The 72,089-nt window shown below is 44.1% G+C and overlaps 1 protein-coding gene across 1 annotated transcript; it reads right to left on the bottom strand.

The window, feature by feature from the left end:
* Positions 1-26,836: 26,836 nt before the first annotated feature.
* Positions 26,837-60,297, bottom strand: fam174a (family with sequence similarity 174 member A). The gene is made up of 3 exons (XM_033017365.1): positions 59,475-60,297; positions 43,534-43,668; positions 26,837-27,983 (listed from the first exon to the last, which is right to left on the bottom strand). Exons 1-3 carry the CDS (start codon positions 59,759-59,761, stop codon positions 27,980-27,982), a joined length of 426 nt encoding a protein of 141 aa, XP_032873256.1. The 5' UTR covers positions 59,762-60,297; the 3' UTR covers positions 26,837-27,979.
* Between the last annotated feature and the right edge of the window lie 11,792 nt (positions 60,298-72,089).

The raw sequence follows: 72,089 nt of genomic DNA, 5'->3' as shown, positions 1-72,089 counted from the left end.
CTTTAGAGTGTGGGAGATCCCGGAGAAAAAAACTCACACAGGTCATGGGAAAAACGTACAAACTCCGTTACAGACAGCACCCACAGTCAGGATTGAACCCGCTCCACTGTGCCGCAGTGTGATAGTCTTTACATATTAACTGCACAACAAAAACATGGTCAAGTATGTTCGCAGGCTATAGGAGACCTAGATAACAGCTCTTCTTTTTGGCAATTCAAAAGTCAACTGAGATCCTGTTGAAACCTGAAACACTGATCTAGGTGCACCTATTTTATTTTTACTATGTGCAGCTTTCATAATGATTTGTTGATTACCATGGCTTCCTTTTTCCAGTCTTCTGCAGAAAGACATCAACAACATTCTTATCTGTACCTTGACAGAGTACAAAGGCACAATGCAACCTTAGATTGTGGTGCATTCTGAAAAGGATCAGATGACAGGAGATAAATGTACTAGATAAGTGCTTGGTTAATTACTAAGAATTTCATCAGAGAACCATGTTTGAAAATAGGTCAAGTTATATATTTCTTTCATTCTGTGATTCTTATATTATTTTGTGAAGTCTTTGCAACATTATTGAATATACTCAGTTCTAGTACCATTATCTTTTTGTGAAAGACAACAAGTTTTCTGGGCCTAATTAGCACATCAACATTTGCTTCCACAAAACAGTGACTGAGCATGATTTGCCCATTAATTGACCAGATGCATCCTGCTCCATTTGGCAGACGTTCAGCACACCAGTACAACATGGTATCCTCATGTTGTGTCTGTCTACCAGAAACTGGAGGCAAGTATAGAGTTTCTTTTTGTGTAGGAAGGAGCTGCAGTTGCTGGTTTAAACCGAAGATAGACACAAAATGCTGGAGTAACTCAGGGGGACAGGCAGCGTCTCTGGAGAGAAGGAATGGGTGACGCCTCGGGTCAGTTTGAAGAAGGGTCTCCACCCAAACATCACCTATTCCCTCTGTTACGACTCCCGAATGCAGGTACTTCAGAGCCACGTAACACAAGTCAAAAACCAGGTTCAGGTTCAAAAAACAGTTTTAATAATTCATTGGAACACAAAACTCAAACCTGATTTAAACAACCCAGTCAGGGATATGGATAAACCGACAAACAATTTAACAATGCTCCAGCCAGCCACACCATGGGCCGTCGAACCGGAGATTCCAAAACCTGCCCAAAGAGATACAACCCTGAAACCAAAATACACGAAAACTCTAAGGTCAGCCCTTATCCGTCCCAATACAATATATGTTAACAAGGAATGGTGAAAATACACAAAGTTCTATGCCATGTGGTCAGGCTGCCTCAGCCCCCACCAACAGTCTGCTCATCCGTCAGAGTCTACGACGAAGAGAGGAATCCTGGGAAGTTCTCGTATTTATACTTCAAATGAATCACCCGTCACCTGACGCAGCTTGGCCAATCGGGTACAGGAGCCTTTAACCCCTCGATTCCAGACTCACAGCCCCGAGGCCTGTACTTGGGATAGAAACAGAGAAGTAAGTACATAGCATTCACCAGGGGGGGGGGAAGTGCCTAACACCCCCACCCAAAGATACTGAATAAGTTTCTGAAAATGAACTAAAAAAAACACCACCAAATTTCAGCAACTATTCAGTAACACAGACATCACTGGCGCGACAATGCATCAGCCAATACATCATCCTTGCCACGGATATGCCAGTCAAATGAGACAACCGCAAGGGAAGCGTCTCCAAAGCCTCAGAGTTACTCAGCTTTCCCTGCGTTACTGCCACAGACAACCGTGCCTCCCCCACATCACCACCCGTGTCAGGGGGCAGCACCACTGCAGCCAAAACAGGCTTAGGAGGACATAGCTCCGACCCATCAACCTCCACAGGCTCCTTCCTGTCGAACCAGTCCTTCATCCTAGACTGAGCAGAGGCAAGATTACCCATTGCCAGTTCGCATGCCCTCCTCAGTCTAGAGCTAAAAGTACAGACGTGGTCTAAAATACAACGTTTTGTATCCTGCAACCATTTCTCCTTCAGGACCCTCAACGGACCACGTACAGTATGCGCGAACCCCAGGTCAGCAGGACTGAACCCTAAAGACTCCTGCACGACCTCACGCACCGCAAACATAACTAGATGAACCCCCTCATCCCAGTCTTTTTCAAACTCCAGGCAGTAAGTCCTCAACATAGATTTCAAAGTCTGGTGAAACCTCTCGAGAGCTCCCTGGCTCTCAGGATGATACGCACTGGAGTAACAATGCTTAATATCCAACAACTTCATTACCTGACCAAAAACCTTCGACATGAAGTTAGTACCTTGGTCACTTTGCACAACCTTGGGCAAACCGAACAACGAAAAAAACTTAGTGAGAGACTTAACAATTGCAGGGGCAGTAATTCTACGCAAAGGGACCACCTCCGGAAAGCGGGTAGTCGCACACATAATTGTTAATAAAAACTTGTTGCCCACCCTTGTCCGAGGTAGAGGGCCCACACAATCAACTAGAATCCGCTCAAACGGCTCACCGACCACAGGGATTGGATATAAAGGCGCAGGAACAATCGATTGGTTCGGCTTTCCTGCCACCTGGCAAATGTGACAACACCTGCAGTGCTGTTTCACGTCCTTTTTCAACCCTGGCTAAAAAAAATTCCGTAAGATGCGGTCATACGTCTTATTGACCCCCAAATGTCCACCCAGAGGACCATCATGAGCCAAACAGAGTATCTCGTCCCTATACCGACGAGGCATCACAATCTGATCAACCACGCTCCAATCATCATGCCCAGATATATCCAAGGGAGACCACTTTCGCATCAGTAAGCCATCCCTTAGAAAATACCCTTTTGCTGTGGAATCCATATCCCCCTCAGGCACTGCGCAGTCGCACAGATCAGATAAACCTGGATCACTCTTTTGCTCCTCAACCAGCCGGTCACGTGACAGTGACACCGGCACATTTCCAGACACTATCCCATCTTGAGATGGAGAAACACCCTTCACAACACAGGATCTATCATCCTGATCCCCAAAAATGCTCTCACTCAGGTCCACCACATCCTCAAACTTCGCCTGGCTCTTAGCCATAGCCCTCGTAACAGCACAAGCTGCGAAGACCTTTGGATGCTGCATAGCCAATCTATCAGGACTCTGCACCATCGGAACAGCCGTCACCTCAGGAGTGACTAAAACTCTACCTCCTGCCAAGTCATTCCCCAAAATCACAGAAACTCCCCCAACGGGAAAACACGGCCGTAACCCAACAGTTACCCGGCCTGAAACCAACTCGGACTCGAGACGCACGGTATGCAAAGGCACTACCATGTCATCCATCCCGAATCCTACCACTGGGACACTTGACCCAACCGATGATTCCCCAGAAAACGGCAGTACACCATCCAATATAAAGGACTGAGTAGCACCAGTATCACGCAAGATGGATACTGGAACTCTATCACCCCCATCCTCTAGAGAAACAAAACCATTCATGATGAACGCAGAATAATTCCTACACTCATCAGACTCAGGCACCTCAGGTACGACAGGTGCCTTCTGTGCACCCACCAAAGCCACAGGCTTTGCATTTTTCTGCTTCAGAACGGGACACGACTTTAACATGTGCCCTCTCCTTCTACAATAGTAGCACACAGGACCTTCATCAGTCCTTACATTTCCGTCAACCTTATCAGCTCGGACCTCCCCCTGTATCAACGTGCTGCATTTTGCAGGCACAGAAACAGCTTTGACACTGCCACCGGCGACACCACCACGATCAACCGGCCGTGCACCAATACTATAGGATCGCCCAACAAAATCAGATTTATGAGTCAATACATACTCATCTGCCAACACTGCAGCCTTAGACACCTCATTCACCTTCTGCTCATTAAGGTAAGTAGTAACCCTCTCAGGGAGACAGTTCTTAAAGTCTTCCATAATTATCAAGGCCCGCAGTAGCTCAAAATCCTTCACTCCTTGAGAAGCGCACCACCTGTCAAAAAGTGCCTCCTTCTCCCTAGCAAACTCCACATAAGTCTGACTATCAAACTTCCTAAAGCGCCGGAACTTCTGCCGGTACGCCTCTGGAACTAATTCATAAGCCCTTAATACTGTAGACTTCACACACTCATAGTCCAGACTGCTTTCAACAGATAAAGACGAGTACACCTCCCGTGCTTTACCCACAAAGACACACTGCAATAGCAAGGTCCACACGTCCCTAGGCCACTTCAAGGACAAAGCCACCCGTTCAAACACTGTGAAATACTTGTCCACATCCTCCTCACGAAATGGGGGAACCAGGCGGATGTTCTTGCTCATATCAAACTCCCGTTCCCTAGAAGAAACCCGGGAATTATCTATTTCTTTTGCCCGCAACTGAAATTCAGCCCTTTTGGTTTCCTCCTCAAGCCGTTTCATTTCAAGAACATGCATGAGCTCTTTCTCTTTTAACAAAGAGGCAATTCTCTGTGACTCAAGCTCCATCTCCTTCAGTTTAATGATGGCCTCCATGTTCTGAACTGGCTGAACAGAAGGTGGGGGACTGTCTGCACCACCAGGCAAAACTCCACCCTCCACCAATGCAGCCCACAACTCCGATTTAATGGAGTGTTTCTTTGAATGCTTGTCAATAGTCACGGCATAGTTCTCAGCCAGCAAAATCAAATGCTCCTTCGTACATCTATCAAACAACTCCCGACTAGGAACCTCAACAAATTCTTTCACCTTAAATTCCATTTTCTAATGTAGCCCCAAAGCACCAGTTAAAACCTGGGCACTAATGCTACCACAAACAGGGAAGAAAAAAATTCCTTCACAACTTACAGACTTCCTCAGTCCAGAAGCCTACCAAAAAATAACCCCCTAAAAACGTCTAGGGTCCTCAAAACTTAGGACGAGCCCCCATTTTGTTACGATTCCCGAATGCAGGTACTTCAGAGCCACGTAACACAAGTCAAAAACCAGGTTCAGGTTCAAAAAACAGTTTTAATAATTCATTGGAACACAAAACTCAAACCTGATTTAAACAACCCAGTCAGGGATTTGGATAAACCGACAAACAATTTAACAATGCTCCAGCCAGCCACACCATGGGCCGTCGAACCGGAGATTCCAAAACCTGCCCAAAGAGATACAACCCTGAAACCAAAATACACGAAAACTCTAAGGTCAGCCCTTATCCGTCCCAATACAATATATGTTAACAAGGAATGGTGAAAATACACAAAGTTCTATGCCATGTGGTCAGGCTGCCTCAGCCCCCACCAACAGTCTGCTCATCCGTCAGAGTCTACGACGAAGAGAGGAATCCTGGGAAGTTCTCGTATTTATACTTCAAATGAGTCACCCGTCACCTGACGCAGCTGGGCCAATCGGGTACAGGAGCCTTTAACCCCTCGATTCCAGACTCACAGCCACGAGGCCTGTACTTGGGATAGAAACAGAGAAGTAAGTACATAGCATTCACCAGGGGGGGGGAAGTGCCTAACACCCTCTCTCCAGAGATGATGCCTGTCCCGCTGAGTTACTCTAGCATTTTGTGTCTGTCTAGCATGAAGAACAGTGTAAAGAGCAAGAGTGGGCATAGTTCCATACATTAGCAAGTTGACTCAGTAGAAACAGAATTAAGGTTAAAGTTGGAGGACATGAAGAAGGAGGGGAGTTGAGAAAATTAGAACATAGAACAGTACAGCAGAGAAACAGGTCCTTTGGGCCACAATGTCTGTGTTGAACATGATGCCAAGACCATCTCTTATCTACCTGTGCATAATCCATATCCCTCCATCGACTGCATATCCATATGCCTATCCAACAGCCTTTGAAATGGCACTGTCATATCTGCCTCAACCACCAACCCTGGCAGCTTGTTCCAGGCACTCACCCACCTTCTGTGTAAACATTTTGCCCTGCACATCCCTTTAAACTTTGACCCTCTCACCTTAAAGTTATGTCCTCTAGTATTTAATTTTTCGATCCTGGGAAAAAATTTCTGACTGTCTACCCATCTACCTCCCATCATTTTGTATACTGCTGTCAGGTCTCCCCACAGCATCCCGCTTTCCAGAGAAAACAATCCAAGCTCTCCCTTTAGCTAATCCTTGTTAATCCAAGCAACATTCTGATAAACTTCCTCTACACCCTTTTCAAATCCTCTAATTGGGCCACCAGAACTGCACACAATGTTCCACATGTGGACCAACCAAAGTCTTATAAAGTTGCATCATGACATCCTGACTCTTAAGGGCCTGTCCCACTTACGTGTCCTTGGCACGCAACTTACGCGACCTCGTCGTCGCTTTGAGGCGCACGGGCATCGTTTGGCCGCGCGGGGCCGGTCTCACTGAGAAGCGCGGAGGGGTATGGAGTTGTGCGCAACATCGCCCGGGGCTCCGAACTTTTTGTAGTGAACGAAATCTTCGCGCGCCAACGGCCTGTCGCATAACTGACGGACAAAGTGGGACAGGCCCAAGACCCAGGCGCGACGCAACGTCTCACCTCCAACAGTAGCAGAAGCAGGCAAACGATCGCCGAAAATTGGCCTGGGGCTCACGGCCGTTGCGGTCCGGATCCGCCCCCACTTCTACTCCCAGAGCGGGGCCAAGAAAATTGAAGATAGACACAAAATGCTGGAGTAACTCAGCGGGACCGGCAGCATCTCTGGAGAGAAGCAATGGGCGATGTTTCGGGTCAAGACCCTTCTTTCAGATTGAAGAAGAGTCTCGACACGAAACGTCATCCATTCCTTTTCTCCAGAGATGCTGCCGGTCCCGCTGAGTTACTCCAGCATTTTGTGTCCATCTTCAAATGACGTCACGCGCTCCAGATGGCTGTGCGGGCACATTAAATCACGTGCGACCTTCGCCGGACCGTCGCTCCTTAAAGCGTGCTAAGGACACGTAAGTGGGACAGGGGCTTTATACTCAGTCAATTGGCCATGAAGGCAATTCTTACCACTCTATCTACGTTCTTTACCACTCTATCTACTTGTGTTCTCACTCTCAAATTAAAGGGAATAGTACAGAACGCAGTTCAAAGCTGGTCAAAACATACAATGAGGATGTGATTCAGCTTTATAGGACTTTGGTTAGGAAGTCTAGAATTTGCCATGGAACTAGAAACGTAACGGGGACGTAAGTAATGTACATAAAATTATAAGGGGCCAATAGACAATAGATGCAGGAGTAGGCCATTCAACCCTTCCAGCCAGCCCCACCATTCAATATGATCATGGCTGATCATTAAGATTTTCAGAGATGTGCAGGCCCAGGAATTTGAAGCTCTTGACCCTTTCAACCATCGACCCGTTGATATAAACGGGGCTGTGGGTTCCCATCCTCCTCCTTCCAAAGTCCACAATCAGTTCCTTGGTTTTGCTGGTGTTGAGGGCCAGGTTATTGTGCTGGCAACATATGGACAGTTGCTCGATCTCTATTCTATACTCTGACTCATCCCCATCAGTGATACGTCCCACAACAATGGTGTCATCAGCGAACTTGATGATGGAGTTCGTACTGTGACCGGCTACGCAGTCATGAGTATGGAGTGAGTACAGCAGGGGGCTGTGCACGCAGCCTTGAGGTGCTCCCGTGCTGATTGTTATCGAGGCTGACACATTTCCACCAATACGAACAGGCTGTGGTCTGTGAATGAGGAAGTCGAGGATCCAATTGCAGAGGGATGCGCAGAGACCCAGTTCTGCGAGTTTGGTAACTAGCTTGGAGGGGATGATTGTGTTAAATGCCGAGCTGTAATCGATGAATAACAGCCTGACATATGAGTTTTTGTTGTCCAAGTGGTCCATAGCTGAGCGGAGGGCCAGCGAGATCGCATCCACCATTGATCTGTTGTGGCGGTAAGCGAACTGCAGTGGGTCCAGGTTTTTGTCCAGGTAGGAGTTGATTTGCTCCATGATCAACCTCTCAAAACACTTCATCACCACTGGCGTTAGTGCCTCTGGTCGATAGTCATTGAGGCCTGTCACCTTATTCTTCTTGGGCACTGGTATAATTGATGCCCTTTTAAAGCAGGTGGGGACCTCAGACCTCAGAAGTGAGAGGTTGAAAATGTCCGTAAAATCTCCAGCCAGTTGGTCCGCACAGGTTTTTAGAACACGACCGGGTATACCATCAGGTCCAGGCGCTTTTCGAGGGTTTACCCCTCTGAAGGATTTCCTGACGTCGGCCTCTGTGACTGAGACTGAAATGCCATCACAGCCAATGGGGGCTCGGGAAGGCACATCAGTATTCTCCCTATCAAAGCGTGCGTAAAACGCATTGAGCTCGTCAGGGACATTCGCCGACATTCGAGCTGCTTCCTTGGCTACTATGGTTGTGGGGAAAAGAGGAAGGATTGTCACTGAATGGGTTTGAGGAAAGGAAAGGATATTTGTCCAACTGTGGAAAATATCAAGCAATGCCTGAGTCATGTAATTACAATCTAGAACCAAACATAAAACCTTCACAGATTACATGTTGTCATGACACTTTTTCCTGTATTGCTCTATATTTGTTAAATTTAGTTTCTCTAAGTTGGTCCAGCTATTATCCAGATGCGTTTAACTGTTGCCTTAAGCAGTCTTCTGGCATTTTCTAGAATGAAGGACCACTCTTATGTTTCTCAATATTCGTCTGTGAAATGACTGGTGCTGACTACTTTCCATCTCATGATTCCCCCTGTGCCATTTTCTACAGTAGATTGTTTGGGTTGTTGTAAGTGTGGGCTGGATCGCATTATTGTAATGGCTCAATGTTGGCAGCTACATACAGTACATTCAGTTGAAGAAAGCTTTTTGGCAAACCTGGATTTAGTTCGCATTTGTACTCGATTGTTCTTTGGAAGTTTTAATACCACTGCTGGATTGAATGCTCTGACTTGGAAGCAGATTAATATCCAGACCTCTACCTACATTAGCATAATACATTCTCTAGACTAGTTTCCTTCACATTAAAAAAACATCTGGAAAGGGTGCAAAACAACGTACCAAGTCTGCTGGGTTTGAGTTATAAAGAGATGCCGGATAGGCAAAGACATTGTCTCCCTAGAGGGCAGGAGGCTGAGGAGATAACATAAAATCACGAGGGCCACAGATATGGCGAATATGGTCATATTTTGACCGAGTTGTGGTATCTAAAACTAGAGAGCATAGGTTTAAAGATAAAGGGGAAATAATTAAAAGGGACATTTAAAAGGGAATTGTATGGTAAAATGTTCACACACAAGGTGGTGTGTATATGGAATGCGCTACTGGAGGAATTGGTAGAGATGGGTGCAATTATGATACAAAATATTTGGATTGGTATATGGAAAATAAAATGTTTGGAAGGATAAGGGTCATAGTCATGGGGGAGGAGCCATCTTGTTGAACGGCTGCTAGCCAGCAGCCGTCTGTTTTAAATTCGTTTTTTTTATAGTTTTTAGTGAGTCCTGTTTTTTTGTTTGTAGGGGATATGGTCTTTTTAATGTGGGGGGTAGGTGTAACTATATTTTTCGGTCCCTACCTGGTCGGTGTGGCAGCCTTTTCTCCGGGCTGCCCGTCGACCCGTCCTCGTGGCCTGCCAGCGGGCTTGGAGCGCCGTTTCCTGTCGGGGACCGCCCAGCACCTCGGCCTCGGCGGCAGCACAGTGTTGGACCGGTGAGAACGGCCAGGGACATCGGGCCTCCGCAGAGGCAATTGCGGTGGCCTCAATAGGCCTGACTTTGGGGTGGGGACTGGATATTGTGCCTTCCCCCACAGTGCTATCCACTGTGGGGGGATGATTTTTTTTGTCTAATTGTAGTCCTGTAGGTCTGTGTCCAAGATGGCTGCCGTGAAGGGAGAGTGGACGCTGGCGCGCTTTGGCTGCTGCTGCTCTCTCTTCACAATGTGTTTTTGATTTTCTGTTTTTGGATTGAATTCTGTTTTTAATTTGTATCTCTGTGATGTCTTTATTACTTGTTATATTCCGATTATATGTTTTTATTCCGATTACTATGTAAGGTGTCCTTGAGATGTTTGAAAGGCGCCCATTAAATAAAATTTATTATTATTATTATTATAGTGCAGGCAAGTGGGACTAGCTCCGTTAACCTATTTGACATGAACCATTTGGGCTGAAATGCCTGTTTCTGTGCTGTACAGCCTTAAGGGCCTGTCCCACTTTCACGACCTAATTCACAACCTTTTTTACTCGTGGACATTTTTCATCATGTTGAAAAAACTCCCCGACCTACTTCATGCCACGAGTACCTACGACTAGCATCACGACCTGCTACGACCTACGTACGACCACCTATGACCTACCTACGACCTCCTGATGACCATGCTGTGAGTACGAGTCAAGGGCAAACTCGACAGAGGTTGTGAATTAGGTCGTGAAAGGGGGACAGACCCTTTATGACTGACAATTTATCTGACTTCCCAGTTATGGTTCTAGCTCAGAGCTCTTTTATGTGTTATGTTCATGTCATTGTCTATTCTTACAGATGTTCACGATCCTTTAACTCTGCTTAATTTTCTTAAGAACCCTCCTGGTCCTACAAAGATCGTGTATTCCCGCAGCAGATTTTGATTGCACAGAAGAGTTCACAGGTGCCACTTTAAATACACATTTTGCATAATAGCTATAATTTCCAGAAACATTTCCTTAAATGGATCTTGGCTACTGAATAAGCAGCCAGTAGAGATGTTTTTATTCATGTGAACTTAAGCTGAAGATGCAAGGGAATTATTGAGCACATCATTGGATTCAAGTTCATTCGATTGACATACACATGGACGTAGTCTCAGGCTTTCCAGTCAGTTGGAGAAGGTGAAAATGTACAGTGTAGCCAATCAAATTAATTAGGAAACTGGAATATAAAATAAGAGCACATTTGTTAATTGATTCAGCAAGAGCAAGTTGACTGCATTCTGGTTATTTATCCAATGTATATTTTTGTCTGATTTAGCAGTAGCTTATGGCCAGAACTGGCAACAATCAAAGAGATCACATGTGTGATATTCCAAATAATCAGTGAATGACATAAACATAGTGTGAGAAGCAATTTAAAATATGAACATCAACAAAAACAGCTGCATGTCATCGGTTGAAAGCAAAGATCAGGTTGAAAGATGGTTATCCACGCTTTGAGCAGATTTCCTTCCTTTTATTTTCCTAAACGCCCTGAGTCACCGTTTATGTTTAGTTAATCATAGTGACCAGTTTCTCTTGGCAACTGAGCATTCTGTTCAGTATTTGAATACTTTTGTACAGATCTCTCATTGAGCAAATCCATAACAATAGAAGCAAACATTGAATGCATGGCTATCATATAAGTGAAATTTAATCTAACATGAAACTGGCTTTCTTATGGGCCTGTGCCACTTAGCGATTTTTTAGGTGAGTGCCGGCGACTGTCATAGTCTTGTCAGGTCGCCGAAAAACCGGCGACTTAGGACGTCCACCTACGACCACATCTATGACGACACCTACGCCAACCTACATCCACCCGCGACATGGTACGACCACAAGAAAAATCCCTTTTCAGGGCCACCCACATCCTCCCAAAATACTTTAATTTTAAATGCAGTACAATGCTTGTGTTTGTGTTTGTTTTATTGATCAAAATATATGAAAATAATTTGCTTTTCAATGCAGTGCAATGCTTGTGTTTGCTTTATTTAAATATTTGAAAGTGATGCCATGAGACATTAGTTTGAAAAATAATATCTTTATACATCAATTTGCCGTCAAAATGTCAAGCATTTCCTTTATTGATATTAAAACATACAAAAGTTTTAACACCAAAAAAATGTTGATCAGAACATGCAGCAGTGCGTACAAAAATATTGTAACCATATAAAAATTAAAATGATCTATAAAAAATCTGTAAAGAATCGTCACTTTAACAAAAGAAAAGTTTGATTTATTATCAGATTATAAAGAGCACGGGTTATTGATTGGGGACGATCAGCCATGATCACAATGAATGGTGGTGCAGGCTCGAAGGGCCAAATGGCCTCCTCCTGCACCTATTTGCTATGTTTCTAACACTCAGGTTGCCACAACAGCTGCTAGTTTCCTTCTATCGCTGCTCCATTTAGAGTGTCCTGACACATGGTATGGTATGTGTTATGGCAACAGTTCTGCGGCTGACAAGAAGGCTCTGCAGGGAGTCATTAACACAGCCCAGATCACCAACACACATCTGCCTGCCCTGGAAGAGATCTATAGCTCCTGTTGCCTGCGGAAGGCATCCTGCATCCTAAAGGACCCATCTCACCCGCCCATCACTTGTTTGCCCTTCTGCCCTCAGGAAAGCGCTACAGGTCAATCAAAGAGCACACCACAAGACTAATAAACAGTTTCTACCCTAAAGGGCCTGTCCCACTTAGGCGATTTTTCAGCGGACTGCCGGAAAGTGTCAAGCTCGCGGCACTCGCTGAAAAACCGGGAAGTGGAACGGGGAGTGTCAAGAGTGTAACACACGCGCGCGCACACGCACCACGCACGCACACACGCACGCACACACGCACACCCGCACACACGCACGCACACACACACATCGCAAAGGCGGGGGCCAGGGAAATCAGGGGAGCGCTGTCTGAAATTCACACGGTACAAAACCAAGGTTATACAGACACACACTGCGATGAACAGGAAGGTTAAGACGACTAGCACAGCGTACGGTAAGTCCTTTAAAAGAGGGGGGCGGGGAGGGGGATGGGGAGAAAGCGGGAGAGGGGAGGGAGAATGAGTGGAGACACTTTTAATAAGCCAGAGATACACATCTGTGAAATTTACTGGTCATTTAACATTACCGGTCAGTTTTCCTTGGTTCTGAAAACTCGTGCTTACTTTTTTTTTTCCTCGATGAGCTAATGAAAATGCCCGGTCAGCAAAGGAGATTAACTAAAACTACCTACGGCAACCTCGACTACCTACAACTACATGGCAACTCCACTACCACTGCACCTACGACTAAAAAAGTATTGATTTTCTCCATGGCGACCAATTTTTGATCGCAGAAATATTTTCAACATATTGAAAAATTTGCTGCGACCATGCTGAAGCCGCGACTAGTTCCCAGAATGCGGGAACTCCTCGTGACCATGAGACCACCAGCGAACCACCAATGAACATGTTGCGATCATGTGGCGAATCACCAGCGAACATGTCGCGATCATGAGGCGAGCACAGAGTCTCCTGCACACGCCTAAAAAGTCACCTAAGTGGGACAGGCCCTTAAGGCCATCACTACACTGAACTTTGCACAGAAAGCACCCCCCCCCCCCTCCATAGTCAATATTTATACTGTACAATACCTACCTTTGTGCAATACTGATATTAATTTATAATATTTATTTTTATAATACTATTCTGTGCAATATCTTCCATTCTGACAATAACCTTCTGAGTGCAATATCTTATATTCTGGTAAGGGTGCATACGTAGGCATAATGTGTATGCGTGTGTGAATCTATGTGTATACGTCACAGTATGTGCACGTGAGTGTATGAACAATTTTTATTTTTCTCACTTTTTTCCTGTTATATTATTGTTATTTTTTATCTTGTACATTTGTGCTGCGCTCAGGCAGTGCGCCTGAATTCCGTTGTATGCACCACTACAATGACAATAAAGTAATAAGGTAAAGTAAATAAAAGTGGTCGTCTCTCTTTCATCTGTCTTTGGAATTCTTTGTCTCATGGGGCAGTAGAAGCACTCTGAATGTTTCTGAGGCAGTTGATAGATATTTAATAAGTAAAGGAGACGGAAAGTTACCACAGTTGGATGGGAGTGTGTTGAGGTCACATGCAGATCAATCTATCTATCGAGCTAGCTTGATGGTCCGAGTGGCCTTTTCCTTTTCTGATTTCATGTGTCTTTATGTTCTCCAGGATCATTTTGCTGGTGGGATTTGAACATTTATCTTCCATCTCTGGTTATAAAATAGAACAGTTGAATTGGTGCAATGAATACCAGTTTGGTCCATAGCATTCTCAGTTACTTTCATTCTTCAACAATATCATGATTCCAATCATATATGAATTCATAGTGATATGTTCAACAAATTAATCTCCATTATGATAGATGTGTTATTAATTTGTTGAACACTTTCAGTTTTGTCGACTATCATTAACAAATGTGTGCTCATCTCTTAACCCATTCAAGCAGAAAATGGATTTTCCCTTTTCTTATTTAATGTAATGTCAATGCTTAAACACCCGCACTTTCCAAATAAAGTACTTAAGATCATCCGTTAAAACATCGATCAGCCTTGGATTTAAGTAGAGGAACAGAGCAAAAAAAACCCGAATGCTCCAAAACTCTTCTTCATCATCCTATCTACCTTTGAAGTCACTATCAGGGAACTATGTATTTGTACCTCAAAATCCCCCTGCTCACTGCAAAGGCCCTGGCCTGGTTTGATTTCCACATTTATCTGAATTAAACTCTTTTTGCCATTCCTCAGCTCACTTGCAGAGTTGATCAAGATGCCGCCATCTTTATTGCCTATACCATCTATATTATCAACGCCTGAAGACTACGCTGTTATCCAAAGTGTTCATATCGATAACAAACAACAGCGGACACCCATCATTGTATATTAATGATTTGGACAAGGGAATTGAAGGCTTTGTGGCCAAGTTTGCAGACGATATGAAAATAGGTGGAAGGGTAGGTAGTATAGAGAAAGCAGGGACTCTGTAGAAGGAATTGGACAGGATGGGAGAGTGGGTGGAGAAATGGCAGATGGAATATAGTGTAGCAAAGTGCTGAGTCATGCATTTTGGTCATAGGAATAAAGGCTTAGACTGTTTTCTAAATGGGGAGAGAATCCATAAACTGGCGATGCAGAGGGACTTGGGAGTGCAGGTGCAGGATTTCCAAAACGTTCATCTGCAAGTCGACTCAGTAGTAAAGAAAGCAAACTCAATGCCAGCATTTATTTCAGTAGGGCTTGTATACAAAATCAGGGATGTAATGTTGAGGCTCTATAAGGCTGGGGTAAGGCCTCAATTGGAATATTATGAGCACTGGTCACAGACCTCTAAACAGAAAAACAACCTCCACAACAATCCTTTGATTCCTTCCTCCAAGCCAATTTTGAATCTTATGAGCTAGATCACCTTGGTTTCCATTGTGGCGCTATCTGGTGGTCGGGCCACTGGTTAATCGAACCCTCGTTCATCATGTGGTAAGAGGCACGTGACTGAAGGGCAGGGGTTATAAAGGAAGTTGAGGGTGTGCCCTGTTGCAGCGACACGCAGTTACACTGGGCTCAGCAACACTGCTCTTGTTTTGGATTTCATTTTTGTTTAATAAAGTTTGTCCTTGAGTTCACAACGTCTGACTCACTGTACTGCGCTTTATTGGTGACCTCGACGTCTTCAAAACTGTGGTTTAGGATCGCTCAATGGAAGCAGCTAACAGCCCGGCCAACGCGGTTGCCGGCCCTCCGGTTCAGCAGAACGCCGTTGCGGTTAAATTGCCTGTGTTTTGGACGTCGCAGCCGCACGTATGGTTTCAACAGTCCGAGGCTCAATTTCATATCCAGCTCATTACTGCTGTCGACACAGAATATTATTACGTGGTCGGGGCCTTGGATCAGGACACGGCCGGTGGTAATCGTTCATTTTCTTCGCCAACCGCAGGCTGCCGGCAAGTATGACGGCCTGAAGGCGCACCTATTGCATACTTTCGGGTTCAGCAAGCGCGTGCGGGCTGCGAGGATTCTGAACATGGGTGGTCTCGGTGGTCGCAAGCCGTCAGATCTGATGAGTGAAATGCTCACCTTGATGAATGGTCAGCCCTATTTCCTTTTTGAGCGCGTGTTTCTGGAGCAGATGCCCGAGGATATCCGCCTGCTCCTCGCGGGTGAGGATTTTACTGACCCCCTGCGGTAGGCCGAACGTTTTCACACGTTCCCGCTTATTTTCGGCTCCTGCCATTTTACATGGACTTTCACTGTAGCCGACGTGTCCCAGCTGTTGCTGGGTGCTGATTTTTTACGGGCACAATCCCTGTTGGTTGATGTGCGGGGGCAGCATCTCGTGCATTCTGGCACTTTTGAGTCGATTTCTCTTCGCCCTGCACCAGTTCCTCTGCCTCGCCTCAACCTGGTTTCTGCTATTGACAATATTTACGCCCAGATATTGGCGGAGTTTCCTGCCCTTCTGACACCTCAGTTTCAGTCGGTCGTTTCCAAACATGGGGTTTTACATCATATTACTACCACCGGATCGCCACTTCACGCTCATGCACGCCGGCTGCCTACTGACATGCTTCGCATTACCAAGGCTGAGTTCCGTCAGATGGAGGAGATGGGGATTGTGGGGATTCTGATAGCCTGTGGGCCTCTCCACCGCACATGGTTCCTAAGGCGAATGGGGGCTGGAGGCCTTGTGGCTGATCAATATCCTTTTCCGAATATCCAGGACTTCACGGCACATTACAATTGGGCCAAATTTTTTCGAAGATCGACCTGGTGAGGGGCTATCATCAAATTCCAGTTCATCTGGCTGACATTCCCAAAACTGCTATCATTACCCCCTTTTGGACTTTTTGAGTTCATCCGCGTGCCTTTCAGTCTCAAGAACGCCGCGCAGGCTTTCCAGCGCTTCCTGGACACGGTGGGTCGTGGTTGCGACTTTTTGTTTATTTATTTAGACGATATCCTTGACGCCGGTCACTCTCATCAGTAGCACTGTGCCCACATCCATGTGCTCCGTCAGCGTCTCAGTGAATATGGACTGGCCGTCAACCTCGCAAAGTGTCAGTTTGGTCTGAGTTCCATCACTTTTCTGGAGCATCATGTTACACTGCAGGGGGTGGTGTGGCTCTCGAGTAAGGTTGAGGCCATTCAGCAGTTTCCTCGACCATCCACGGTGCAGGGGTTTGTCGGGATGGTCAATTTTTACCATCACTTCGTACCCGCGGCTGCTCGGATTATGCAGCCATTGTTTAAGTTCCTGTCCAGCAAGCGGCGTGACGTGGTGTGGGATGATGAGGCCACGGCTGCGTTTGAGGGCATGAAGGAGGCGCTGGCGAACGCGACGAGGTTGGTCCATCCGCGAGGTGATGCTCTGATTGCCCTGACGGTTGACGCTCCTGACACTGCTGTTGGGGTCGTACTCGAGTAGTCGAATGATGGACGCTGGCAGCCTCTCGCCTTTTTCCGTCTGCATCTGAGCCCGGCTGAATGGATGTACAGTGCGTTTGTTCGGGAGCTCCTTGCACTTTACCTGGCCGTTCGCCATTTCCGGTATTTTCTTGAGGGCAGGGACTTTACCGTTTTCACGGATCACAAGCCTCTTACTTTCGGTTTCGCAAAAATCTCGGACACCTGGTCTGTACGGCAGCAGCGGCATTTGGCTTACGTGTCGGAATACACGACTTGCGTCCAGCACATTGCGGGAAGAGCAACCTAGTAGTGGGTGCGTTGTCCCGCACCACCATCCATGAGGTGGCTCCGGGTATTGATGATACTGCCCTGGCGGCTGCGCTTCGTGGCGATGATGAGGCGCTCGCCTACCGCACAGCTATTTCTGGTTTGGTGTTGGAGGATGTGTGGTTTGGTCCTGCTGGTGCCACGGTCCTCTGTGATATGTTGACTGGTCAACCGAAACTCATCCTTCCTGCAGCATGGCGTCACCGGGTATTCAATCTCGTTCATGGTTTGGCTCATCCATCCATCCATCCGGGCGATGATTGCATTGGTGGCAGCCAAGTTTACGTGGCATGGTCTGCGTAAGCAGGTCGGTCACTGGGCCAGAACGTGTATCTCCTGTCAGACGTCCATGATCCAGCGCATGTCAAGGTGCCCGTGCAGGGTTTTGCTGTGCTCCAGCGCCGTCTTGACCATATCTATGTTGATATTGTGGGTCTATGGCCCCCGTCTAGAGGGGCTACTCATCTGTTTACTATCGTTGATCGCTTCACTCGATGGCCGGAGGCTGTTCAGATTGCTGATACCTCTGCCGCTACATGCGCTCGTGCCCTTGCCGCTCATTGGATGGCTCGTTTTGGTGTGCCGGTGGACATTTCATCTGACAGAGGTGCACAGTTCACCTCTGAGTTGTGGCCTGCCATGGCCCGGCTGTTGGGGACTCAGTTGCATCACACCATGGTCTACCATCCGCAATCCAGCGGGTTGGTCGAGCGTTTCCACCGCCATCTCAAGGATGCTTTGAAAGCACGGCTCACAGGTCCGGATTGAGTTGATGAGTTACCGTGGGTGTTGTTGGGAATTCGTACTGCCCCCAAGGAAGATCTAGCTACGTCCTCTGCTGAATTAGTGTTCGGTACTCCGCTTACGGTTCCTGGTGATTTCATTCCGGCTGCGCGAGATCAGCAGGAGTCGCCCTCCTCTGTGCTGTCGTGTCTTCGGGAGCAGGTGGGCACGCTTTCTCCCGTTCCAACGTCCCAGCACGGGGTCGCTTTTTCCTATGTTCCGTCTGCCCTCAAGGACTGCCCATATGTGTTCCTGCGTCGGGATGCTCATCGTACGCCGTTGCAATGCACGTATGACAGTCCATTCCGGGTATTGCAGCAAGGCATTTCAACTTTTGTGTTGGATGTAGGTGGAAGCCTGAGAATGTATCAGTGGTACATCTTACGCCGGCTCATGTGGACATTGATCAGCCGGTGCAGCTGTCTCAGCCTCTGTCGCCCGTGCTTGAGGGGTTTCCGAATGCGGATCCTGTGGTTACGAGATCAGGCCGTTGCATTCGTCCGCCTGCTCGTTCTTGTTCCTCCAGTTCTGGAGGGGGTCGTGTGGCGCCATCTGGTGGTCGGGCCACTGCTTAATCGAACCCTTGTTCATCTTGTGGTAAGAGGCACGTGACTGAGGGGCCGGGGTTAGAAAGGAAGGAGGGTGTGCCCTGCTGCAGTGACACACAGTTTCTCTGGGCTCAGCAACACTGCTCTTGTTTTGGATTTCTTTTTTGTTTAATAAAGCTTGTCCTTGAGTTCACAACGTCTGACTCACTTTATTGCGTTTTACCACGCAATCCATAACTGTGTAGCCAGACAAAGCTGTACCATCTTTACATTCATCAAGAAATAGACACTAGGTGCAGGAGTAGGCCATTCGGCCCTTCGAGCCAGCACCGTCATTCATTGTGATCATGGCTGATCGTCCCCAATCAATAACCCGTGCCTGCCTTCTCCCTATATCCCTTGATTCCACTAGCCCCTGGAGCTCTATCTAACTCTCTTTTAAATCCATCCAGTGATTTGGCCTCCACTGCCCTCTGTGGCAGGGAATTCCACAAATTCACAACTCTCTGGGTAAATTTTTTTTTCTCACCTCAGTCTTAATGGCCTCCCCTTTATTCTAAGACTGTGGCCCTTGGTTCTGGACTCGCCCAACATTGGGAACATTTTTCCTGCATCTAGCTTGTCCAGCCCTTTTATAAGTTTCTATAAGATCCCCCTCATCCTTCTAAACTCCAGTGAATACAAGCCTAGTCTTTTCAATCTTTCCTCATATGACAGTCCCGCCATCCCAGGGATCAATCTCGTGAACCTACGCTGCACTGCCTCAATCACAAGGATGTCCTTCCTTAAATTAGGAGACCAAAACTGTACGTAATACTCCAGATGTGGTCTTACCAGAGCCCTATACAACTGCAGAAAAACCTCTTTACTCCTATACTGAAATCCTCTTGTTATGAAGGCCAACATCCCATTAGCTTTCTTCACTGCCTGCTGTACCTGCACGCCAACTTTCAGTGACTGGTGTACAAGGACATCCAGGTCTCGCTTTACATCCCCCTTACCTAACCTAACCCCATTGAGATAATAATCTGCCGCCTTGTTTTTGCCACCAAAGTGGATAACCTCACATTTATCTATATTATACTGCATCTGCCACGCATCTGCCCACTCACTCAACCTGTCCAGGTCACCCTGCAACCTCCTAACATCCTCTTCACAGTTCCCACTGCCACCCAGCTTTGTGTCATCTGCAAACTTGCTAGTGTTGCTCCTAATTCCTTCTTCCAAATCATTAATATATATGGTAAACAGTTGCGGCCCCAACACCGAGCCTTGCGGCACTCCACTCGCCACTGCCTGCCATTCTGAAAAGGACCCGTTCACTCCTACTCTTTGCTTCCTGTCTGCCAACCAATTTTATATCCACGTCAACACCCCACCACCAATACTGGTGACTAATTTTAGTCACCAGTCTCCCGTGTGGGACCTTATCAAAGGCTTTCTGAAAGTCTAGAAAAACTACATCCGTTAGCTCCTCTTCATCCATTTTACTTGTCACATCCTCAAAAAATTCTAGAAGATTAGTCAAGCATGATTTTCCTTTCATAAATCCATGCTGACTTGGACTAATCCTTTTACTGCTATCCTAATGCCCCATTATTATCTCTTTAATAATTGACTCCAGCATCTTTCCCACCACTGAAGTCAGGCTAACTGGTCTGTAATTCCCCGTTATCTCTCTCGCTCCGTTCTTGAAAAGTGGGATAACATTAGCTATCCTCCAATCCACAGGAACTGATCCTGAATCTATTGAACATTTGAAAATGATCACCATTGCATCCACTATTTCTAGAGCCAGCTCCCTGAGGACGCTGGGATGCAGACCATTAGGCCCAGGGGATTTATCCTCCTTCAGTCCAATTAGCCTACCCAATACTATTTCTCGCCTAATAAAAATTTATTTCAGTTCCTCGACCCCCTTAGATCCTCTGTCCTCCTGTACTTCTGGGAGATTGTTTGTATCTTCCTTAGTGAAGACACATCCGAAGTACCTGTTCAACTCTTCTGCCATTTCCTTGTTACCCAAGAGACTTGAAGTGTCTCTTCGCATTCTCAATAGTTTTCTGGAGTTCATACCTTGGCGTTTTGCATAATTCTGGATCGCATGAAGTAAACACCGCAGATCTGGTCCTCAGAAGATTGCGAACCTCCTGGTTCATCTAAAGCTTCTGATTAGTGATCATTCAGATCAAGGTATAAGAAAACAATTTGTTGGCTGATTCTTCACTGATATTTTAGGGATTCAATTAAAATTGAAGAGAATTAAAAAGAGAGAATCAAATTTTAATGAATTCATCCAAACGAACACCACACTTACTTGGTGTTTCTTGGCTAATATTGCCACTTACCTTATTTAGTTTGGGATTTGCCTTTCCTCTGGAGGACAGTTTTGTTTGGTGCTGAAGAAAATATATATGGAGTGCCTGCTGCCATTTATTCTGCCTCTTCCCCTTGTAATGAGTCAACCTGGTGCGGGAATTGTATTTTATTGAACAAAAATGTATTCTCCATAACACCCATCTTCCTTTCCTCTGACAGAGCCAGTTTAAGAAAAAGCGGAAGGAATTTAAGTCAGCCTTTTCTACACGGCCCATTATAATGTTCTGTAGCATTGGAGCAAAGAAGGTATTTTAGTAATATGAATTTAAGGAAAGTTTTACAATTTGTTTTGTTCCAGTGTCTTATGGTAGATTTACTTATCCTTCTCCGTGGACAATCCTTCTCCGTGGATTGTCACCTTGTCGTGGTGGAGAAGCTTGTGTGGACCTGATATCCTGAGAGCGATGCCGTCTGGAGCTATGCTCCTGGTAGGGCCACCTATGGCGGTAAGGTCGAGGGGGAGGTCTCTGACAAAGAGCAATCCAACCAAGACCTCAACGGTGGAACAGGCAGAGGATGATGGCTAATCTTAGTGGAGCATCACAGCGGCTGGGAAGGCAGATTAAGGCTGAAGCAGAAAAGGGTCTCCAGTCGTCTTGGACTCCGTGCCACTGGATCCTGACCCAGATTTGTCAAGGACCATGGGTGGCTGTCTGTGCACCAGTCTCCCCACGTTAAACAAAGTCACGCACAGGCGTCCTCCATAACCGAGGATGGCCTAACAAGAAAGACTTATTTGTGAACTTAAGCTGGTCCCAACTGAAACCATTAGTTAGATTATTTCTTTATGTGGAAGTACAACAATAAATGTGATAACTAATATTTACTGTAAATTTAATACACATATCCTTCCAGAATGATTGTACTCACATTTCGTCAAATTAACAATGGAAATCTTGCAGTTGCTTATTTCTCCTTTTAATGATTGTACTGGTTTGTTCTCATTTGATAACTGGACCTTACTTTCTTCCTCCTACAGCTGCATTGAAAATGCACCACCTAGAGGCAAATATTATGAGATTTAATGGTCCTTACAAATGGTGGTGAACAGCCATTTACTATTTCTGGACAGAATCAAAGTAGGAACTTGTGTACATGATATTTCTAAAGATGGTTTTCTTAAAAAAAAATGCAATGAACAGTAACAAAAAAGTAGGAGCAGGAATAGTCTTTAAACCTACTGGCCTATTCCACTATTCAATAAAGTCATACTTTATCTTTCACCTCCGGCTTCCTTGATTATCCTCATATCCTCCATTTGCTTGGTATCCAAAATCTATTCTCTATTATCAACTGAATATCCAGTCCTCTGAGGAAAGTTACTGCCCATTTAGACATTTCTCCTCCTCTCAATCCTATACGGCTGTTCACATGTTCAGAAATCATGAATGGCTCCAACAAGCTTCCATAGCATTTAATATTTGACTGAGATCACCTCATTCTCCTAAACCCTGGGGAATAAAGACCTGGTTTACGACTATTCATCATTTTAGGAATCAGTCTGGTAAACAATGGATGCACTCTCCCTATGTCCAGTATATCCTATATACATGGAGAATGGTACCTTAGAACGGCACAGTGGCACTACTAGTAGAGGCACTGCCTGGCAGCACCAGAGTCCTATGTTCCATCCTTACCTCAGGTCCTATCTGTGTGGAGATTGCATGTTCTCCCGGTGACCGTGTGGGTTTCCTCCAAGTGCTCCGGTTTCATCCGACATCCCAAAGACGTCCTATAAAATTGCCCCTAATATGTAGGCAGTGGGATAATACAGAACTTGTGTTAATGGGTGATCAAAGGTTGACGTGGACTTGGTTGGGCAAAGGGCCCGTTTCCATGCTGTACTTCTAAATTAAACTATGTGGCACACCATATGAAGCCTTACAAAATCTTGTATAGAATACACAAAGTTGTCTTTAATCTTAGACTTCTATTCTTTTGCAGTAAACGGTAACACAATCCCATTGCATCCTCAAAAGTTTACCTGCAAATTAACTCAGCACTGGGTGTTTTGGATTCTCTAGTATCTTTAAAACTATTACGTCCTTCAAAGTAAAGCCAAAATATTTTTCTATTTTTTCCGTCATAGTGTCACACGTGGCACTCATATTAAGTCATGCGTGCACACTTGTCTTCACTGTGCTCTTTAATTTCATACTGAACTTTGTTCAACAATTTGGCATAACTATCACATTTTGTCATTAATAATTATCTTATGAACAACTGAGACCAAGGCTTATGATGGTTCATGTGTTGTAGTTTGTCAACTTGAAAATATCTACTTTATTCCGTTTTCTGTCTCCTATCTGATCCTCAATCTATTCTAATGCATTGCCCCATTTCATAGGGGTTGATTTTGTGCACTAATTCAGTGAATGGCACATTTTTGAACATTCAAATATGCTGCATCCAATAGCTTCCACAACTCACCTTCAACTCTCCCTCCCTATCAATAATTCTGGTCAAAGGGAATTTCTCTAAGATGAAAGCCAAACATCAAACATCACTGGAACAACATTCTAAGTTCTGTCATAGGAGATTAGCAGGTGGACAGAGGAAATGATTTAAGGTTGTTTCAATGTCTCCTGGAAGAAACACAATATCTTCCATGACTCCCGAAACTCTTGCCCAAGATCACTCAAAATGTAAAAGGAAGCATTTAGGTAGAGCACCCTTGTAAGCAGAAGAACCAGTGGACCACCTCACACAATACCTACCCCACAAACTATTTCCTATGACTACTTCTTGTCCCACATTGGCCTTATTAAGAGTTCTGAGGTGGTTGGAGTAGACGCAAGGCATTCATAATCCCAAGCGACTTCCTCAAGAGCAGGATAAGTTTTAAAATGACTTCAATCCCTAGATATGACGACTATTTTTTTTTTTAAACACCACTTTAGTCACTAATCTTACACCCCGTTTGTGCGCAGCATTTCTATGATGCTTTGCTGGATGTCCAATCAGTAATAAGATTATAGACAACTTTTCAACTAGATACAATAAGTATGAGATTTCCTTAATAATTCTTCCATCATAATCTAAACCTGAATTGCCTATTATTCCCCAACAGATGAATGACTTAATTTATACATCAAAAAAACATTATGAGCTTGAATTCTAAAAGAAAGTTGTAGTTTTTTGCCTCCAGGTGTTTATTTTGCCACTACGTTTTAGCATTTTCCATCCCTTGAATAACTGGTTATCCACAGTGACTGCAATCTATTTACTCTGAAAACAATCGACTAGAAAATCATTAACACTTTATAAGCTAGGGAAGACCATGTCACAATTCATGCCACAAGGCATTTTCAATGTTCTTGCAACCTGGCCACATTTGATTTTGAAGAATAGGTATAGAAAGTCAAATAAGCTTTTATACAAAGCCAAAAAAGTGAGATTTATTAACCCAAGTTTTCAGCTTCATACATTTCTCAAAATATGTTACATCACAAATAAATAACAAAAATGGGAAGAAATTACAATATGGTCACCAGCATATCGTAGTTGAATGAATTCACACTCATTTTGCACATTTTGTTCCCCTGAAGTCAATGTTCTATCACAGTTAGTGCTGGTAACCAGTTCTGAATGTCTCAATGTACTGCATCAAAACAAGAATTAAATACATTTTATGCTATGTGAGAAATTCTTTACTAAAATCACTGTTACAAGCTCTAATGACAATATTATAATTTGTATGACTGTTATCCAGTTTTCTGTGACTTAGTAAAACAAAGCAGAATATGACGTTATATGTCAACTCATACATTCACATGTTAATTGAATTTGTACAGCAGTAAATTAAAATAAATGTTCAGTAATTGGGCTACCAATAGATTTAATTGAGAAAATGAATCTTCTGCTTGATTAGAATGATATTGGAATAGAGCAAAGTTCAATTTTCAACAATTAGCAGGCACAAAAAAATATTTTAACATTGAAGTATTTCCAAGGTGAATAGAAACCATACATTTTTACATTCACAGGCGAAGTCCAAGTTATAAAAGTGAACATGTCGGTACATCTGTGAAACCATGTAATGATGTTTATTTTGTGAATTCCAATGTTCTGTCAGAAGTAGATCTTTTCATATTATAATCAATAAACATGCACGGGACATAGTAAAATGTTTGAACAGTATTACCAATAAAGCAAACATTGAAGACTTGACCTGGTTAAGCATCTTGTTAGTCCAAAGATGTCTTTCAAAATAACATTTAAAATAAACTGATCTGGTATCATTGAATATAGACACAAAATGCAGGAGTAACTCAGCGGATCAGGAAGCATCTCTGGAGCAAAGGAATAGGTGACGGTTTGAGTCGGAGCCCTTCTTCAGATTCAAGTATGGGTGGGTGGGTGAGTGGGCAAATGCATGGCAGATCAAGGCTGGGTGATTGGGCAAATGCATGGCAAATGCAGTATAATGTGGATAAATGTGAGGTTATAGAAACTTACAAAATTCTTAAGGGGTTGGACAGGCTAGATGCAGGAAGATTGTTCCCAATGTCGGGGAAGTCCAGAACAAGGGGTCACAGTTTATGGATAAGGGGGAAATCTTTTAGGACTGAGATGAGAAAAACATTTTTTACACAGAGAGTGGTGAATCTCTGGAATTCTCTGTCACAGAAGGTAGTTGAGGCCAGTTCATTGGCTATATTTAAGAGGGAGTTAGATGTGGCCCTTGTGGCCAAAGGGATCAGGGGGTATGGAGAGAAAGCAGGTACAGGATACTGAGTTGGATGATCAGCCATGATCATATTGAATGGCGGTGCAGGCTCGAAGGGCCGAATGGCCTACTCCTGCACCTATTTTCTATGTATGAACGCTGTTGTCTGCTGGGGCAACAGCATTAGTGCAAAAAACAACAACAAGCTGGTCAAATTGGTTAAACGAGCTAGCTCAGTGCTGGAGGGGAGAGTAGACTCTGGGATGGATGTACTCGAGAGGCGTATGAGGCACAAGATGCAGGTCATCCTGAAAACCCCGGGCATCCACTCCATGTAATTCTGGAGAGTCAAAAGAGCACTCGGAACAACAACCGGCTCCTCTCCCTGCCCTGTAGAACGGAGCGGTTCAGGAGATCCTTCACCCCTGCAGCCATTAGATTTTATAATTCGGACCGCTAGGCTGTAGGGGGATGCATTCTGCAATTTTTAATTTTTAACTGTTAATTATTGGTCTTTTTAAGTATTATTGCTCTCAGGTAGTGTCCACATTGTATTCTATGTATTTTCTGTCTGCGTTCGTTTTGAATCTGTGGGTTTGTTGGTTGGGGGCTTATGGACATCTGAATTTCCCTGAGGGGGTCAATAAAGTATTTATTATTATTATTATTATTATTATTATTATATGTATCAGTTATATCAGTATTGTGGTATAATTGATTTGGTTTTCAAATACGGAATCCATTTCCTATCTCAAATGTAATCAGGATTTTGTTTTTACTGAAACAATTCATTTTAAACTCCAAGGAGAGTGCTATGAAATATAGATAGTATTCCAGTGTTGTGGTTTAACTGGCACAATTTGATGCAGCCAGTCTCCAAAGATCAACAAAAAAAAAGGCACTTATAACCTTAACTTACAAGGGGTAAGAGGTTAGCGATGAAGCAGATGACTCATGCTGGGAGATAATCGACCAAGTACATGAAGGAAAGTAACATATTGGTGCAAGCTTTAGTGCTATATTTAAACTATTGATTCATTGTTTACACACCAGTAGAATGATGATGCATATGAACATTTATTTTTTCTGCGTTTATCTGAACTTGTATTACTTGGTTAGCATTTCACTTTTAAGTTTTCATTGATGCACACACAAAATCAATTAATTATATTAATCTCATACAAGATAAATCATTCAAAAAAAATATTTTCAATGGACTCAAAACATTATTACCAAATCTACCATGAATTTGTCCTCTTGGAATGTGGAGATACAAAATGAAATGGGTGACTTTAATTTGGAGAATCAAAGCCGTCTGTCTTATCATGCTATTAATTAGCAATAATACATTTAATTTACTTTGAAATACCAAAGTTCTACTTATTAACTCTTACAATTTACCTAAGAAAGGCCCCTATCATTTGCCCAAAAAATCATGTTCATAACTGAATTGAAAAGCATTGATCAACATCAAGTAAACAATATTAAGCTTCAATTTCCAAATTTTTTTTGCAAAGGAAAATAAATCAAAATCCCTCAAATATTTTGTAAACATTTTGCTGGTTTGCATATTCTGTACAAAATGTTTGAGATTTTTTAGTCTTTATATAATGTGTTCACATGCTATATCTACAATATCAAAAACGTAATCCAACACTTTAAACATTAGTGTAAAAATAATTAAGTGTTGCTAGGTACAGCAATTTGTTTTGATATTAAAATCTTAGTCAATTTTGTTTGTAAATTCCTGTTACTGACACTATATATATTGGCACTCTGATTCCAACCTTAAAAATAAAATGAATGTTTGAGCTAGAAAATATCGATTTATTTGTTTTAAATCCAAACTTTCATATTGCTTCAGTTGAAAAGTGACTAATATTATATCTACAAGAGAATTGGGTAAATATCTTCGTTATTCACCCCACAGATTTTAAAGATTGGAATTGTCATTTAGAAACTAAAATAGAAACGTACAATTCTCCATTTTCATTTACACCTATATTAGATACGTTTTACCTTATTAAAATAATATATTTTTCATTAGAGTGGCAGGGCTACAAAATTACTGTACAATAACATGGTATGTGGCGATACACTATACAGACAAAGCTTGATCTGGTAGAGCAAGAAACAGATGATGTCTTGATAATTCTGTCTTTTTGGTTTTCTTGCAAAACGTACCGTAAGATTCGCTTTATCTACCTGTAATTTAGAAAGACAAAAAATACTAAATACAAATATATATTAACTACGATGTGCTTACGTGAATTTCACAGAAAGTGCTAATAAGGGAATTACTCGATTCTGACACACAGTACCACGTTAAAAACTGTAAAATTCCTTTCACACAAATAAAATAAAAAATTCAATATTGTATTGTCGAGCCGAAAATTTCAGTGTTCGATCTGTATTAACATTATAAATTAAAAATATTATTTTTGTTAATGCAAGGAAAAAAATTGTCTTACCTTAATTGAATAGTGAATAATTTGGTAAACTAATTTGGTAAAATGAGTATCAAAGAAATCTCAAACACGTCACTTTACATTCTTTTAGTCAAGTTAAATTCATTCTATTCACACTAACTTTTGAAAATTATTCCCTATATATCCAAGTTAGTAAAATATATTAAGGTGCTCCTACCAACTTGAGAGAACGTCTGAGGTCTGAAAAAGACCCTTTTGCTGCAACTGTTTCCGGTTATTTAAATTGTAATTTATGATGCCACTGCCCCTTTCATTCAGTAATCTTCAAATCTGGTAATGACCTATTGCTAATCAAGATGCTTTTTGGAAGTAATATCACATACACCAAATTTTGCTCACCAAACATAAATTAGGAGCAAGAAGTGGTCACCTAGCTTCAAGACTGCTCTGGATGTGATAAGATTAATGTCACATTCCCATCCACTCACAGCAATTTTGCAGACTCAGGACCCTCAGAGAAAAAATATTGCCTCACCCATTTTAAACAGGTGACCTGTTATTTTTAAACAAAAAGGATGCGAAAGTATTAGAAGCCTTTCATAAGTTTTCTATACTAACTCCTTGAATAGGTGTAGACACAAGGAATTGCAGATGCTGGTTAAGAAAACACAAAGTGCTAGAGTAACTCAGCAGTCAGGCAACATCCGTGAACGACAGAAACAGGTAACATTTCCGCTTGGGGCTCTTCTTCTGACTGAATGTAGTTGAGAAGAGAAAGTTGGAAGAGAGTTAGGGGCAGGACAAAGCCAGGCAAATGGTAGGTGGATACAGGTGAAGGAGGTTTGATTGGCAGATGATTGGATAAAGGCCAGGATGAGAAGGTAAAAGGCTGTGAGATAAGAGGCATGAAATTTGAAGCCGGGCAAGGGAATAGGAGGTAGTAGAAAGGATGGTTGGAGGTGGGACAAATAGATGCACATCCAGGAGGGGCACAGGAAAGAGAGAGAGAGAGAGAGAGAGAGAGAGGGGGGGGAGGGGATTTGTTGGTTAGTTATCTAAAATTGGAGATCTGAAATATCATACTGTTGTGTTGTAAGCTACCCATGTGGGATATATGGTGCTGTTGCTCCAGTTTGCGCGTGGTCTCACTCTGGCAATGGCCTGATTAGAAAAGTTTAAGTAAGCTAGGCTTAGATCTGCCGATTCAAAGGAGTAAGAGATTTGACTGAAACATGCAAGATCCTGAGGCTATTGATTGAGTGTACGTGGATAGATTGCTTCCTCTGTAGAAGCTATAATACAGGGGTAATCTTTTAAAATAGAGGGGCACTTATTTAAGAACTCTACCTCCCCAGCTGCAGTCAAGGCAGACTTTGAATATATGCAAGGCAGGTACAAGGGTACCTAATAAGCATGGTGGTGTAATTTACTGTGGGGGCAAAAAGAATGCAGAGTTAGTGTTACAATCACATCACCCATTATTATATTAAATATCAGATTAAGCTCAAAGGGTCAAGTGAGCCTATTTTTGTTTCCAGTTCATGTAATTTGCTGCTCGGCTCTCCAAATTTCTGCTCATTCAGGGAGCTCTGCCTTAAATCTCCTCACAGGCTTCAGTCAGAAATGGACCTGGAGTATAACTGAAACATCTCCACCTTAAAGGCCGCCTTCCCATTGTTTAATTAGATTTGCTGGCCAGACTTTGATAACTGTTTAACTGTGCCAAATCATTCCTTTTAGCTGGTCTTTCACCAGTACCCTCCATTAACACTTGCGTGGCTCCTATGCTCTTCCACAAAATTTTTAAAGATAGAATGACTGCGAATTACCCCGACATGCATGCCTGAACCTGTTGGGTACCTCTAGCACTTTCTTTCATTATCACCGATTGACCCATTTGTACATAAATATGATATACCCATATCAAACGTTGATTCCGCTGCGATGGATGTTCAACTATTGTGTATTGTGTTCTTTTTATTCGTATGGCTGTATGGAACTCAAATTTCACTGTACCAATTGGTGCAAGTGACAATAAATGTGAACTTGAACAAATTCAAATACCAAAACATTCTTAATTTAATTGTCGGTGCAGTTTTGGGTTCCCAAAATAAAATGTCGGGGTTTGGAAAAATCATGGAAGCAACTTTACAATACATGGCACAGTGCTTCCACTGAATAGGAAATTCAACATAAGTAATATAATGCTATTACTCCCAACAGCATAAGTGTATTTTCACAATCTTCAGGAAAAGGATGTGAGAAATGCAAACTACATGTCTACAAGCTAATTACTGCTGAGTATTAACACAGTGAATATTCAAGTACTCAATCTGCAAGCTGTAGCAGAATTTCTGTTGCAAAATAATATAGTTGAAGCATTAATAATGGCACAAAATATTATATGAAAACTATTTTGCGTAAATTATTTTTCAGACAAGTAGCAGGGAGGACTCTAATCTAAATGCAGAAGTATTTCTGAAATAAATGATGTCAGTATGCACAATTAAAAATGAAATAATTGAAATAAATAGAAACATTAAAATATGTGCTATTTACTTAAACATATACAGGTGCACAACCTTTTATCCGAAAGCCTTGGGACCAGACACTTCTCGGATTTCGGAATTTTTCGGATAACCGAATGGAAGATTTTTAGAGTAGGTTAGGTGGTTAGCGCAGGCGGCTTGAAAAGTCTGGAGCGGCTGCCTCCTCCCCGGAGACCGGGGAATCATTGCTTAAATGTTAGTCAGTTAGTTTGGAGGGATTTTATGTGATGGGGGGGGGGTGAAGGGGGAAACTTTAATTCTTAGTCCCCTACCTGGTCGGAAAGCCGGGGAGCGGGCAATGCCTTACCGGGTCGCCGTGCAGTAAGCTCTGGAGCGCTGTGGCCGCCGGCTCCCAACATCGCAGAGCTGGGGGCTGCGGGCGTCCGGCCGCGGGCCGCGCTGGATTTGGAGCGCCGCGCAGCCAGGGGTAGAGTTGCCGGGGTCGGAGCTCCAACCGGCGCCGCCCGCGGCCAGATGCCCGCAGCCCCCAGCTCCGCGATGTTGGCAGTCGGCAGCCACATCGCTCCGGAGCGTACTGCACGGCGACCCGGTAAGGCATTGCCCGCTCCCCGCTTCTCCGTCCAGGTAGGGGACTAAGAATTAAAGTTTCCCCCTTCACCCCCCCTCCCCCCTCCCCCTTCACATAAAAGCCCTCCAAACTAACTGACTAACATTTAAGCAATGATTTACAGATGTTTAAGTGTCTCCCCGGTCTCCGGGGAGGAGGCAGCCGCTACAGTAGTACAGACCTGGGTTGACCGTGGGTCGTTTTGGGTCAAGTTTGGCGCCAAACGCGAGCTTTGGTGTGCAGACGACATCCTGGAAAAAATGTCCGGTTTTCGGAGCTTTTCGGTTTCCGGAACTCCGGATAAAAGGTTGTGCACCTGTACTGTCCATTTCACCATGAATTAAATCACCTAGCAGTAGAATTTGGCATTGATAACCTGCCACATGCAACCCTTCCGTGTTACAGTTCCCTTACAGAATTAATAAATTCTCACTTAAAAATTTGAAATGTGGAAGGGATTTGTGAGAAAATAGTAAATATTTTTTTCCACAATATATTTTTCTTTATCTCACAGATAGGGTTTGGACACGCTAGAGGCAGGAAACATGTTCCTGATGTTGGGAGTCCAGAACCAGGGGCCACAGTTTAAGAATAAGGGGCAAGCCATTTAGAACAGAGACAAGGAAACACTTTTTCTCACAGAGTTGTAAGTCTATGGCATTCTCTGCCTCAGAGGGCGGTGGAGGCCAGTTCTCTGGATACTTCCAAGAGAGAGCTAGATAGGGCTCTTAAAGATAGCGGAGTCAGGGGATATGGGGAGAAGGCAGGAACGGGGTACTGATTGGGGATGATCAGCCATGATCACATTGAATGGCGGTCCTGGCTCGAAGGGCCGAATGGCCTACTCCTGCACCTATTGTCTATTTCTTGATGAATGTAAAGATGGTACAGCTTTGTGTAACAGAAAATGATGAGATGGCCCATTTTTCAGGAAGGTAACCCCCCCTCCTCCCCATAACCTGTGGTTGCCTGTATTCACATTACAGGTTTGTGAGATCATTTGGAAAGTGATGATCCAAAAATGATTTTTGTTTCCAATGATAGCAGCAATTTAGGTCCATGGGAAATGAATAATAAGCAAAGTGCATGAAGCATTAAATTTGGTTTATGAATAAATTTGTTTCATAATTGCTCTAGCCAATAAATAAAATGCTGGTTAAATGGTGCAGATAGTTAATTGTTCTTCAGCATTACTGGATTCAATTTATCTTGGCTGTATCAAACGTTGTGACCTCAAGCCTCATTATGGATTGCAAATATAAGCTTGTGCCACAACTCATATCATTCACTCACCCATGAGCGTGTGCAAGCTGATCTACATTACTCATGATCCATCAATACCTTGAATTTAACATTTTTATCCTTTTGTTCAAATTGCTCTGTAAATCTGCCAAGTTTGCCCCTCTTTCACCATGAGAGGAGTCCAACAATACCAGAAAAGTCCATCTCGATAGCTGAGGAGCCGAGACAACGGCCTGGGAAGTCAGCTATGGGAACGGATCTGCCAGCTCAGGCCAGGCGGCAGTTCAAGATCCCCGGCTGCAGGGGGCAAATTTGACCCACTGATCGAACACGGAAGTTGGTTATGGGAATGAATCTCCCGGCTCTGGCCGGGCCAGAGTTCCAAAGCTCCGGCCACAGGGGGAAAATTCGACCCGCCGATCGATTCAGAAGTCCCGATGAGGTCGAAATCAGCCGAGGTGCCACATTTTCGGGGGGGACTTCAGAGGGGAATATCAAGCATGCTCTCATCATTTTTAACAAGATTAAAGGAGGTGCCGGACTACCAATTGCCATAAAATTGGTGGTGGACCTGTATATCTCCTCTCTTGGCTTCACTGTTTCCAGCCATGCCTTCATCTGTGGAGTTACTTCGATTCTTATTGTGGAAGAAAATATTAATATCCTTCCAAATTAATTTTGATTGGAATTGAACAAGGTTACGAAAGGGTGCTTGGATGTGACAATTCCCATCTCTTGTTGATCAGGTGCAGAAGAGGTTCGTGGGAATCGGCAAAGTAAGATTAGACGTATTACCTCTTGTCTGGGAATGTATTGAAGGGTGGGTGGTAAATGTAAACATGAAATAGTAGAGGAGACAAGGAACTTGTTTTTCCTTTGTGAGAAGTTACAGTATATCACCCACTATAAATGGGGTGCTTATGATTGGCTCGGAGAAGGGATGGTGGCGTGGGCCATCTAAAAGGTGAGATCATGTCAAGATGCCCTTGTATTGCATTTGATTTGTATTAACCATCTGTTGTTGAATAAGATTGACATAAAACAAAGTATGTTATGACTAATGAAATAATTGGTACCCATGTAGTAGATAGTATATTTTCGTATAGTTGTATCTAACAAAATATAAAAGTTGTTTACTGCACATATAATTGTCGGCTAATTCTGCTGTGAAGTCAGAGAACTGGTGGGCAGTTTACTGCCACCATCTCTACATGATATCATGCCATAAAGTCTCGAAGCAAACCTGCAAATTCTGTTGCTTTTCATTTTCCTTTAATTTCCCTCGAAATTCATTTCTTCCACACTTATCTTCCTTTATCTCTCTTAAAACCCGCCACTTTAAGCACTTTTTTCAATATGGCTTCAATTATTATTCCCCAGCCTCGGCATTATATCCTTAAAAATTGTCACCACTTTTAAAAAAAGATTCCACCACCAGATGTGTCTTTCCTTCATCTATCAGCAGCAATCAGAAAAAAAATCACCTTCTTCCATGATTGCCTGGCCATTGTTCTATCTTCACCTTATTGAGGTCATTTCTTTTGCAAGTACTAGCCGACCGGAGAAATCCTTTCAGGCAAAACATCTTGAATATTTCATTATGTGCACACAATATAATCTCCTCTGCACTGGGAAATACAGATTGGGTGACCACTTTGCACAGCATCTCTGTTCAATCCATAGATGTGACTAGAGTTGCCAGCTGCCTGTTAACATTTTTCTATTTTATATCCACCTATGTGTCAGCGGCCTCCTGTACTGTTCCAATTAGGTCCAGTGGAAGCTTGAGGAACAACTCCACATGATTACAAGGACTTTATATTAAATTCAACCATTTCATATACTTTGATTTTACTGATTTTTTTTTTTTTAAAGCCACAAATGCTACTAATTTAAAATATTAAAATTTAAAATATAAAGTGCTGGGAACACTAAGCAAGTCAGGCAGGATCCATGGAAAAGGAAAGCACATTACAGATTGTGCACTGTTCATTAGAACCGGTGGTAATATTTTTCTGAGCATGTCGCAACTCTGATGCAAGATTATCCATCTGTTACATTAAAACCCCTGTCTCACGGTGCGAGCTGACCCACGAGGTACCCCGAGTTTAAAACAAATTTAACTCGTGGAAATCACGTACAATTAACGTAGCGGGAACGTCGGAACTCGTGGACGCAGCTTAGCGACTCGTGGCGCTAATGGCAGGTACCCGTGAAACTTGTTAACTCTTGAAAAAATTCAAACATGTTTAAAGTTTTCCACGAGTAAAATGTACTCTTGAAGTAACAAATTGAAACATTTAAACACGTTGTAAGAACGTAGAGGCCTGTGCGTTTACCTTAGTGACTCGTGAGTCTACAACTATCATGATTTCATTTGAACTCTTCTCTGCCTTCAGGATTATTCCAAACATTTGTCACTCTTTGGGTAAAGCAATTATATTTCTGGGTTTATGTTCTAAATATACTTTCCATTTGTTTCCACTTACAGCCCCCAGGTTAATAAATTATCTGACAATATTTAAGATTGTTTAAGAAATTGCCTGTTGTAACTAAACACTGAAATTAGGTCGACCCGCAATGGTAATGTGTGGCATGGTGTGAATTTCCTCAAATAATAAGTCAACAGTAGGATGGAATAGATAAGTGCCTGGTGTAATCCCTGTCAGGGCACAGGTTGGTTTACAGAAGACTGTCGTTCACTAACCTACTGTATGTCGACAATATTATAAACTCTCTACATGGTTCTCGTCTGTTTTTACTACCATATTAAAATGATGACAGTGAACATTTGCGTCAAATCCATTTTATGTTGATATTTGAATTAAATATACAGACTTATATACTACTGAAGTGTATGTAGCAAACGTTATTAACTCTTTGCAGTCCCCTTAAGGCACGTTTTCTTTAAAAATGAACTGTGGAGTGATTTTCTTTTAGATTGGGGGTGAGATGAATTGGAAATTAAGCGGTAAACCTGATATGGGTCTTTAAACCGTGTATAGAGAAGAACTAATTCCATGTGCGTGAGACCGGGGGTGGGGGGGGGGTTAATTCATAATTATTGTGACCAGCAGAACGGAGGAGCAAACCTCCAAAGACGTACAAGTTTGTGGGTTCATTGACTTCTGTAAATTGCCACTAGTGTGTGGGATGCTAAAGTGGGATAAACGAGAAATTGGGTACGGGTGATCGATGGTTGGCGTGGCCTCGGTGGGCCAAAGGTCCTGCTCCCATGCTGTAAATTCTAAACAATTACATAATGTGGGAGCAAATCCCTGCGGTAGAGAGCGGTCAAGTGGAGTGTTTCAGTTAAAGGGAGTCCTCGCAAATAGAGGAAGAATGTAGGGGGAAAAAATACTCTGAGAGGCGAGGGGGTGGCCAATGTCCCTGTGAATCCGATACATCGCCAACTTTGTGTCCTGCCTGTAGACCAGGGATTCTGTCACAATCTCCGTGCCACCTGCTCTGAGAGATTTACATGGTTTGGTTATGGGGGGTCATAGAATGTTACAGCACGGAAAAAGCCCCCTCGGTCCAACTTGTTCATGCCAAGCTAGGTCCTTCCTGGAGGGCTTGGGTTGCAAGAAGAAGGTGGATAGGTTTGAGGTTTTATTTCTTTGCAGTGCAGGAGGCTGAGGGATGACCTCGTCTCACATTTAGCCTCTATCCCTCTCATACCCACCAGGTTTCTGCAGAGTCTACAGTACAGCAAGGCTTGTGTTCCATTCAATACTTCCGCCACAATCTCCCACTACCCTGGTGCTGTTGTCTTGAAACACAAAAGTGCTGAACTAACATCTGTGGAGAACATGTTTCGGATCGCCACCCTGCATTTGGCTGCTGGGTTAATTTTGATTTTAGACTGCAAAGGATCACTTGTTGTTTTCCAAATGACGTGCAATCTGTATTTATTGCGTCTTTGGAATATCCGAAGTCTCCGCTTTTCCATTTCAGAACATTTATTCGTCAGGCATTAAACAAGGGTCTGAAGAAGGGTCTCGACCCGAAGCGTCACGAGTTCCTTTTCTCCAGAGATGCCGTCTGATCCGCCGAGTTACTCCAGTTTCTTGTATCTATCTTCTGTTTAAACCAGTTTCTGCAGTTCCTTCCTACACATAAAAAATAACACGGCGGCGGGAGAAGAACCTACTATTTCGGAAATCCCAGGAAAGTGTACAGTAATCTTTGCTCCGCAGCCGAACTGGTTGAAAGAAGATTGCCAAAAACATATTACTCAGATAAACACGGGAGGTTGACAACATATTAAAATGTATCTCCGGTTAAACCCGTTTTTCTTACCGGGCAGCCACTGAAAAAATGAGGAAGCAGCTTAAAATGAACTATCGTTCAAAAGTAAATCGAGATAAGATCATTATTGATTCAGCTTCACTCAATAAAACACTGCCCGCACTTTTTATGCATTAGCTCTGTTTTGGAGTATTTTATGTGTTAGTACACGGACATTTTTTTGTAACTTAATCTAATGACCTTGGTGGTTACACTGACTGTATGCAACCTGTCAACATTGTTCTCCAAGCTCTTCAACAAAACTACATCATAACGCATTGCCCCTCAGAGGACCAGTCACCATGTACGAATCCGTGCAGCCTTTTACAACAGCGACAGGGAGTGAAAAAAAAATCTCTTCTTACGAAAAAAAACCTCAATCACTTTGAAATGTGTTGGAAGGAACAGCAGATGCTGGTTTTAACCGAAGACGGACACATAAAACTGGAGCAGCTAACAATGAATGGCCTGTTCCCTTTATCATCGATACTTTTGTGCATACATCTCTCGCTTTCCTTTCCCTAACTCAAAGCCGCAGGATGGAGATGTCTTCTTTAACACTGTTGCTTATTAAAACAGACCTTCATTCAACCTTCATGAGCGGTTGGCTCAAGAGTAACTCGGGAGAGGAACTTAGTAACTCGGGAGACGAACGTGGAACATCGCAGAAATTACAAGTAAACTGCAAACATAGTCAAACCCGTGGGAACTCGGTTAAACTCTTGATCATACACTTGGAATCTCGTACACAACCATGAGTCTTTCACTCGGGGTACCTCGTTGGTCAGCTCACACAGTGAGACAGGGCTATAACTCTCTTTACTGACTCTGTCCCATTAGGTGGGGATTTTCAGCATTCTTCTTTTGGTTTCAGGTTTCCACAACAGCTCAGACCTACATTTTAGGGCTTCTCTCCCTCAATTGCCTTAATAAACTATCAAATAATGTGTTCTGCATGCAAGCAGAATCACAATGGCACCTTGCATGCAGAACCCAAGAGTTAATTCCTTTGTTCTATCCATTCTTCCATCACCTTAAAAATAACTTGGAGACACAAGAAATTGCAAATAGTTCAATCTTGAGCTGTCTGTTGATTGCCTGTTCTTTTTTCACCAGCAAATTGTTTTATGCTTAAAAATAACGTCTTTCTATTTTATCATTTTGAATGATGGGCTTTTGACTTCAAACGTCAACTCTCTTTCTCTTTCTATAGATGTTGCCTGACCTGCCATGTATTTACAGCATTTTCAGATTTTATTTATATTTTTGAAACCTTTTTCCCCAACCACTCTCGTGGTCAAACTAGGCATGTCAGAGTTTGTGAGGTGTAAGCCTAGTTTACTTCATTACTAAATACAAGAAACTGCGGATGCTGGAATCTGGAGCAATAAAACAACATTTTGGAGGACCTCAGCAGATCGAGAAGCATCTGCAGGCGGGAAGGAATTGTCAACATTTCGGGTCAAAATCCTACATCTGGTCAGAAAGTGAAGAGGGAAGATAGCCAGCGGGGTGGGATGCAACAGAAACCAGCAGATGAATCTCTGGAACTCTGGAGAAGAACTCTGGTGATCTCTGGAACTCTCTGCCACAGAAGGTAGTTGAGGCCAGTTCATTGGCTATATTTAAGAGGGAGTTAGATGTGGCCCTTGTGGCTAGAGGGATCAGGGGGTATGGAGAGAAGGCAGGTACGGGATACTGAGTTGGATGATCAGCCATGATCATATTGAATGGCGGTGCAGGCTCGAAGGGCCGAATAGCCTACTCCTGCACCTATTTTCTACGTTTCTATGTTTCTATGATAGGTGGTGTGAGGAGGAATGAAGGTGAATGATCGGTGAATGGATCGAGGTAGGGGAGAGGGAAGGATGGAATTTAGAGAAAGAGGCTGTTGACTGATAGGTGAAGCAGGCAAGTTAAAAAAAAAAGGGCAGATAGAATTGTGGGGAGAGGGGAAGATAGAGGTGGAGCAGCTGCCAGAAAGCGAAATACTGTAAAGGGTAATGCTGGAAACTGAAAAGTAAGGAAGGTATTAATTGGATAGCCACATTAAAGTTATTGAACCAATGCCTCTACTTCCTCAGAAGACTAGGGATGTTCAGCATAAGTCACCAATGGCACTTTTGGCAACATCTCTGAAATGACAAAATTGTGGATATAGCTCAGTCCATTGCATAAACCGTCCACTCATCGATTCTTTCTACACTTCACACTGCCTCGGGAACGCTGCCAACATAATCAGGGACCATTGATAGCTTGGTTATTCCCGCTTCTCGCCATCGCCACCAGGGAAAAGTTGCAAAAGGTTGAGGAATCCAGATTCAGGAAAAGCATCTCCTCTGCTGTTTTCTGACTACTCAATGGTCCTCTCAAAAATTAAGAGATACAACATGGACACATGCTCTTCGGTCCACTGAGTCCACGCCAACCATTGATTACCCCTTTACACTAGTTCTATGTTATCACACTTTCTCATCCACTCCTTCCACACTAAGAGCAATTTATAAAGGCCATGTGATCTGCATGATTTTGGGATGTGGGAGGTAACTGAAGCACCCACGTTGTCACAGGGAGAATGTGCAAACTCCACACTGACAGCAATTGAGGTCAGGATCAAACCCAGCTGCACCACTATGCCCACCCTTAAGCTAAGGTATAGTCCCTTTCACCCAACATATCTCATTATGGCACTCATATATTCTGCTCCATGGTATTTTTATTTTTACATGATCTATTGCACGTGTACAGCTTGACTGTACTCATGTATATAGTGACTTGACTGAGCCAGAAAATGAAGTTTTTTACTGTATCTCAGCACACATGATGATAATAAACCAACATATGATAGATAAATTGAGCCAGATGAGCTAGGGGATCCAGCAAGAGAAATGTGTAGTTAGTAGGTGGATGGAACAGGAGGGTAGAGAGTGAAAATAGATGATGAGGAGCAAGGGTAAGGGACAGAAAACAAAAATGGGAGGATCATAGGTGTATTAGAAAAGAGAAAGAGAGGAGCACAGTAGGGTAGGGCTACCTAAAACTGGAGAATTCAATGTTCATACTATTGGGTTGTAGACCACCCAGATAGAATACGAGGCATTGTTCACTATTTGGTGTTTTTCACCCCCTCATTACTATGAGCTTTATGTAGCTCACTGAATATTCTAAAAACTTTCAAATCTCAGATTAAGGATATCTAATTTGAAAATATTTAAATTTAACTCAATCCCAAATTACTCAATTGTATATTTTTGAGAAGGCAACTTCAAGGACAACTAGGGATGCAAATAAACCTTAGCCTTGTCAATAATGTTTGCTTCCCAGTGAAAAATACGCCCTTCATAACAGGTACTCAGTCTCCTCATTAGTCACCAGCACATTGGTATTTATAAGATACAGGGCTTATTTAAAAGAATGCAGTATTAACTGACCTTGACAATTTAATGCAGACACAATGCATTTTTTCCCCTTTCAGAGTGTGTTGTAAGTCTTTCAAATTCTTCTTTTACATATTTTTTAAAGCCAGATATAGATTCATGATACAAAATTTAAAAAAACTGCTGGAGGAACTCTACAGGTGAGGCAACATTTATTGAGGAACATTGACAGACAACGTTTAGGAATGCGACCCTTTCTAGGATTAATGAAGTGAAAAAGATAGAAAAGAGAGGTGGGGCAGAAACTGGCAAGAAATAGGGATGATTAGCAGATAGAGATAGTAACTAAAGGGCCTGTCACACTTGGCCGTCATTTACGCGACAGGCCGGTAGTGACTGACACGCGACTGTCGCTCGCGTCATCGTGCGACTGCACAGCCATCTGGAGTGCGTGACATCATTTGAATACCCAGTTTATAATATTTACCCAGTTTATGATATTTATGGTGATTTTCTAAAATGTTCCAGTTTCTTGAGTGGTGTTAGCAATTGGAAAAACTACAGATGTAATGCCCCTATTCAAAAAAAAGAGGTGAATGAAAAATAGCAAGCTGCAGATCAAATTAATCTGTGGGTAGGAACTGCAGATGCTGGTTTAAATTGAAGATAGACACAAAATGCAGGAGTAACTCAGCGGGACCGGCAGCATCTCTGGAGAGAAGGAATGGATGTTTCAGTCTGAAGAAGGGTCTCGACCCGAAACGTCACCCATTCGACCCGAAACATCACCCGTCATTTACACGACAGGCCGGTGGTGCGCGAAGATTTCGTACTGCACGAAATCCTGGCGCGCTGCGCAATACCGCGCACGGCTCCACGCTCCTCCACGTCACTCCATGCGCCCGCCCCGTGCTACCCACACGCTACCAGGTCATGTAAATGGCATGCAAATGACGGCCAAGTGGGACAGGTCCTTAAGGCTAAAGGTGAAATTAAGACAAAAGGGTGTCAGATAAGAAAGGAAGTGGACGGGTAAAATGCAAAGCCGAGAGTGAGGGATATGGGTAGAATGGGACACCGGGGGAAAGGAAAGAGTGGGAATACAAAGGGAATAGGGAAGGGTTAGAGATGAATGGAAGGGGGAAGGGGAACAAACACGGTGATGAGGCAGTGGAACAAAGGTTTGTGCACAGCGAGGTGGGGATAGTAGGGGGTTTGGGGATCGTTTACTTGCAATTGGATAAATCCAAATTGGATACGGCAGTGGGGAAGTTTGTTAAAATGGCTAGCAACTGGGCGTTCCACAAGGCCTTCCATGACAGAGTGCAAGTATTCAACAAAACTGCCGACTACTCACCTCACCGTCGCGGAGCTGGCCGAGTCCAGAGCGGGTGGAGCTGTGGTGGACGCTGCTGCGACCCGACCCCCGGAGATTCGGTGGCTGCAACTGCGGGTTTGGCGGACGGTAACACCGGGAGCCCGCGGGTCCCTGGAGGGAGTCCGCTTTTCCGGGCTTCCGCAACGGCGACTTCTCCCGCCCGAGTTGCGGGGTTGAAGAGCTCCTGGAGCGGGCCCTTACACCATCGCCCCGCGCGGCTTGGAATGGCGGCGGGTCTCTGCGAGCGCGCGCCGGGGGCTCTAACACCAAGACCCGGTGCGCGACCTTGCATCACCCGGCGTGGCTTTAATGGCCACGGGACAATCGCCATCGCCCGCCGGGGGCTTTGACTTTGACTTTGACTCTGACATCGGGGGGGAGAGTGCAGTGGAGAGAGAAGTTTTTTTGGCCTTCCATCACAGCAATGTGATGGATGTTTATGTAAATTATGTTGTGTCTTGGGTCTATTTGTTTGTAATGTATGGCTGCAGAAACGGCATTTCGTTTGGACCTCAAGGGGTCCAAATGACAATAAATTGAATTGTATTGTATTGAAATTGTATTGAATTGTATTGAAAAACAGTTGACTAGCCTATGCTTGGAGGGGACAATAGACAATAGGTGCAGGATTAGCCAATTCGGCCGTTCGAGCCAGCACCGCCATTCAATGTGATCATGGCTGATCATCCCCAATCAGTACCCCGTTCCTGCCTTCTCCCCATATCCCTCAACTCCGCTATTTTTAAGAGCCCTATCTAGCTCTCTCTTGAAAGCATCCAGAGAACATGCCTCCACCACCCTCTGAGGTGCAACAAATTACCACATTAGGGACCACATTAGGTGCAACAAAAGCAATAAACGAGGTTGGAAGATTAGCTTTTTCTAAATGTGCATTATCTAGAAAAATAGTACTTTTTAAACTGTCCTTGCATTAAAAAATGTGAATTTACTATGTGGCATCTCTTCATTAGCAAGTGCCTGGAAAATCCACAGAAATATTTGAGCAAGTTATTTAATTCTACAATTAATCCTTTAAGATTCAAGTTTACCTATTCTGAAGTTAAAGGCTACTGAAAGATTATATATATATATATTTGGCAAATATCCTCTTGGTATTCATGCATTAAAATGTCAATTTTACAGATTGTTTAATTAAGCTTCCAATTTGGACATAGACGTATTTGAAATTTGATTAAATTGTAATTCAGAATTAATTGCAGGAGATTTAAAACAAAGGTTATGAAATATGTATAATTGATACTAATAAAGAAAAGCAAAGCTCGTCCTTTTATTGTAATGAAAGCAGAAAATGTTATCAACATGCAGTAGGTGGTCAGCACCTGTGGAGAAACAGGGCTGACATTTCATTTTACTGCATTAGAACAATAAATTAAGTGTAAGTACAATAAGTACAAGTTGTACAGAAACAAAGGAATGCCTGGGACAGGGCAGGTCAGAAAAGATTGAATGGTATTGGGCGGGAAAGGTACCAGAGACTAATGAATAACATAAAATATATGCACAAGTATGATTGAGAGCTAATACAAGAATGATATAGCATGGAAACAGGCCTTGCGGCCCAACTCGTCATGTTGACCAAGATGTCTCGCTTATTTGCTACCATTTGGCTCATTGCCCTCTAAATCTTTTTTATCTATGTACCTGTAGATTTGTCACTTAAACATTGTTATTAAACCCACATTATAGCTTCTTCTCAGCTTGTTCTATATACCCACTGCCATTTGTGAATACATGTTTAATATATCATTATGCTTTTTAAACATTGAAATTTGTTTATCCTTGTTAACTAACAGTTTTCATAACATCTCTGTATGCACCAGAAGAGAGTAAAGGAGATCTATTTCAGTTATTATTCAGATTCCAATTTTTCTAAGAGACCATTTATTAGTTAATGTACGCACCTTCTTGAATGATGTACATCAAATAATGTATCATCTTCTTCTTCATCCTCCTGATCTAATGGCCTCATTTCCATGTTTTCCATATTAGTTTTCAGTATACCATACTTTCGGTTTTTTCTGCTAATTCTCCTCATCCTACAATTAAATTAGACAGAAATGGTCACATAAATAAATAAATAAATAAATAAACAGACCGTTACATAAATAAAACACCACCATAAAAATGCATCCAACTGTGCAGATATTCAGCTCCCTTTAAGGATATTCCATGTTATAGAATGCTCATCCGTAATACATTACATAAATCGCTTTTGACTGGTAAATATCTCCAACACCACAAACAAAATGATAAACCTAATCTCCTTTTACCTCTAAGTACAACATCTCAGGGAGGCCTGACACACAAACGCATGAAAGGAATATGGAGGTGTGAATGGTGAAAAAATATTTTCCCATAAAATACTATTGGTTCCTAATAAAAGTATCACCCACAGTGAGCAACAAAACAAAAACTAACTGTTATTGAAATATGACACAGTTTCAAATCAGGACGAGGAAATTACATCCACATTTTGCAGATCATTTCAGATATTTGACCCTCTTGCTATGGCATTGCCAACACTTTGGGAGCCAAAATGTACTCTGATGCGCATTTCAATATCTATCACCAAGAATGATGTATGACCGCTATCCCAATACCCGAGGATCAATTAAATAACAAAGATGATAGAAAAATGCACCTAGCTTCAGCATCCATATGTTGCTGCTCATGTACGCCTCATTGAGAATTGTTGAGGGGAACACATGCAGAACTCATGTGGAGTTGAAATTCACAACCTTCCATTATGTTGTATGGGATTATCAACCTGCTGACTGGGATACATTTAGATGGACATGGCATCAGCTCAAAACTGAACAACTGCAGAATAAGCTGAGAGTCATGAGTGTTTAATTGTCATATGTACTGAAAATGTCACAATTATGTTCTCATAGCAGCATAACAGGTCTGTAAACGCAGTACTCATAGGTAACACAATAAAAACAATTCAATAAATTTAATAAAAACACTCACTCCTCCTGGTCTTACCAATGACATCTGCATACCGTGGAGTTTAGTAGATAATAAATCCATAAAAAGGAAAAGTGAGATCCTTATCGATTATTATTTATATGCAGGTGTAAATGGACACACCTTCCTACCCAAATCTGCTACACTCTGATGTCTCCTTGTATATCACTGTTACGCAGTTATTCATCCAACCCTTAGTTCATAATGTAATACAAGAAACTTTTCTGCAAATAATTCTTCCCAAATGTTCAGCTCACTTGCATGAACAAGTTTTAAATAGAGAACCATGTTGACTTGTGGTGCAGAAAGTAACTACATTTATACATAACTAAAACTCTCATCTTAACTTCCAATTTGCGTCGTTTTTACATTTGCGCAAAATTATATTCGTGATAGCGCTATGATTTTCGACTAAGGCAGTATATTTTTAAAATTATTAAGGTTTAAAAACCTCCGCTGTCAGTCACCGGCCTACCGGTGCGGCATTCCTGCACGGGATCCCGAGGCCTGGGCGCTGAGCCTGGCTCTGAGGGCGCCGAAGGCTGATGCTCGTCCTGGGCTCGCAAGAAGGGAGAGGAGCGGCAACCTCGAGATCCTGGGGAGGTGAGGAGGGAGAGTGGGGGGATTGAGGGAGAGGAGGGGTAGGGAGGGAGAGGGAGGGGAAAGCGGGGAAGGTGAGGAGGGAGAGTAGGGAGGAAGGGGAGATAGAGGGAGAGGAGGGGGGTAGGGAGGGGAGATGAGTTATGGAGGGAGGGAGTGACTGAGGGTAGGGGAAAGGAGAGGTGAGGGAGGGATTTGGGGAGGGGTAGGAGAGGGGAAGAAGAGGGAGGAGGTGAGGGGGAGAGTGGGGGAGGAGGGGGAATACAGGGAGGGGAGGGAGAAGTGGGGGAAGTAGGGAGTGGGGAATAGAGGGCAGTGGAGGAGGTGAGGACAGATAGTGGGAGGAATAGGGGAGGAATAGGGGGGGAGGAATGGGGGATAGGAGGGGGTTAAGGAGGGGAGAGGAGTTATGGAGGGAGGGCGGGAGTGATTGAGGGTAGGGGAAAGGAGAGGGAGGGAGAGATGAGGGAGGGATTGCGGAGGGGAGGAGAGGGAAAATAAGAGGGAGGGTGAAGAGGAGGGGGATGGGGTGCAGGGGTAGAGGGGAAATGAGCCGCGCCTGCGCAGTTGGGGGATATGGATGAGTGGTGGAATATTGCGTTGGGGGAACGGATTGCGTTGGGGGAACCAGGCCTCCCGTGTGACAGGAACCCAACGGGTCCCACTTAGTCTAGTAGGTGATTAAAGTCAGCAATATTTCAATTTTTTGTCATGACTCCAAAAAAATAATTCCTGGATTTAACTCATTAAAATCACACCATCAACTGTGATCGATTTACTTTTTAAATGAGCAGATAGTGTTAAATGTCTAATTACTGATTATGGTTTATTTATAAAATCATTTCCAACTAAGTTTCATTACAATTCATAGACCAATGGGATACATGCAAATTGAACTAATGAACCATGAATCATATCAGGAAGATCACAAATGCATTTCTGCCACATCATTCTGCAACACATTCTGCAGTTGTGCATCGTGGCACTATGTGGCAATAGTTACTAAATTGGCCTGTGTATAAAACTTCACTAAATAATAGCTGGCCTTAAATCAACTTTTTCCCCCCTCAATTGCCGTGTAAAAAATGACTGCCAAATGTCCTACTTTAGCAACTAATTTTCTGAAGTATTTTGGGACTTCCGAAGATCATAAAAGACAATATGCAAATACAAGTATGTCTTCCTAATTAAGGGACTCTGGGGCTTAAATTAATTAGAGTTATTTGAACGCGAGCATTAGAACATGGTACAATCACTTGAGAGTCGTGTGGCTCAGAATCAAGTTCAGGAGCGTGGTGGCAAAACACTTTTTTTTTTAAATAGCATTTTCGGTTCCTGCAAGGAGTCTCTGATTGTGCTGTCTATTCAACAAAATTTGGATCTTATCATATATCCTATGGTCAGCCTGTTTGACTCCGTCAATAAGTGATATTATCTGAACAAGTAGATCCTAATACTATGAGGCTCTTTGAGATTTTCCAGACTGCTGCATGTTATTCTTTTTTTTATACCCTAACACATCTATTTTTTTGTTTATGTTACATAGTGTAATAATAAATCCCAGTTTAGCTGATGTGTCAAACACCAACAGGTCCAGATTTTAACTAATCGGTAGAGGGATTTGAAAGGAGAGGAGGAATATTTTTCTCATCCTGAGTGACAAGGTCTGGAACATACCTCACAAGAATAGTAGAGGCAGAAACCCTTACCACTCTCAAAAAGAGCCTGAGAAATCAAGACTGAGAAATCAAGTGCAGCAAGATGTAGCTCGATTGGGAACGATATTGGTATAGACATGGCAGACCAAATGGGCTCATTCTATGCTATACATTTTCTATAAGCAATTGACAAAATTCAACAAATCTTGCAACAATACAAGACAACGTATTCCTTATTGAGATACCATTTACAACAAAGAAAACCCCCTTTTTCTCCCCAACGATTCAAACATGCGATACAACCCATAAGGTATTTTTAATCTGTAATTGCTATAGTAAAAGGAGGAAAGTACAGTAGGCAATTGTGTTCAGATAATCTTCAAGAACAGCAAACATTTCATAAAAGACAATCTACTCTTGATGTAGGAAGGAACTGCAGATGCTGGTTTAAACCAAAGATAGACACAAAATACTGGAGTAGCTCAGCGGGACAAGCAGCATCTCTGGAGAGAAGGATTGAATGAAGTTTAAGGGTCTCGACCCAAAACGTCACCCATTCCTTCTCTCCAGAGATGCTGCCTGTCCCGCTGAGTTACTCCAGCATTTTGTATCGATCTACTCTTGATAGTATTTGCTAAAAGGTAAATGGTTATCTGAATTCCACTGCAAATAGTATATTTAAAAAACCCATCAAAATAGTACACCGCAAATAAAATGGGTGGCTTAAACTGGAAAGGTAGCAATTATTACCTTTCCCTAATTGTCCAGACTTCACAAAAAGTAAAGCATAATGCAATAGCTAATTCCATGTATATGAACTCTTCTTGAAGGTGATATGTAAACTATTTGAGGCTTGATGATATTCAACACAGTCTCCCTTCCAGATGATAATGCAGCTCGCATTTTATATGTCATGGTTGGATTATGCTTTGAGGCACTTTGGCTGCTAATACTATGAAGGATATAAAATGAAATCAGAATTTATTTTTTGTTATAAAATGAATATTAGCAAACATACTAACCAACAGATTTAGATATAAATATGATAGAACTCTGTTGCATAACATGCCAGAAATGTTTACCCTGAATTTTATAACTGTAATTTTATTACACTGGCCAATTTAATGCAAGTCATTTGTATCCCAGCACGTATTCCATTGCCATCATAAAATATTTGCCCCAACAGTATCAGATCCTCAATCCTGTTCACCATATTACAATAGAAATATAGAAGCTGAAACAACAACATCGATTCAACAGTGAATCCATTGAACAAATTGTATTTGAGACACCAAGCATAACTGAGCTTGTTACCAAGATTCAAAAAAATTCTTACGTGCACACAGAAAAACATTAAATTTATGAAAATGTTGTACATAGTTCATACGTAAATACCATGCTTTGTTCTCCATACCAAACATGCTCACATTTATCTTTCTCACAAAAACCTTAATGGTGCATCCTGCTATTTGAACAGAATTGTGCATGTTTTATTTTGTAAAGAAAAATGATCGATATGTACAATGCCAATGACAGCAAAAAGATCGGGGAACCTAGGATCTTCAGGAACAATGGGAAAATAAATAAATAGAAAAAATAACAAGACCATGGAGCATTGTTCTATGGCTCGATGGATTCAATGTCGATAGAGGGAAGTAAATATATCAAGGGAAAGAAAGTATTCAAGTGATTTTCTTTTTATTTCCAACAGCTGAAAAAAAAATGATTTCCAGAAAGTGGACATTGATGGGGGCCTGGCCAACATTTATTGCCAAGCCTGGATTACACCTGAACTTGTGGGATGCTAATGTATTTTGGTGGGTTGAAAAGGAATCAGCCAGATTGGTGGGCAAGTGTGGATAACATTTTCTTTGAAGGACAATCATGAACTAAATGTGTTTTTGCAACAATTAGGTAGTTTACACCCCTTTCATTACTATTACTGATCTTTTATTAGCTTTTACTTATTCCATTCATTATTAGACTTGATTTTACAGCAAGCTGAAAGAGCAATTAACTTGCAAATTTATCACCAATGAAAGTCAGCGGGAGGGTACAAGATGCAATGCAATTCTTGCTGAGCTAATGATAGAGTAGTTCAAATCAGTCGACAAATTTTATCGATTTTTAGTACGAGGTATCTCCAACTCACCATAAATTATCGACAGGACCGGACAATGTTTTCCTCTCTACCCTCAAGCTCTGTGCCGAACAACTGGCACCGGTCTACACAGACATTTTCAACCAGTCCCTGGAAACCTGTACTGTCCCTGCCTGCTTCAAAGTATCCACTATTGTCCCTGTACCCAAAAAGCCAAGGATTACTGGTCTTAATGACTACAGGCATGCCGCACTGACCTCTGTATTGATGAAGACCCTTGAAAGACTTGTGCTGGCCAAGCTGAAAAATATCACAAACCCTCTGCAGTTTGCATACCGGGCCAATAGATCAATGGATGACGCAGTCAACCTAGGCCTGCACGTCATCCTCCAGCACCTAGACCACCAGGGGACCTATACAAGGATTTTGTTTGTTGATTTTAGCTCTGCATTCAACACCATTGTGCCAGAGTTACTACACTCCAAACTCTCCAAGTTGACTGTGCCTGAACTCCTCTATCAGTGGAGTTCCTGACAGACAGGAAGCAGCATGTGAGGTTGGGAAAGCACATCTTGGACCCACAGATCCTCAGCATACGAGCACTGCAAGGCTGCGTACTCTCTCCTCTCCTTTACTCTCTCTGCAGCAACGACTGCACCTCCACAGACTCCTCTGTCAAGTTTCTCAAGTTTGCGGACGACACAAGCCTGATTGGAATGATCCAGGATGGGGAGGAATCTGCCTACAGACAGGAAGTGACAGCTGCCGTCCTAGTGCCTTCGTAACAACCTGGAGCTCAATTCATAGAAGGGGGAGCCATCTTGGGGAACGGCTGCTAACCAGCAGCCGTCCGTTTAATTCACTTTTTTTTTGTAGTTCTAGTGAGTCCTGTGTTTTGTTTGTGGGAGAAATAGACTTTTTAATGTGGTGGGAAGGGGGTAACTATATTTCTAGGTCCCTACCTGGTCGGTGAGGCAGCTTTTTCTCCGGGCTGCCCCATCGACCCGTCCTCGTGGCCTACCAGCGGGCGTGGAGCGCCGTTTCCTGGCGGGGACCGCCCAGCACCTTCAGTGGCGGCACAGCGCTGGAGCGCTATCGCGGAGCGGGCGATGCCTTGCCTGGGTCGCCGCGCTGGATCAACGCGCTGGAGCTCCGGTGAGCTATGACCGCCGCGTTCAACACCTCCGGGCTGCGGGTCTGCGGAGCGGAGCGGGCGGCGCCGACTTCAACATCGGGAGCCTGGGAGCTCCAAACCGGCGCGGCCTTGTCGGCTTCGGAAGCCGCGGCCTCCGGTAAGGAAGTGGCCGTTCCAGGTGGCCCAGCCGCTGAGAGGACTCTCCCGACGCCGGGACAACAGCACCTGGCGAGAACGGCCAGGAACATCAGGCCTCCGTAGAGGCAACTGTGGAGGCCTCAATAGGCCTGACTTTGGGAGAACTGGGGATGGGGACTGGACAATGTGCCTTCCCCCACAGTGGTAACCATTGTGGGGGGTTGATTTTTGTGTGTAAGTGATTATTTTAGTTTGTGTCCTAGATGGCTGTCGGAAGGGAGAGTGTACGCTGGCGCGGTTTAGCTGCCGCTGCTCTCTCTTCACATTGTGTTTTTCATTATTGTCTTTGGATCGAATTCTGTCTTTAATTTGTGTATTGGTGATGTCTTTATTATTTATTTTACTCCGATTATATGTTTTTTACTCTTGTTAAATTCTGTAAGGTGTCCTTGAGACTTTTGAAAGGCGCCCATAAATAAAATGTATTATTATTATTAATGCTCTTGACAGTGGAATTGATAGTAGACTTTAGGAGAGCTCCCCCTCCCCATCAACAACACCAATCACATTTGTGGAGCCTATTAAGTTCCTTGGAACCATCATCTCCAAGGACCTGAAAGGGGGGGGGGGCACCATCGACTCCACAGTCACAAAGGCCCAACAGAGGATGTACTTCCTGCAGCAGCTGAGGAAACACAATCTGCCACAGGCAATGATGGTCCAATTCTATACTACCATCGTAGAGTCTGTCCTCACCTTCTCCACCATGGTCTGGTTTGGCTCAGCCACCAAGCACGACATCCGGAGGCTGCAGCGAATCGTCCGATCAGCAGAGAAGGTAGTTGGCTGCAACCTTCCCACCCCCTCCCCATTGACGAACTGTACACTGCAAGGGCCAGGAAGCGAGCGGGTAAGATCATCTCTGACCTCTCTCACCCTGGCCACAAACTCTTTGAATCACTTCCCTCTGGAAGGCGACTCCGGATTGTCAAAGCCGCCACAGCCAGACATAAAAACAGCTCTACTCAATAACCAAAAGTCGGTAGCTTCCTTTTGCTCTGGTATTTTATTTCATTCACATGTTTAAACTATAATGTTTTATTATTGTTTAATGTTTTATGTGTCATTCTTAATTGTTACTGTATGTAACGTTGTTACTTACGAGCAGAGCACGAAGGCAAATTCCTTGTATGTGTACATACTTGGCCAATAAACTTATTCATTCATTCATTACTCTTAGAGTTCCATATTAACGTGCATTGTTGTTGTTGTTTACATAGATTCTGTACTATAATCAACACTAACTGCCTGAATCAGAAAATTGCAAGCATTATTTTGGTTATAAATTACAAACAGCTGGTATCTGAATTCTGTGTTGTGAGGCACATGTCAGAATTTAGTATGCAATTTTGGTCTTAATTGATTGCAGCATTAATGCTTCCCCTATCTGGGCTTATAGGTCCAAGGCCATGGAGTCAAAATAAGGGGTTGGCCACTCAGGAGAGAACAAGACATTTATTCAAACAGATAGCACTGAATTTCTGAATACCCTACCTGACAGATCTGTGAAGGTCAATTGTTGAAAATGTCAAAATAGAGAATGATGGATTTTTACATATAAAGGGAATCAAGAAACATGAAATTATTGCAGGAAAGAGCAACCAAGGTGAAAGATGAGCCATGACCTGTGCAATAAAAAGTGTTACACTTCGGGTAAAAGAGACTTCATCCTTGAGCTGAAAAGTTAACTCTTAACAGATTATGCCAGTTCCCACCATTTAAAAAAGAATCTGATTTCCAGTATATTTTTCTCCCATTAGCCATGAAACAAACTGTGCAAGAGGTTGCTGCTTCTATTTATTATATACTACAACTTGATCAATTCCATGCCACATCATTTTTATGGAAGATGCAGAGAAATAGCTCACATCAATTCAGAAACTATACTGCTACCCTGAAATGGTAATAATGCAAGAAGTTTGGAGGAGAAGGGAGATTCTGTAATTACTGTAGGGGTCAGAAATATATATATTGACCACAAGAGGCAGCACATGGTGGTGTTTTGAGCAATTACAAACTGCTGGAGGAATTCAGTTGGCCAAGTAGCAGGCATTGAGGTAAATGGACAAGAGACTGGAGCAGGTGCATGTAAACCTTTGTCTCACCTGGAAGCGCTGTTTGGGTCCCTGAACGGAGGGTGTAGAGACTAGTGTTGCAACTCCTGCAGTTGCAGGGTGTAAGTGGTTGGGGTGGGTGAGGGATGGGTGAGGAAGGATGAGTGAAGCAAGGAGCCATGGCAAGAGTGATCTCTGCAAAAAGCAAATATGGGTGTGGAGGAGAAGATGCAACTTGTGACGAGATATTATGTGAAAGGTGGAAGAAATGCCTTGGATGTGGAGGCGGGTGGGGTGAAAGGTAAGAACCAGGCCAATTTTATCCCTGTTCTGCCTAAGGAGGAGGCGAGAGCAGAACTGCAGAAAACATGGCTCAATCCACAACTGCAAGGTGGAAACTATGTTTACTGAAGAAGAGGACGTCTCTATAAGGTTCATAGGCGCTGTTCAGTTGGCATTTGGAGTAATTTTGGGCAATTTTGGGCCCCTTGTCTGAGGAAAGATATGCTGGCTCTGGAGAGGTTCCAGAGGAGGTCTTCGAGAATGATCCCAGAAATGAGTGGGTTAACATATGATGAGTGTTTGACGGCACTGGGCGTCTACTCGCTGGAATTTAGAAGGATGAAGGGTCACCCCATTGAAACTCACCGAATAGTGAAAGGCCTGGATAAAGTGGATGTAGAAAGGATGTTTCCACTAGTGGGAGAGTCTAGGACCAGAGGTCATGGCCTCACAATTAAAGGACGCTCCTTTAGGAAGGCGATGAGGAGGAATTCCTTTAGTCAGTGGGTGATGACTCTGTGGAATTCATTGCCACAGAAGGCTGTGGAGGCCGTTATTGGATATTTTTACGGCAGAGATAGATAGATTCTTGATTAGTACGAGTGTCTGGGGTTATGGGGAGAAGGCAGGAGAATGGGATTGGGAAGGAGAGATAGATCAGCCATGATTGAATGGCGGAGTAGACTTGATGGGCCGAATGGCCTAATTCTATGAAATGATGAACACTTATCTCAGATGTTATAGAGACGAACACCTCAAACTTGAGAACATAAGAGAAACTGAGAGAAAAGGGTTACATCTTTGCAAGAGAGGTGTAGGTGTAAGGAGGTGCAGTCAAGGTAGCTGTGGGAGCTAGTGGGATTGATGTAGTTGCCAGTGGATAGTTTTGCTCCTGTGAGGGAGACAGATAGATTAAGGGTAAGGAGGTGTCAGAGATGGTCCAAATGAACGTTAGGGCAGGGTAGAAGTTGGCGGCGAAGTTGATGAAATTGCCAAGTTCTGCACAGGTGCAGGAGGTAGCCTCGATGCTCTCATTGATGTAGCAGAGAAAGATTTGAAGAGTGGTGCCAGGGTACATTTGTAACAAAGAATGTTCAATGTAGCCAATAAAAAACAGGCATAGCTGGGACCCAAGCAAATGCCCATGGCTACCCTTGTGATTTAAAGAGAATGCAAGGAATCAAAAGAAAAATTGTTGAGGGCGCAGGGCTCTTGCTTAACTTTTTTCCCCTGTTGCCAGCCGGGCAACCTAGGCAGCTTTTTAGGTTGCCAAATGATAGTTTAGGTGGTCATTTAAGACGGCTTTCATGACACGTTCGATAATGTGCTCGGGCGAAGTGCGTAGTTACCAGTCAGAATTATGGTCAATGAAGCATTCACATATTATTTCTGCTTCAAATAAAGTCACAAACTAAACATATTCACCAATCAAGACATGATATATACCACAATGACATGCAGCAAAATTACAATATCTCACCTCCTTTTACAAGTTGCAAAGAATGCAATTTCTATTATTTCTTTCCACTTCCAAACAAAATTCTGGCTGGATTATTCAGCGTATGATCAAATTCAGTGAGACCAAGTGCAGGCTTGGCGATCGCTTCGCACAACACCTACACTCAGTTCGCAATAACCAACCTGATCTCCCGGTGGCTCAGCACTTCCCCTCCCATTCCGAATCAGACTTTTCTGTCCTGGGCCTCCTCCGTGGACAGAGTGAGGCCCACCGTAAATTGGAGGAGCAGCACCTCATGTTTTGCTTGGGCAGTTTACACCCCAGCGGTATGAAAATTGAGTTCCAATTTCAGGTAGTCCCTGCTTTCTCCTCCGCTTCCCAGCTCTCCCTCAGCCCACTGTCTCCGCCTCTTCCTTTCTTCTTCCCACCCCCTGCACCCTCACATCAGTTTGAAGAAGGGTCTCGACCCAAAACGTCGCCTATTTCCTTCACTCCATAGATGGCTGCCTTACCCGCTGAGTTTCTCCAGCATTTTTGTCTCCCCATTCACACAAGTTCTGTTATCCCACTTTCCTCACCCATTCCCTACACATTAGGGGCAATTTACAGGGGCAAGTTAACCTACAAAGCCAATGCATCTTTGGGATGTGGGAGGAAACCCACAAGCTTGCAGGGAGAATGTGCAAATTCAACAGACAGTACCCGAGGACAGGGTCGAACACAGATCCCTAGTGTGTGAGGCAGCAAGTCCACCAGCTGTGCCACTATATTTTATTTTCCAACACACAAAAAAGTATACGTTGATAACTTTGGTTACTAATAAAAAAAAAAGAAACTATCCATTTTCACTCTTAAATCTCTAAGTGATGCTATGTCCCCCTTTACAACTACTGTTTTAATTCAGTTCATGACTATGGGGCAGTACATTGGCCATAACGTTGCTGCCTAAAATTGCCAGAGACCCGGAATTGATCCAGCATATGGGTGCTGTCCGTATGGAGTTTGCTCCTTTTCCCTTTGATCGCATGGGTTTTTTCCACGTGCTCTTATTTCCTTCCACATTCCAAAGGTGTGCAGGAACCTTTTTCAGACCCAACCCAAAACTTAATATTTTCCTTTTGTCCAGAGATTCTGTCTGACCTGTTGAGTTACTCCAGCTTTTTGTGTCTATCTTCAGTTTAAACCAGCATCTGCAGTTCTTTCCTACACACACGATACTATAGGATAGAACTTTATTAATCCAAGGAGGGAAATTGTGTGTGTGTATAGTCATATATTCATATATAAATATACACTGTTGTTTTCTCGTTGATAACATTGTTTACAGAGTACTATGTTTACATATTCTGTTGTGCTGCTGCAAGTAAGGATTTCATTATTCTAACTGGGACATGAGAGAATAAAACAATCTTGACTCTTGACTTGCGTCGCTAATGTGTGGGATAGAACTAGTGTACGGGTGATCGGTGTGGACTCGGTGGGCCGAAGGGCCTGTTTCCACGCTGTATCTTTAAATTAAACTAAAACACTAAAACCAGAGGAAATCTAAAGAAGGGTCTCTACCCGAAACGTCACCCAATTTATTCTATCCAGAGATGCTAGCTGCTCCATGGAGTTCCGCCACACAATTAAAGCATGGAATAGTCTTCACCCTACTATAGGTACCCAACCAGAAGCAATTAAATTTAAGGTAGCTCTTTCCCCCCCCCCCCCCCCCCCCCCCCCCCCCCCCCCCCCCCCCCCCCCCCCCCCCCCCCCCCCCCCCCAAGAACCCTTTTTTGTTTAAGTCCAAGTCAAGAGTCAAGAGAGTTTTATTGTCATGTGTCCCAGATAGGACAATTAAACCAGGAAACCAAGCAACAAGAGTTACTCCAGGGAGTTACTCCAGCTCCAGCGAGTGAGTGTGCGTTGGTTTTCAGCGGTCGCGGCGAGTGGACAGCAATGGCAGCCAGATCTCCCACCATGCAAAGGGAGGGAGAAAATGGCTAACTCCGAGCAGTTGCAGCGGCAATGCGCATGTACAGGGCGGTACATGCGCACAACCACGGCCGATGATGTGCTGGCCAAAGATCCTCGCTATAGGATCTTTGGTGCTGGCCGTGGTTGTGCGCATGTGTAAGGCGGCCGGCTGTGCCGGCGGACGAGGAGCGGGCGGAGTCTTGAGACACGGACAGCGGGAGGAGACCCGAGACATGGACATGGATAGCAGGCGGAGACGGAGAGTGACAGAGAGAGAGAGAGAGAGAGAGAGAGAGAGAGAGAGAGAGAGAGAAAGATAGAGAGGAGACCAGCTCAGAATAAAACAAGGTGTCCCGGGTGCTTGCCAAACCGGGCAAAATGGCATGGCTTTTAGGTTGCCCCGCGGGTCTGTGGGTTGCCATTGGCAACCGGGCAACCGCTAATTTCGAGCCCTGGCGAGGAAAGTTTCTGCCAGGCAGTTGAGTGTCAGTTGAAGGGAACTGGTCAAGTCTCTGTTCTAAGAAGAAACGGAGCACTCTGAAGCCTTCCTGGTGGGGAACAGAAGTGTAAAGGGACTGGACATCAATGGTAAAGACGATGGCAAAGTAATTGAATTGAATTGAATTGAATTCTTTATTTGTCATTGGAATAAATTGTTGAAGTTGTGGTGTCCTGTTCAAGAAATGTTGATAAGAATGTTGTGAAATCTTAACAGTGTGCCACTAAAGTTTCCCAATTTATTTCAGAAGTCCTCCGCAAATCTGTAATGAGTGACCAGTAACGTTCATATTTCTTGGCAACTCATTATGCTTTTCACTGTACCTCAGCACACGTGACAATAAAGCTTTTCACTGTACCTCAGTGCACGTGACAATAATAAACTAATCAGCTAGCTGCATTTTGTTGAGGGGTTTAGGACAAGCATAATCAATTACAATGTTGCTGGCAACATTAACATGCTTGCACAGTAATTTACATACCAATTCAGTTGACCTGTCATTTGACTGTTTACAAAACAATAGACAACAGGCAATAGGTGCAGGAGTAGGCCATTCGGCCCTTCGAGCCAGCACCGTCATTCAATGTGATCATGGCTGATCATCCCCAATCAGTACCCCGTTCCTGCCTTCTCCCCATATCCCCTGACTCCACTATCTTTAAGAGCCCTATCTAGCTCTCTCTTGAAAGCATCCAGAGAACCTGCCTCTGAGGCAGAGAATTCTACACTCACCACTGTGAGAAAAAGTGTTTCCTCGTCTCCGTTCTAAATGGCTTACTCCTTATTCTTAAACTGTGGCCCCTGGTTCTGGACTCCCCCAAAATCGGGAACATGTTTCCTGCCTTTAGCGTGTCCAAGCCCTTAACAATCTTATATGTTTCAATGAGAATCCCTCTCATCCTTCTAAACTCCAGAGGGTACAAGCCCAGCTGCTCCGTTCTCTCAGCATGACAGTCCCGCCATCCCGGGAATTAACCTTGTAAACCTATGCTGCACTCCCTCAATAGCAAGAATGTCCTTCCTCAAATTAGGGGACCAAAACTGCACACAATACTCCAGGTGTGGTCTCACTAGGGCTCTGTACCACTGCAGAAGGACCTCTTTGTTCCTATATTCGATTCCTCTTGTTATAAAGGCCAACATGCCATTCGCTTGTAGCTGCATGCTTACTTTCAATGACTGATGTACAAGGACCTCCAGATCCCTTTGTACTTCCCCTTTTCCCAACTTGACACCATTTAGATAGTAATCCAAACAACTTGCAATTATTTGGACTCCAAAATCTCTGATGTTTCATATTTTCTGACTCCTCTGGGTCCAATGCTCTTTTGCAACTTTCTGCTCTCATCTACAACACTGTGGTATTGAACTATATACCATCCTTAGCAGTACATCCTTATATTATATGCTAAGATATCAATAGCAATGTATACACACACTAATGTTAAGTCATTCAGCAACATGGTGATGAATTCCTCATCTCTCAAATGTCATAAATAGTTTTGGTCAACTGGAATACTCTCATCACCTATATTTCATAGATAATGAGAAATTATTACTTCTCTAACACAAATAAAGTATAATGGAACAGAAATAATGAAATTGGAGATGAGTATCATCCAATCATCTTCCTGAATGGCTCGAGAGCACAAATAAACTACTTTGATTTCTTCTGTTATGGTTAAACTGAGTTGAAGTATAGATCACTTATAATCTAATTTACTGGCTCATAAGGTTTAATGGTGCAGTGCTTGCTGTCCCTAATAACTCAAGACTATATTCTATGTTGGAACGATTCCTTCCAACAAATTCAATATAGCCCTGCGATGGCAGCACAGCAATTGCTGAAGTCCCAACAGCTCTCCAGGTCATTGGTCAGAATGGGAGCCACAACTTCAGGGCCAGCCTTTAATGTCACCACCACTGTCAAATTGGGAACTGTTCATTTTTAGAAACAAAGAACTGCAGATGCTAGTGTGCAAAAAAAAAAGACATAGCGCTGGAGTAACTCAGCAGGTCAGGCAGCATCTCTGGAGAACATGGATAGCAGACTTTCGGGTTGGGATCCATTGAGAAATGTGTAAGCGAGGAGGATCAGGACAAAACCTGACATATAATGGGAGTGATTACCTGCTACCTGCCAACCTTGGTCATAGAAACATAGAAAATAGGTGCAGGAGTAGGTCCTGCTCCTTCTCTCTTCCAGCTTTCTCTCCCCCCCCCCCCCCCCCCCCCCCCCACACACACACACACACACAATCAGTCTTAAGAAGTGTCCTCCATCCGAAGCGTCACCTATCCATGTTTTCCAGAAATGTTACCTGACCAACTGTTAACTTTTAGTCAGTGATATTTGTCAACAGCGACAGTCGCTGCCACAAATCCCTGGCATTAGGCAAGGCCTCGAGTCCGCGGCAGGCCGTCTGGAAGGACAGTGTCAGATGGAACTGCAGATGCTGGTTTAAACTGAAGATAGACACAACATGCTGGAGTAACTTCAGAGTCTGTGAAGATTTATATATATATATATTATAGAGTCTATATTTAAGAGGGAGTTAGATGTGGCCCTTGTGGCTAAAGGGATCAGGGGGTATGGAGAGAAGGCAGGGATGGGATACTGAGTTGGATGATCAACCATGATCATATTGAATGGCGGTGCAGGCTCGAAGGGCCGAATAGCCTACTCCTGCACCTATTTTCTATGTTTCTATGACCCGAAACGTCACCCCTTCATTATATCCAGGGATGCTGCCCAAAGATCATAGAGGAGCGATGCTGCCTGTGCCGCTGAGTGAGTTACTCCAGCATTTTGTGTCTACCGTCTAGAAGGGCTGGCTGGCAGGTTTCGGGCCCCACAACCATCACTGTCAGCGGCGCAGAGACTCCCAGCCCCATCCCCCTCGGTCCCCAGCCGCCGCTGTCCTCACCTGATGGTCCTCACCACGAAGTAGATGACCACCAGGGCGGTGACCACGACCAGCACACAGAGTGCCCGCTGGATCATCATGGTCTGCTCGGAGCCGGACGCCGTGTTGTAGGCGCCGTCCGTCCTGGCCTTCTCCCCTTGCGTCGTTGTGTTGGGGGTGTTGGTGCCGTTGTTCCGCTGCCCCGGGCCGATCTGCACCTCCACCGCCGGTAAGATGGGCACCGCATCCCCGGCCCATAGCAGCAGACAGAGGCGCAGCAGCCACGGGCCTCGCACTCTCTCCCACATGGCCCGCCCGCCCGCCCGGAGCCGACCACCGGCCGTCGGACACACTGATACCCGCTGTCCGAGGCCCGGTCACCAGCTGTCCGACAACCCGCTGTCCGCTGCTCAAGGCCCAGCCGCCGTCCGACCTACAACCGCGGATGTTGCTGCTCAAGGCCCAGCCGCCGTCCGTCCGTCACCCCGGCAACGGCCGCTGCCCAAGGCCTAGTCTTCAGTCCGTCCGTCCGTCACCCCGCCGACCGACCGCGGCCTCCGCTGCTCAAGGCCCAGCCGCCGCCAGCGCTGACGTCGGTGGAGGAGGCGGCGCCACTCCCTCCCTCCCTCCCTCCCTGTGGAAGCGCCTCACACCAAAGATGCCAGAGGAGCTTCACTACCAAAGACTGCGCTGCTTTGGCTGCAAGTGTCCGAGTCACATCCAACGTCAAGCCTCTGTCAGGGAGCTAGGACCGCAGGCTAGGGTCATGTCGCTGATGGACATCGAGGGGCTGAATCCAGCGAAGTACACTCTCCAATAAGGGGAGGGATATCACCCCCAGCAGACCACATGAGAGTATTTGTTTCTCAGGGTGGTGGGCGCCTGGGATGCGTTGCAAGGGCGGCTGGTGGAGGCAGATAGGGTAGTGAAGTTTAAGAGCCTTTTGGAAAGGCAGATGGATGTGGAGGGAGAGAACCCTGCTACAGTTCCAAAACAAGTCAGTGTTTTTTTTCCTCTCCTTTCTGATTTCATAAGGAATGTTCAGTCTGAAATATTAACTGTTTCTCTTTTCACAGCTGCCACCTGACCTGCTGAGTGTTTCCAGCATGTTCTGCTTTCATTTAAGATTTACAAAGTTGCAGATGCTTTTGCTTTTGGAATCGAACTTTTAGCCATGGGTTTGCCCTACAGCTAACTGCTGACTGTGAGAAAGTGGTTTGAAGTTGTACAGTCTGAAGAAATGTTTTCCAATTCTTCCAGAAATGCTTTTTGACCCACTGAGTTCCTTCAATCGTTTGAATTTAACTGGTTAGTGCAATGATGGGATGATATTTTTTTGCCATGTCCTTCAAACATAGAAATGAGGACAGGAGTAACGGCCTGATGATAACCTCAATGTTGCATTCCCACAGTGACCTTTCAGCTCCCCCACCAAGTGTCTTTCTACCTCTTATATTGTTAGGGTTCAATAGTCTGTCTATCTAGTTTCTATGCGTGCGAGTGTGTGGATGGATGTCTGCGCATGTGATCCCGGAACTACACCAAAACGGTACTCGATAGCGCTACAAATTTTGGACCACCTTACTCACTGTGGTCCTGTGGTCTTTTGTATCAAGTTTCATTCTGATTGATGTTATATTTTACAAGTTATTCACATTTTTAACTTTACAAAACCCCACTTTGAGAAAAAATTATTCCCTCTGCACTGGCACCTGCAGCTATGATGCCACAATGGGATTGTAGCCCTGCTCGCTACAATGTTGTTATCCCAGGACACTGAGTCCTGCAAGCCCCAGCAAGAGCACTTTTTTAAAAAAGTTTAAAAAGAGGGAGGGTATATGGCAAAATGAGCAGCCCCAGCGCAGTTGGGAGCTATGGGTGAGTGGTGGAATATGGTGTTGGGGGAACAGGTGCGTGGTGGAATATTGCCATGGGGAACAGGTTACATTGGGGGACCAGGTCTCCCGTGGGGGAGTGTTGGGGAATGAAGGGGGAATGGAGGAGGATAGGGGTAGGAAGAGGGATGGCGAGGCACAGTTGGGAAGGGATGCCGTGACTCGCATCACAACGGGAATCTCTAGTGTCACAACGGGGACCCGTCAGCCGAGCCTGCGCTGTTGGGGTCTATAGGTTCAAATTGATGGCATAATTTACAAGTTATTCACATTTTCAACTTTACAAAATGCAGTTTGAGAAAAATAATTTGGTTGCAGTGGCAGTTACAGCTATGATGTCACTATGTGATCTAATTTACATAAACTGCCCATCAGCAGTGCTCCACTCCATAATGACATCACAATGGGTTCTCATTTACATTTACGGGGAGAGGAGAGAAGAGGGACCGTGAAGAGGGACGGTGAATAGGAGGGGAGGGAGTGTTGGGGATGAGAGGGAATGGAGGAGGATAGGGGTAGGAAGAGGGATGGCGAGCCGCTGTTGGGGAGGGTTGCCGTGATTCGCATCGCAACAGGGATCTCGCATTCACAATGTAGGTATGTTGCAAAGCCTACCTGAAGCGTCGCTGAAAATCTGTCGCTGCGGGTGTGCGCGATTTTGGCGCCGTTTAGAGGGGGGCGGGTTTAAAACGCGATTTTCTCTAGGCTGTTCAAATCGAAGATGTTCAGCCTAGTTAATTATTAACGAAAAATCGCTGGAAGACCCTGTCGCAAAAGCTATTATTAGTTTTAAAGGTCTCGTATAATAGTTATAGTAGTTTAAAAATCAATCTCTAAACCCGCGACCACCAGCAACCGCAGGGTCTCATAAAGAGACAATTGAAGGTAGGCTGTATATTTTTACATTAAAAAGGGCTTCTTAAGATCCCTTTATACAAAGTTTAATATTGCGAGTAGCTCATTTTGGGCCCATTATATCCCGCAGTATTTTTCTGGGCATTTGGGGGCACAAATCTACCGCAATGTGAACGTTCTAAACCAGCGCGTTCCACAGGGACCCACTGGAAAGCTGATTTAAAATGGGCATTTATTTACAGCAATTGAACACTGAATTCCTTCCATTTGGCCTATAAATTAATGTAAATGAGATTTAAAAATCATGTTTTATTGTGAATTATTTGTGAATATTATTTGGACATTTAGGCTATTTAAAAATGTTAATCCTTTATTAAGAAATGGATAGATGTTTAGATCTAGTAATTGAAGTCTGAAATTAGCTACAATTAGGTAACTAACTAATTATATGCTTTAATTTCAGGTCATCAAAGTAAGATTATTTTATATTTGTTTCAGAATGCTTCAATCTATGATAACTGAAAATTTCATTCAGTTCTCTTAATTTTTAAGAAAGTTATGGGCTTTTGACTGTTCACGATCACAGCTTTTTTGTTATATCCATAGAAAATCAATAGGGAACAAGATGCTCATTTCCGAGTATGAAAATGGCCATAACTTTTTAAATACTTGAGATATGAAAGTGAATTAGGTGTCAAATTAAACTTATTTTTATGCTTTATCTGATGGGATAAATTGCAGACTTGACTTTTAAAATCTCAAAATTTTGTAACATTGCTACACAATGGGAACCCGTCAGACACACCTGCGCAGTTGGGGGCTATGGGTGAGTGGTGGAATATTGCAATTGGGGACCAGCCCTCCTGTGTGACAGGGGCCCAACAGGTCCCACTTGTATATTACTAAAACTCATCTTTTTTGTGACTTTGTCTGTCTGCGTGCGTGCCCATATGCTCCCGGAACTATAGCCAAATGGTACATGATAGCGCTACAATTTTTGGATCACCCTACCCACGATTGTCTTGTCTGTTTTTATCAAGTTTCGTTCAGAGACTGATGTTATATTTTACAAATTATTCACATTTTTAACTTTACAAAATCCACTGGCAGTTAGCAACGTAAGACCACCAGGAACGCTGGGGAGTTGGCAGCCTTGCCAGCAGTCTGTTTGTTTTTTCTTTCTTATGTTATTTTTTAATTTGTTAAAAGTTTGTTTCAATGTTCTTTGGTTTGTTTTCTGTGGGGGGAGAGGGGAGGGGATCGGGGGAAACTTTCTTTCAAGTTCCTACCTTCCCAGAGATGTGATCAATTTTCGGATCACATTCTCCGGGCTCTGCGGCATACCATCGCTGGAGCTGGAGGCCTCCTCAGACTGTTGTGAGCCCAACCGCGGGGCGCGGATTTAACATCGGAGCGGATCCCTTGCCTGGGATTGCTCCCACCACGACCACCGTGGACTTACCATCAAGGGCTCGCAGTCTCGGGAGAGGCTAGTCGGGAGCTCCAACGCCGCGGAAGGCTCGACCAGCTGACATTCCCCCGATGCAGGAGCTGAATGCCTCGATGCGGAGGGCCTGAACGCCGCCAGCTACGGGAGTCAAGATCGTCCCGTCAACGAAGGGCTCGAGGCCCCCGACCGAGGAAGAACAAAAGGAAGGACTTGAACTTTATTTCGCCTTCCATCACAGTGAGGAATGTGTAGGAGTCACTGTGATGGATGTTCATGTTAAAATATGTTTTTGAGTGATTTGTTACTTTTAATTGTATGACTGACCTGGCCAATGAAATTCTTTGTATGTTGCAAAACATACTTGGGAATAAAGTGTGATTCTGATTCTGATGACCTCACAATGGGATTAATTTACATATACTGCCCGTCAACTGTGTTCCACCCAGTGCAATGCGAGATTTGTTACATTGTTGTAAGGAGAGGGTGGGAGTGGGGGAGGGATGGAGGAGAAATCTATACATAACTAAAACTCTGATCTTGTGCTCCTCCGGTTTGCGTGGTTGTTTTTATTTGCGCAAAAACGGTACGCGATAGCGCTACGATTTTTCATCAGCTCACTCACCGTTCTCCTGTGCTGCGAGTGCAACAGGTTTCGTTCCCATCGCTAGTATATTGTAAAAGTTAGCGAGGTTTAAAAATCGTAAAAACCGCGCGTGCTCAGATCAATCTCCTCCTGCCAATCAGCGCCACGCGCATTTGTCTCTTCTCCTGTCACTCCCCGGGATGGTCCACCCCTTCCTGCGCCATTGCATCTATACTGGAGCTGAGGGACGCTGCGGGTGGCCAGCGGAAATCTCCATCATTTTCAGAGGGACTGGAAGTGGCCCGACCCAGCCCGGAGTTGGAGATATCGCCAAACAGAAAGCAGAGTTTGATCCCAGTGGAGGAGAGCGTCCAGCGCCCACTGTGAGTCCCAAACGGACCGCCATTGCAACGCCCCACAGTTCCAGCCCCTTCCCCTCTGGTCCCCCTCGCTGGCTCCTACCCCCCTCCCCCTTGATACCCCCCTACCCTCCACGGCTCTCCCCGTCTTTTCCCTGAGCTCTCCTCTCTGAGTGATGAAATATTGCAAATAATAGAAATTGCATTAATTGCAATGTGCAAAAAGAGTTGAGATACTGTATTGTAACTTTGCTCCATGTCATTGTGGTATATATCATGTTTTGATTGGTGAGTATGTTTAGTTTGTGACTTTATTTGAAGCAGAAATAATATGTGAATGCTTCATTGAGCATAATTCCTACTGGTAACTACGCACTTCGTTCGATCACCTAAACTGCAATCCGTCTTAAATGACCACCTAAACTGTTATTTGGCAACCTAAAAAGCTACCAATGTTGCCCGGCTGGCAACAGGGAAAAAAAGTTAAGTGAGAGCCCTGTCACGGGGAGAACATATAAACTTCATACAGACAGCAACCGTAGTTTCTCTAGTGTCACAACGGGGACCCGTCAGCCGAGCCTGCGCTGTTGGGGTCTATAGGTTCAAATTGATGGCATAATTTACAAGTTATTCACATTTTCAACTTTACAAAATACAGTTTGAGAAAAATAATTTGGTTGCAGTGGCAGTTACAGCTATGATGTCACTATGTGATCTAATTTACATAAACTGCCCATCAGCAGTGCTCCACTCCATAATGACATCACAATGGGTTCTCATTTACATTTAAAAAAAATGTTTTCATAAAAACAGCAGCTTCCACCTCACAATGACGTCAAGAGGCATAGGGAGGGGAGAGGGGTTATGGAGGGATCGTAGAGGGGTTATGTAGTTGGGATCGAACCCGGGTCTCTGGCACTGTCATCGTGGTAAGGCAGCAACTCTATCGCTGCGTCACCGTGCCACCCTCATTATATAACATACCATTCATTATATACCATACAAAACTGGTACAACTTGATTTCAAAGATATTAATAGCTGTTCCTGGGTCAACCTTCCTGAGGCTGCTGACTTATATTCAGACTTTAGCAACCTAAATATGTTTTTCTGTGCACTATCCAGCTGAAACAACAACTTGCTTTTATATTGTACTAGTGTAAGTGGGACCCCGAGTCCCTGTCACAAGGGATGCCTGGTCCACCAATGCAGACCGTTCCCCAACGCTATATTCCACCACTCACCTGTTCCCCCAACGCAACATGTTCCCCCAATGCAATATTCCACCGCTGACCATAGCCCCCATCTGCGCAGGTGCCGCACAATTCCCCTCAACCCCCAGCACTGGATACCCCTCCACTTCCTCCTCTTCTTTTCCCTCCCATCCTCCCCTCCCCAAATCCCTCCCTCAGCTCTCCCTCCCTCTCTATCCCCCTACCCTCAGTCACTCCCTCCCTCCATTACTCCACTCCCCCTCCCTACACCCTCCTAATCCTCTATACCCCAACCTCTCCCACTCCTCACCTTCCCCCATCCCCCTCCACTATCTCTGCTGACCTTCCCCACTGCCCTCCTCTCCCTCTATTCCCCACTCCCACTTCTGCTCCCTCTATTCCCCCTTCACCCCCACTCTCCCGCCTCACCTCCCCCACTTTCCCTCCCTACTCCCTCCTCTCCTTTAATCCCCCCCCCCCCCCCCCCCCACTCTCCCTCCTCTCCTCCCCAGGATCTCGAGATTACCGTTCCTCTCCCTCCTTGCGTGCTCGGAGCAGCAGCAGCTGTCGGCCTCAGATCCTCGGCGTGGCCTCAGCCCGCCACGCGGGCCCGGAGCACCAGCCGTCGGCCTCAGAGCAAGCGCTCAGCACCCAGGCCCCGGATCGTCGGAGCGGCCACTCCCCGCCCGGCCTCTCCCCACCGCGGGAGCCGGCCGGGCGGGGATCAGTACAGGGTGAATGGGAGGTTCAGTACAGTGTGGATCAGAGGGTCTGTGCTGGATGAATGGGCGATCACTACAGGATGAATCAGGGGTTCAGTACAGGATGAATGGGGGGTTCAGTACAGGAGAGAGAGAGAGTGAGAGGGGGAGTTGGGGAGGAAGGAAGGTCAGCGCTCCTCGGACAACATCGCCCTGCTGCCTTGGCTGACCCTATCCACCGCCAAGTGCTGCCACCAAAGGGGGAGGCAGTTGGGATCTCCTCGCCACCGCCTCCCCTCCTCTGCCAGCCAACACCAATAGTTATAGGATCTTTGGTGCAGCTGCTTCAGACGGCGGAAGGAAGCCTCCCCCTCCCTCCCTCCTCCTGGCCTCGGCGTGCGGGAGGGTTTGTTTTGAAAGCGGTTATCGCCATTGGCAGAGTGGCAGGCAGCGGCCGCTATCAGGGCACGCGGGGTGCGGGAGGAGGAGATGGTGGAGCTGCTGTAGCGGCCGCTGTTGCCGCTGTTCGGAGCCCGTCATTTCGTCACCACGCACCTAATGACACAAAACGTCATGTTCCTTTGCTCCAGAGATGCTGCCTGACCCGCTGAGTTACTCCAGTTTTTTGTGTCTATCTTCGGTATAAACCTGTATCTGCAGTGCCAAGCCGGGTAAAATGACTCGCCGTTTAGGTTGCCCCGCGGCACTTTGGGTGGTCATTGCCACCCAGGCAACCGCTAATTTCGAGCCCTGCATGACCGCCTGGGTATTCTCCGAGATCTTCAGTTTTTTCCCACACCCCAAAGACGTATAGTTTTGTAGGTCAATAGGGTGATTTCACGAAAGGTCACTGGAGCGTAGATCCGCACCCACGTGACCGAAAATTTTAACTGGGGGACAAGCGTCACTTCCGGTACATGTTAGTGGATGGGAAAACACGCACTTTCACACCCGTTAAAAACATCGAAAACGGACAGTTTTTGAGCTGCAATTTACTGTGCCAGTCGGGGTGACCGTGAGGCACAGCTACCTACATTTACAGTTCAAAAAAAAGATAGAAACTAAGGTAAATTCAAGAGGGAGCTGAAGGTGTAAATACAGCGGAAGTGCTTAGCGGGCATTTGCCGTGGAGATTTAAAGATATAACCATATAACCATATAACAATTACAGCACGGAAACAGGCCATCTCGACCCCTCTAGTCCGTGCCGAACACATAGTCTCCCCTAGTCCCATATACCTGCGCTCAGACCATAACCCTCCATTCCTTTCCCATCCATATAACTATCCAATTTATTTTTAAATGATAAAAACGAACCTGCCTCCACCACCTTCACTGGAAGCTCATTCCACACAGCTACCACTCTCTGAGTAAAGAAGTTCCCCCTCATGTTACCCCTAAACTTCAGTCCCTTAATTCTCAAGTCATGTCCCCTTGTTTGAATCTTCCCTACTCTCAGTGGGAAAAGCTTTTCCACATCAACTCTGTCTATCCCTCTCATCATTTTAAAAACCTCTATCAAGTCCCCCCTTAACCTTCTGCGCTCCAAAGAATAAAGCCCTAACTTGTTCAACCTTTCTCTGTAACTTAGTTGCTGAAACCCAGGCAACATTCTAGTAAATCTCCTCTGTACTCTCTCTATTTTGTTGACATCCTTCCTATAATTAGGCGACCAAAATTGTACACCATACTCCAGAATTGGCCTCACCAATGCCTTGTACAATTTTAACATTACATCCCAACTTCTATACTGATCCAAAATATCGGGAATTATCGCGTTTGCTCGCTGCATTTCATCAAAAGTAAGGCATTATTGACTTTTTATCTTTATTCATTTGTTATATGAAAAGTATTAAAAGTTAAAAATCCGTCAGTAAAATTGCAAAATCGCCCATGGTTCTCAGGTGGGTTTTAACATGCAAAATGAAAATGCTTCTGAAGCTCCATTTACCATTTAAATAATCGTAAACTATCAATGCGTTTTGAAATAAATTTTACTGAGATGCAAGCTAAGGAATGGGATAATTGGCAGCTGTTGGACAAAAGCAGGACATTTTATTATTTGCCAAAATATATTTCTCAATGTTTCTTGTTTAAAGCCTGCACAATCACCCAAACTACTTATTTATTTATTTATCATCTAATAACAGACAAGCCTGCAGCATGGAATGATGTCAACAATCCTGATTGGGCACCCACTGTGAGCAGGATAGACAATGTGCACAAGAACGCCATCAACTTGCAGAGCTATAGATGCTTGAGCTGCAACCAAATCTGCTTTAATACTCTCTTCTTGTTGCACGTGCATGGCGTTCTTGTGCACATTGTCTATCCTGCTCACAGTGGGTGCCCAATCAGGATTGTTGACATCATTCCATGCTGCAGGCTTGTCTGTTATTAGATGATAAATAAATAAATAAGTAGTTTGGGTGATTGTGCAGGCTTTAAACAAGAAACATTGAGAAATATATTTTGGCAAATAATAAAATGTCCTGCTTTTGTCCAACAAACAGCTGACAATTATCCCATTCCTTAGCTTGCATCTCAGTAAAATTTATTTCAAAACGCATTGATAGTTTACGATTATTTAAATGGTAAATGGAGCTTCAGAAGCGTTTTCATTTTGCATGTTAAAACCCACCTGAGAACCATGGGCGATTTTGCAATTTTACTTACGGATTTTTAACTTTTAATACTTTTCATATAACAAATGAATAAAGATAAAAAGTCAATAATGCCTTACTTTTGATGAAATGCAGCGAGCAAACGCGATAATTCCCGATATTTTGGATCTTTAAATCTCCACGGCAAATGCCCGCTAAGCACTTCTGCTGTATTTACACCTTCAGCTCCCTCTTGAATTTACCTTAGTTTCTATCTTTTTTTTGGACTGTAAATTTAGGTAGCTGTGCCTCACGGTCACCCCGACTGGCACAGTAAATTGCAGCTCAAAAACTGGCCGTTTTCGATGTTTTTAACGGGTGTGAAAGTGCGTGTTTTCCCATTCACTAACATGCACCGGAAGTGACGCTTGTCCCCCAGTTTAAATTTTCGGTCACGTGGGTGCGGATCTACGCTCCAGTGACCTTTCGTGAAATCACCCTATTGGCATGGTATAAATGAGAATTGTTCCTAGTGTGTTAGGATAGCGTTAATGTGCGGGGATCGCTGGTCGGTGTGGACTCAGTGGGCCAAAGGGTCTGTTTCTGCTCTGTATCTCTAAATTAAACAATATTATTTATCTGTATTTTTAATTTTTTTTAAATTGAAATGTTAGAGCAAGAAATAAAATGGACCAAATCAGCTTCATATTTCTAACATTTACTTATTTAAATCATCCTTTGGCTGGTTCGTATACTCATTTCGCCTACTAAACCCCAAATTCTGGGACATTCTGACCCATGCAGCTCCAGATCTTTTCACTAATCTGCTCCATAGCCTGGTTTAAAACATTTCTCATACTGTTCTTCTACAACTCTACTTCATGCTCCCATTCTTTTTCTCTTCCAATTAATTTAACAATCTCCAAAGCATTGTTCTTCCCAATTGTAAACAAAAATGATAATCAAAAGATATTTGTACTCAATCCTCAGATTTATATTGCATATGCAAGTCCAGTTTGTCCTTTTCGGCACATAGTTAGAGATGTGGTGTGACAAAGAGAAGACTGTTCATGTTTTTTAAACTGTTTTTTCTGCTTTAATTGCTATGGTTTTAATGCATTGATGAACATGTCAGGTCTCTGTTTATGAGCAAAAAATCCTTCTGGGTTTACTGTCCCCAAGGTGTGGAACTTGATGAGTATGGGAACTTTGGTAAGGTAGGGGTGATAATGAACAGGGTGGCAATGAACTTGGGGTGGTGATGAACTCATCGCTGGAATTGGTTTGAAAGTGTGACATTACAGTTCAAAAGTGCCATCAATGGCAGACATCCTGAAGGACCATGCTGGGGCACTGGAGAAGCAGCTGGATGACCTCGGGGCCATCCAGGAAAACAAGAGTTTCCTGGACAGGACCTACAGTGAGGTTGTCACGCCGAGGATACGGGAAGAACGAAGGTGTGTGACTGAGAGAAAGGGTGGTAAACGTGGAGTGCAGGAGATCCAGGTGGCTGTGCCTAATGAAATCAGGTACGCCCTCTTGGGAACTGTCGGGGGAGATGATGTTTCCAGTCCGAGCGGCGGACACGTCGGTGGCTCCAATCCTAGAGATGGGACTCGACCGGCGAGACTGACGTCGGACAGGGCCATTGTGATGGGTGACTCCATTGTCCAAGGAGCGGACAGGAGATTCTGTGGCGGCAGACGAGATGCGAGGATGGTCTGTTGCCTCCCTGGTGCCAGGGTTCAGGATATCACAAGCCAAATTCAGAACATCCTCGAGAGAGAGAAGGTGAACAGCCGGCAGTAGTATGCACAAACGACATCGGGAAGAAGAGGAAGGAGGTTCTCCAACATGAGTTCAGAGAGTTGGGAAGAAGACTGAAAGGCAGGACTTCTAGGGTGGTTATCTCTGGATTGCTTCCAGTACCTCGTGCTAGTGAGGATGGGAACAGGGAGATATGGGTATCTGAATGTGTGGCTGAGAGGCTGGTGTAGGGAGCAAGGATTTAGATTTATAGACCACTGGGATCTGTTCTGGGGCAGGGGTGACCTGTACAAAAGGGACGGGTTACACCTTAACTGGAGGGGGACCAACATTCTGGCAGGCAGGTTTTCTAGTGCTACATCTGTGGGTCTAAACTAAATAGTGGGGGGGAGGGATTGACAAATTGGGAGTATAAAGATGGAGTTGAAGGGGAAGTGACTACAGGAAAAATTACAAACGTTTCTCGAATTAATGGGAAGTGCAAATGACTTAATGTACACAGGTCTGAAGTTTAAATCATCTTTAATCATAACATATAGTAGAGCGGTACAGCAGGTTGTTAGTTTATCACTACCGCTTACAAGACTACTTAATGTAGGAAATGGGTGTTAATATAAAGTGGACAGTGGTGGGGTTAATGATGCTACACTACTCTGATTGATTCACATGCAATAACCAATCTACAGGAAGGAAAGTTCGAGAAGGGATAAAAGAGTAAGGTCAGGGCCAATGGCGAGCAGTGCAAGGGGGGACGTGAATACGGAGGTCAAAGGGTTGTATATGAATGCGCGAAGTATAAGAAATAAAGTGGACGAGCTTGAGGCTCAGTTGGCAAGTATGATGTTGTGGTAATTACAGAGACATGGCTGCAAGAGGGCCAGGACTGGGAACTGAATATTCAAGGGTATACCTATCGAAAAGACAGACAGGTGGGCAGAGGGGGTGGGGTAGCTCTGTTGGTGAGGAATGAAATTCAGTCCCTTGCAAGGGGTGACATTGAAATGGGAGATGTGGAGTCAGTATGGATAGAACTAAGGAATTGTAAGGGTAAAAAGGCCCTAATTGGACATCTACAGGCCCCCAAACAGTAGCCTGGACATAGGGGGCAAGTTGAATCAGGAGTTAAAATTGGCATGTAGCAAAGGTAATGCTGTGGTTGTTATGGGAGATTTCAACATGCAGGTAGACTGGGAAAATCAGGTTGGTACTGG

Source organism: Amblyraja radiata, chromosome 3 (genome assembly GCF_010909765.2).
Source record: "Amblyraja radiata isolate CabotCenter1 chromosome 3, sAmbRad1.1.pri, whole genome shotgun sequence".
NCBI classification, from domain to species: domain Eukaryota; kingdom Metazoa; phylum Chordata; class Chondrichthyes; order Rajiformes; family Rajidae; genus Amblyraja; species Amblyraja radiata.
Note: the sequence above shows the minus strand (reverse complement) of the source record. Positions and strands in the feature narration are given on the sequence as shown.

What these genes read in the sequence shown, in the direction of transcription:
- fam174a (XM_033017365.1), bottom strand. Translation starts at nt 59,761, where the DNA reads ATGTGGGAGAGAGTGCGAGGCCCGTGGCTGCTGCGCCTCTGTCTGCTG. An exon ending in TTCGTGGTGAGGACCATCAG is followed by an intron (nt 43,669 to 59,474) that starts GTGAGGACAGCG and finishes ATTTAATTGTAG; the next exon opens with GATGAGGAGAATTAGCAGAA.